The 72,089-nt window shown below is 40.8% G+C and overlaps 1 protein-coding gene across 1 annotated transcript; it reads left to right on the top strand.

Annotated features, from left to right (window-relative positions):
* The first annotated feature begins 51,516 nt into the window (after nt 1-51,516).
* On the top strand, nt 51,517-57,827 carry Ecrg4 (ECRG4 augurin precursor). Its single transcript, XM_047523407.1, has 4 exons — nt 51,517-51,725; nt 54,555-54,602; nt 56,759-56,916; nt 57,445-57,827. The coding sequence occupies exons 1-4, from the start codon at nt 51,647-51,649 to the stop codon at nt 57,604-57,606; spliced, it is 447 nt and encodes a 148-aa protein (XP_047379363.1). The 5' UTR covers nt 51,517-51,646; the 3' UTR covers nt 57,607-57,827.
* Nucleotides 57,828-72,089: the final 14,262 nt, after the last annotated feature.

The raw sequence follows: 72,089 nt of genomic DNA, 5'->3' as shown, positions 1-72,089 counted from the left end.
GGGGGGTGGGAAGGGTTAGTGTTGGGGTTGGAGTTGGGTTTAGGGAGGGGGCAGGAATGGAGGAAGGAAGGCCTGTATAGAGGGAGGGGAGGGTCGGGAGGGGTGGGGGGAAGGGAAAAAATGGCAGAATGAATCAAACAACATTACCCTATGTAAATTTATGATTACACAAATGGTATGCCTTTACACTATGTACAGACAGAGAAACAACATGTATCCCATTTGTTTACAATAAAAAAAAAAAAACTCAACTCAAAATGGACCATGGACCTCGCAATCAGACCAGAGACCCTTCATCTTACAGAAGAGTAAGTAGGTTCAAATCTTCAACATGTCAGCTTAGGATCAGACTTCCTTAACAGGACTCCCATAGCACAAGAAATAAGAGCAAGAATCAATAACTGGGACAGATTCAAACTAAAAAGCTTTCTCTCAGCAAAGGAAACTATCAGCAATGTGAAAAGAGAACCTACAGAGTGGGAGAAAATCTTTGCCACTATTACTTCAGACAGAGCACTAATCTCAAGAATATATAAAGAACTCAAACAACTCTACACCAAGAATACAAATAATCCAGGGCTGGGGATATAGCTCAGTGGTAGAGTGCTTGCCTTGCAAGCACGAGGCCCTGGGTTCAATCCCCAGCACCAAAAAAAAAAAAAAGAATACAAATAATCCAATCAACAAATGGGCTAAGGAAATGAACAGACACTTCCCAGATGATCTACAAGCAATCAACTGATATATGAAAAAATGTTCAACATCTCTAGTAATAAGAGAAATCAAATCAAAACTATACTAAGATTCCATCTCACCCCAATTAGAATGGCGATTATCAAGAATACAAGCAACAACAGGTGGAGTTGCAAATTAGTGCAGCCACTCTGGAAAGCAGTGTGGAGATTCCTCAGAAAGTTTGGAATGGAAACACCATTTGACCCAGCCATCCCACTCCTCACCCTATACCCAAAGGACTTAAAATCAGCATATTACAGAGATACAGTCACATCAATGTTCATAGCTGCTCAATTCACAATAGCCAGATTGTGGTCCAACCTAGATGTCCTTCAATTGATGAATGGACACTGTGGTATATATATACAATGGAATATTACTCAGCCATAAAGAATAATAAAATTATGGCATTTGCAGGCAAATGGACGAAATTGGAGAATATCATGCTAAGTGAGATAAGCTAATCTCAAAAAACCAAAGGACAAATGATCTCACTGATAAGCAGATGATGACACATAATGGGGGATGGGAAGGGGGCAAGAATTGAGGAAGGAGGGACTGTATAGAGGGAAAAGAGGGGTGGGAGGGGTGGGGGGAAGGAGAAAATAACAGAATGAATCAAACACCATTACCCTTTGTAAATGTATGATTACACAAATGGTATGCTGTTACTCCATGTACAAGCATAAACAACATGTATCCCATTTGTTTATAATAAAAATAAATTTAAAACAAAAGAAAAGAAAACAATATATAAATTTCTGTTATTTTAGCTCTACACACTGGGACTTGGATTTGGCACTCTGGCAATATTTATAGGTATGTTTTTCTTAATAAACAGACATCCTTAACTTAAGATAATTGAATGCATCCTTCTCTTCTTTGCCTTTCTGTATCTTGTTTATAATATCGTTCCGACCTCTGAGTTCAGGAAGAGATCACTGTATGTTAGAGGAGATAGGAGGAGTTCACAGGTGCAGGTTGGAAAGACAAGAAGAAGAAGGGCATTCCAGGGAATGAGTGGAGAGAGAGGGAGAGCAGGTGTAGGAGCTGCCTATTCCTGAGTGATAAGCTACCTCTCACTTTGGGGTTTAAAGCAACACAGATTCATTATGTGAGAGCTCTGGAGCTCAGGCTTCTGAGATGGGTCCCACTTTGTCCAGGTGTCCACGAGGTCATGTTCTTTCCACAGGAAAATCCGTCTTCTTTCCCTTTCCTGCTTCTGGAGGCCACCTGCATGCCCCGGCCGGTGGCTCTTTCCTCCATCTGCAGAGTCAGGGAGCTCAGGCTGCATCCTGTTCTTGCTACCTTCTCTTAGGGTCTCTCTTTTCTCCCTTCCTCTTCTACTTCCAAAGACCCTTGTGATGATGTGGGGCCTACCTCACACCCAGGATAATCTCTCCTGCCCAAAGTCAGCTGATCAGCTCTCTCGAATTCCTCCACAACATTTACACCCCTTTGATACGTAATCTAATATATGCACAGGTTCTGGGGATTTGGACGTGGGCATCTCTGGGAGCCATTATTCTGCCTACCATGGTTTCCTACCATTACATCAGCTAAGTGCTATTGAATGAGGATAAAATAATAAATAGTGGGCTGGAGAGATAGCTCAGTTGGTAGAGTGCTTGCCTTGCAAGCACAAGGCCCTGGGTTCAATCCTCAGCACCGCAAAAATAATAATAATAATAATAATAATAATAATAATGATAATAATAATAAATAGTAAAATGACCAGGCAGCCAGGATAATGGGGCCCATTCAACCACACAAGGAGGCTGACCAGTAGACTTATTGATGAGCACCAAGGCCTATTTCAAATGTAAAAGGTTTTGAGGTTCACCTGTGGGAACACCTCCAGCCAACTCCTGTGTTCAGAGGTAGAAGAAGGAAGGTGGGGGTGAACCCAGATGGAAGCCCCAGGAAGGAGGATGGAAGTGAACCCAGATGGTAGCCAGGACGCTTTTCAATGCAAAGCTGGGTGGTAGCAGGGAGCACAGCTCCCAATCAGCCCCAAGATCACCAGAAGTACCCCGCACTCTACAGGCTGCTATGACGCTGAATTAGCATGCTCGGTGGTGTGGGTGTATTTGATGAATATTTTACTTTTATTTTCAACTAGTTTATTGGGATGTAACCACAAGACTAGTGGAGGAGTGTCTAGAGCAAGGGGTCACACTTAGGTCACCCTCGAAACACCCCTAGTGGAACCCACAACCACATTGTCAGCTCTCAAACTCACAAGGTGTGCGAAGTCTCAGGTCTAGGAAGGTGGGACCCCAATGCATGACAGATGTGCACCCTGGGACTGTGTGTGGAAATCAAGGAAGAAGCAAAGTTTGTGGTGAGGTTGATGAAGAACAGAAATTTGGGACCTGGTAGCACGTGAACTGAAGGAGCAAACCTGACTCTGCCCCACCACTCCCATGTCTCTTGCAAAAATCCTGGTGAGGGTGTGGACCCCTACAGATTGGAGAGTTAGGGGTTCAGCATATTCTTACTTCGATGTCATGGGGAAGGTGGGTCTCAGATGTAATGTGATCAATCTCTTCCAATAAGAAAATGTCTTAAAACGTCCCTTCAAAAATAAAGAAAACTATCTATTTAGGAATATTTATTCCAAACCATAGATTAGTAGGAGAATGTTCTGTTGTCTCTGAATCAGAGTCTAGCCCTAACTGGCTGTGTTCCTGTAGGGGAACCTAACCTCTCCGGGCTTCCTTTAAATGAAGGGCTCCTGGGGATTTCTATAGAATATTTTGCACTCAGGGATTCATAGTTCAGTCTATTCACTTTAAGAAACTCTGTCCTATGCTTTATTGAGATACAATGTATTTGAAATACAAGGCCTATAGCTTGGTGACTTTATGCCTACACACACATGCACACACACTCTTGTAACCAATTTTTCCAATCAATACCTACCACCCAAACACACCCACACAAAACTTTGCTATGCTGATTTGTATCACCACAGTTAGCTTTGTCTGTTCTGGAACTTCATGTAAAACAGAATTGTACAATGTACTGTTTTATGTTTGGCTTCTTTTTTAAAAAAAAATTTTATTTGTTCTAATTAATTGTACATTACAGTAGAACACATTTATGCATTTTGATAAATCATACATAAATGGAGTGTAATTTCCCATTTTTCTGATTGTACATATTGAGGGATCACACTGGTCATGCAGTCACATACGTACATGACAATAATGTCTGTTTCATTCTGTCCTTCCTACCCCATGCCCCTTCCCCTCCCTTCACGACCCTCTGCCTAATCTAAAGTAACTCTCTTCTTCCCTAGTGACCCCGCTCTTATTGTGAATTAGCATCCACATATCAGAGAAAACATTAAGCCTTTGGTTTTTTTGGGTTTGGTTTATTTCACTTAGCATGATATTCTCCAGCTCCATCCATGTACCAGCAAATGTCATAATTTTATTCTTCTTTAAATCTGAGTAATATTCCATCATATATATATATATGTAAAGATAGATAGATAGATAGATATAGATATAGATATAGATATAGATACCTCCTATACAATAGTATCCACAACAATAGTATCTGTTGTTTCAGTTTTAATGATTTTGGTTACCATTGACTGACTGAAGTCCAAAAATATAAAAAGAAAAATTAAAAATAAGCAACTCATAAGTTCTAAGTTGCTCTGAGTGGTGGGATGAAATCTCAAGCTGGTCTGTTCTATCCCACCAGGGATGATGTGAATCACCTCCATCCAGTGTATCCATGCTGTGTACACTACCTGCCGTTAGTCACTTGGTAGCCATCTTGGATATCAGATTGACTGTTGTGGTATCACGGGGCCTAGATACAAGCAACCTCTTTTACATACCAATGGTCCCAAAGCATGACAATAGTGATGCTGGCAATATTGTTAAAGTATATTTTTACAATTGTTCTATTGTACTATACGTTATTGCTGTTAATTTCTTCCTGTGCTGAATTGAGAAATTAACTTTATCATAGGGATTTATAAGGTTTAGTCTATCCAGTTTCAGGCATCATCCACTGGCGGTTTGGGAATGTTTTCTCCATGGATTTGGGAAGACTGCTCTAACATGGTATTTTGAGATTCATCTATGCCATTTTAGGTAAATCTTAAAAACTGAAATTTATAACTTTGGAATGAAAATTATTGTTGACTTTTTTAAAAACAGACACACGAAGTAATTGAGAATGTGGAGATCTCTAGGTCCTCTAAGATCTGTGATCTTGATTCAAACTGCAGAATGTGATTCTGTTGCTGATCGACAGATAGTATTAACAATAAGTTAGGAAGGGAGACAGGGAGGGAGGGTTGGGAGGTGAGAGCGTGGGAAGGAGAGGGGCAGGGGCGAGGGGAGAGGCCTGGGCCGCTGGCTAGGTGCGGGAATTGGTGGTTTCTCTGAATTTTCTGGTAGATAGTGTTCTTTCCAGATGAAGTACAGTTGTGTAAACAGAGCAGTGCTTGGAATGTAAGGAAGGAGGGAGGGGAGCCAAGGAAGCCAGAGACTGCTGGAAAACAGGAAGAACTTGCCTGAAATAGAATAGCAACGCCTTCGGAGGGGCTTTCTTGAGAACTCATCAGGCAGAGCTGGGACTCTGAAGCGGTGCGAACAGAAGCAGGGCCTGGCACGGAGCCGTCACCCGTGGCAGCGTCACTAGGCCTATCCTGCCCCGCCTGCAGAACACTTGTGTTTAGCTGAGCTGAGAGCTGACCTAAGTCACCTTGGGAAAGAGTGGCATCTATACAACTCAAGGCAAATAAGCTACAAGCTAGGTCCCCAAGAAGTTAGGGGCTGATCATCAACCACTAGGGGACCTGGAATTGGCATAGGCCATAACTTCCTGTCCCGGGTCATCATTCCCAGCTGCTCCCAGCTTCAAATCATTTCTAGCGTGCACCAGACTGCAGGGGATGTTGTAATTGTGAGTGAGTTCATGAGGGAAAAAGGATGAACTTCTTAACTTTTGAAATCTTTGTTTATAAACAAATGGTGCCGTACTTGGTAAAGCCCATGGCACCTCCTAACATAGACCCATCAGCCAGACTTTTTTTTTTGCCTCTTGTGACTGTATTTTTCCTTTCTTTTCTATTTTTCTTTTTCTTGGTGTTTCTTTTTCCCTTCCTTCCTTCCTTCCTTCTTTCCTTCCTTCCTTCCTTCCTCCCTCCCTCCCTCCCTCCCTTCCTTCCTTCCTTCCTCCCTCCCTCCCTCCCTCCCTCCCTTCCTTCTTTCCTTCCTCCCTTCCTCCCTCCCTCCCTCCCTCCCTTCCTTCCTTCTTTCCTTCCTTCCTTCCTGGGCATCACATGCTGCCCAGGCTGACCTTGAACTCTGGGGCTCAAGCAGTCCTCCTTCCTAGCCCCCTGAGTTCTGGGACCACAGTCACACACACCACTGTGCTCAGCTTCCCTGCACATTTTTTCTTATCTCCTTAACGAAGTATTTAAAAACCATTTTTTTTCGTGCTTTGACAAAGCTGACTATGTGTTCTGCTCCATTCTCTAGTCCCTGTATTTTCCCTCCCTCCCCTATATTCAGATGCCCCTTAAAGTTCCTAAGCAAGCTGATGCTTCTGTTTTCATACTAAAATTTTCTGCAGGTTCTGGTACATTGAGGAATTGAGTGAACTGCTTTCTATTAAGCCTTTTGGCTGTGCCAAGATCATATCTTTAAAAAATAATGTAAAATCCAGGGCCAATAAAAAAATTGTTCCATGCTCCAAATTGACCATACTTTAATACGGATTTTAAGACTGAAAATGAATAACAGTGGAATACAAGTGCATACCTATTAGAATGGCTAAAATCCAAAAATCTGAAAATAGCAATTGGTGGCAAAGATGTAAAGCAACGATAACTCTCAGTCATTGCTGGTGGGAATGCAAAATCACTTTGGAAGAGTCTCAACGTTTCTACAAAGCTTAATGTACTATCATCATACAATCCAGGAATTGCATGCTGAGGTATTTACCCAACTGATTTGAGAACTGATGCCCACATAAAAATTTGTATTCAAATATTTATAGCAGCTGTATTCATTATTTCTAAAACATGGGAGCAAGCAAGATGTCCTTTAATACATGAATGGATAAACAATCTGTGGTACAACTGTGCAATACAACACTATTCAACAATCAAAAAGAAAAGTATCATCAGTCCAAGCAAGAACATGGATGAGTGTTAAGAGCATATTGCTAAAGAAAAGAAATCAGTATGAAAGAGCTGCATACTATATGATTACATTTGATATCACATTTTTGTAAATGAAAAATTACAGGGTTGGGAAATAGGTTAGTCTTCATTGAGGGCATGGAAAGGAAGGAAATTGAGTAGGGGAAGAACATGGGATTTTCTTTCAGGGCTGTGAATCTATTTTGTACTATATTATTGTGGTGGAAAAATGACCGATGTGGTTATCAAAATTCATGGCATCTCACAACACAGAGAGTGAACCTCAATGTACTTAATAAAGGTAATTAAAGCAGACTTCATTTTGATTGATTAAATTTCTGGGTGTTGCTTTGAAAAAAAAAGATTTTAAAAAATCAGTTAAGAATTCTGGGGAATCTCAGGATAGAATTTAACCTGTGAAAAAGGATGTAACTATGTTAAAAATCTATGATATAATCTCACTGAAAGAGGTGGGGGAAGGTGCTGACCTGAGGAACTTTGGAAATTATGGGCGTCTGTAAAACTAAAGGTAAAAGAAATTGTCCATAAATACTGTACTGTAGTTGATAAAGTTGTTTCTTACACAGTACAAGTTAGCAACTCTGATGCTTCTGTAGGTGTACATTTGGGTAAAAAAAATAATACAAGATGGTAGACGTATCATAGGAACCAGGTTTCTCACTGTTGGAATGGTGTTACATGGACACAAGGAGAAAGCCTGGAAGGACCCAGATATGTGACTTCAGGGGCATTAGTAAGAAGCATCAGTATGGACTTGTGCTTAGAACAAATACTTTTAAAAATAATTCCAGATATGTATACACCAAAGTAAATACATACTCATCTATTTCCAAGCTCTTCCGGTCTAGATGGCCTAGAATTAACGGTACACCAGCAGCGGTGTGTACACCAACACCCTTGTCTTGGTTTCTAATGCCATTCTCCAATCAGAGCAACCAGGAACCAGGGCTTCTTGGAGAAATGGCTGAGTCTAAGGCTGAGGCAGGGAATATACCTGGAGATGAACCTGGAACATCTTATAATGCCAAAATATAAGAAGGAGCTCACAAAATAAAATGCAAAATGAAGGAGTTATAGCAAAATAACCTCAAGTATAAAATAGTGATTGTAACCAAATTTATACAAATGATTGAATAAATAAAGAATAAACAAATTCAGAATTTAAAAAAAAAATCATGTAGGTACTTACCTCTCAAGGAGGTATGGAAAAAGGTGGGGTGGGAAGGTGGAGAAACCTGGTAAACACTGCCTCAGCTTGGTGGTCAAGGTCAACACCGATGGTGGCAGTCAAGTTGATGGCAGGCACCCATGATGTAATGTGATAAAAAAGGCCCTTGACCACTGTGGCCTTCCTCCCCAGAGCCCCGAGCCCCAGTCTGATCATAAGAAACACACCAGACAAAACTAAATTGTGGGACCTTCTGCAAAACACAGCACTCCTCAAAACTACAGAGTTCACATAGAACAAGAAAACTGACAGAATTTGTCACAGCCAAGAAGATCCTAAGGAGACATGGTGACCAAATATGATATGGTCTCCTGGATGCGATCCTGGGACAGAAAAGGACATCAGTTAAAGTGAAGGAAATCTGAATCAAGTGCGGGTTTACTTGATAGAGAGTGTGTCTCCTTTAACTGACATGCTTCGGTCCAGAAGTGTTTTAGATTTTGGATTTTTCCAAATTTTGGAATATTTGCATTTACCTAAAGAGCTTTCTTGGGCATGGGTCCCAAGTCTAATCTTGAAATTCATTTATGTTTAATACACACTATGCACAGAGACTGAGTGTAATTTTATGCAACCTTTATAACATTTTAATAATAATTCCACAAAGTTTTCACAGGATGGAATTTTCCACTTGTGTCATCTGGTTAGGGCTCATAAAGTTTCACATTTTGGAGCATTTTGGATTTAAAATTTTTGGAGTAGGGATGCTCAACCAGCAATTGCAATGCCTTGATGTTGGTTTATTAATTATAAGAAATGTCCCACAGTAATGTAAAATCTTAACAAGAATGCAAACTGGGTGTGGGACTAGGAGAACTCTGTAGTAGCTTTGCAACTTCTAGTACATCTAAAATATCAAGCTTATTAAAAGTGGAATGGATAAGCATAGCTCGAACTTAAACCTGTGTGAAGAAAATTTTTGTTCACTTGTATTCCTCTGAGTTGCATCAGAAATCCCAAGATATATTTGAAGGATTGGCTTTGATACATGCTTTTGAGATGCAAGGTGACCCTTCATGCTTCAACCTACTGGAGGTGAATCCACATACTTGGGTAAGAGATCAGGAGAGGGATAATTTGGTATAAGAACACATTCTACTCGTGAGAGGGATCCAAACAAGAGGCTGGGGAGAGAAGGCTGGTGAAGTCAAAGACCTGGGGCAGGAAAATTGTGATGAGATTTGAGAAACCTTTCCTCATCAGTCAAGTCTCCTTGATCATAAGACTCTTGGCAAGGGTGATTTCAAAAATTATTAATTATTATTTTAATTATACAAATTTATGGGGTAAAGTGTGGTAATTTGGTATATATATTTAGTGTGCAGTGATCAAATCAGGAAAGTGAACATATCCATCTCCTTGAACATTTAAAATAATTTAAGATGTAATAATTGCATAGATTTACATGGTACAGTATTGTATTTTAATACATGGATACAATGTGTACTGATCACACCAGGGTAATTAATGTTTCCTTCTGTTTTTGGTTATTTTCTGTTTGGAGGCTTTGAGCACCTCTCTTCTAATTATTCATAAAATACACAATAGGTTATCGTTAACTGTATCCCCCCCACACTGTGTTGTAGATGCTAGAACTTACTATTTCTGTCCCACTGTGTTTGGGTATTATCCAATCTCTACTCTTCCTCTCTCTCACCCTTCCCAGGCTTTAGTAATGACAATGATACATTCTGATCTACTTCCTCAACATCCACATATGAGAGAGAACATGTGATATTTATCTTTCTGTGTCTGATCTACTTTATTTGACATAATATCCTCCCATTCCAGTCATTTTACTCAGGTGATAGGCTATTATTCTTTTCATGGCTGAATGATATTACAATGTGCATGCATATAAACACAAAAAATGGAGAATCAATCTAGATGCCTATTAACACATGAATGGAGAAAGAATTTTTAAATGTTTTAATAGAAACCCATGAAGAAGCTGAGTTCTATGTGGGCAGGGGAAGAAAGAGAAACCAAAGATGTCAAAGCTTTGGATCCAAGTTCCCTGGAAATCAACAGAAAGCTTCATGAGGACACTGAATTACCCAGACCTAGAAATGAGTGTTTGAAGGCCCTGGGACTACATGTGAAGGGGCAGAGAGGACTCCAGATGATATTGGGGTAGATGTTGTTTCAAGTTGGGGCTCAAACTAAAAATTATCCCAATGATCAGAAGTCAAGTGCCATTTTCTGAGCATTGGAGGGTATTCACTAGGTTAAAAGCATCACTCTGACTCACTGCTCTTGCCTCTCTCTCTCTCTCTCTCTCTCTCTCTCTCTCTCTCTCTCTCTCTCATATATAAATATATATATACACACACAGAGCAAAAAGAGCAAGAGGCAATCAGAAATCACATATGGGGTTTCCCAGCTTGTTTTCCTGTGACTGATTTCCTCTTCCTAGTCCTGTTAAGCAAGGAAGTCATCAGTAATGTTCCCATTTCACAGGTGAGGAAGTGCTGTTGGCCTCTGTCCATGACTACTAGACGGGCAGTCCATGACTCAAGCCAAAGTCCAGGATTCTGTCACTGTTTTCTCCAGCTCTTCCCCTCTGTGAGCTCAGCATGCCCCCCCAAGCCCATTTCCTCTGTTGAGAATAATGACTTCCTTTCTACTTGACCCCTGCAAGGAATTACTTCCAGTGCTGCTGCTTCTCCTGAGCAGTGGTTCCTCACTCCCTCGGTTGACTGGAATTAAATCGTTGCTGCTCAGAACTTGCCAAGACATGTGCTTGCAACCACTGTCCCCAGGAGCCAGGCTTTCTGACACTTCAAACTTCTCTCTCCCCAAGCAGGGCCATAAATGCTTTCAGAGTCAAGGTAGAAGCAGGATTCTGGACAAAAACTTCCTTTCAGAGGAAGCAGCCGTTGAAGCCCACGGAGCCCAGCGGTTTTAAACATGTTGCCGTGGGCCAGGCCTCGCTTGTCCTGATTTCCCTTGGAGGGAGCACTTGTCATAGATCAGACATGATCTTTTCTGCAGGTCAGGCAAAGGACAGGAGCCAGCCAGAAAACTGTTCTGCAATGTAAAGTGATGACCTCCAGGCTTCCTGTGAAGACATATGTGCCTTCTACACTGGCAGGACTTTTCATTTCCACAGGCTGCAAAGCAGAACAATAATCTATTGGCCACAACAAACTGGTGGAGGCATTAGTTGAATCACCTGAGCTCACCCACCTGATGGAGGGGTGGCTTTCACCTGGTTGTGGGAAGTTCACCTGTGAAAAGCTTGCAGGATCTGTGAGCTTGGCGAGCTGATTTAAGAGCAAGAAAGGCAAAACCAGCCAGGGGTGGCGGTGCATGCCTGTAATCCCAGAAGCTTTGAATTTCCCTTGGAGGATCTCAAGTTCAAAGCTCCCTCAGAAATTTAGTGAGGCCCTAAGTAGCTTAGTGAGACCCTGTCTCAAAATTTAAAATTTTTTTCAAAAGGGACTGGGGATGTGGCTCTGTAGTTTAGTGCCCCTGGGTTCAATCTCTGGGAACCAAAAACAAAAAAAGAAAGAAAGAAAGGCAAAACCCCAGGTTATAGGAGTGGGGGTTAAGACTTCTCATTATGGTGGGGAGACTCCTGCTCCTCAACAGCTTTTGTGCTGCCTCTGGGGCCCTCTGAGGAACAGTAAGGAGGAGTACCATGCAGCACTTTCTATTAAAAAGGAAGTAGCTAAGTTCCTGCAGTTAAAGTTTGTATTTGGGCAGTGTTTGGGTTTAAGTGACTTGCAATGTGTTGTGGGGAGCTGAATGCTGGCATCGAACCCAGGGCCTCGCACTGGCGAGCCTCTTCTCCACCACTGACAGGTAGCACTTTACAAGCTCCGTGCCAATCAGTGCCCTTTGAAATGGACTTTGCATCATGGAGACAAATGATGGGTGCTTCTCCGCGTGGGGAACAAAGGCTGCGTCTGATATTCTGGCGTGTTCCAGGGGCTGCAGGTGCACAGATGTGCTTGTACCCTAGCCTCACTTTGACCATCGAGAGCTCCGTTCATCCTTGCAGGCCGCAGACAGTGCGTGTAATAGACCTCACTACCGCACTGTGTGCGACCCCCCGGCAATCCTGGGAGCAAGGCTAATTCTCTGCATGCTGTAGGCGAGGGGAAAGGAGTGCGGTGTCTAAGAAACTCGTCTAAGGTCATTCAACTGGGAAATGGCAGGGCTGGGACTTGATCCCACAGAATCCAGGTTCCCACTTTCCTTTCCCTCTCACACCCCGTCAGTCTTTGCTGTGCCCACCAAGAGGTGAAGAATTAAATTGAGACTCTGCCCACAGCCCCACCTACCCCCCTAACTTACCCCTCACCCTGTTTCCTTTTCACCAGAAGCCACAGACATCAGACAAGAGTGAGAACTGAGACACGGGATGTTCACTAGGCAAAAGGCTTACGGTTGCAGAAACTGCAGTGGGTTTGGCTCCAAAGACATCCTCTTAACATTTATGCTGTTAGGGATGTAAATAGAGTCTAACATTTAGGGTTATTTTTCCCTCTTAATGGGGAAACTCTATTCCAAGGGCTTCACTTAACGATTGGCATCTGAAAGGTCCTCAGTAAACATTAACCAGTAGGATTGCTACTACTGAATAGTAGGTAGCAAAAAATGACCACACTGAACACTATTGGATTTTTTCTACTTTCTGTCTGGGCTATAGCATATCACTTGTTACAGATATTTCTGTGTTCCTACCTTTTCATCTTTCATTTTGCTTTATACACAATTCAAAGACCTAATAGAGAAGATGCACTTGGGGGCCAGGTTTGCTCCTGGCCAGCCAGCACAATCTGGCCACAGCTGTTAGGAAAAGGGGCTGACCCCAGTCCCGGGCATAAATCGGGCTAAGCCAATCCGATTCTCTCTCTCTGCTGGGGGTGGGGGGAGTGTCAGCAATCTGAGAACGGAGAGAAGATGACTGCTTGTCCTAACTCTCTCTTAGCATTGGAGCTGGAGTCTTCTTATGGACTAATCAAAGCCACCTTACCCCAGAGCTGTGGCAGAGCAGAGAAACATCACCGCTAGGAAGGCAAATGCATGAAGAGGCACAGGAGAATGGAAGAGACCTGGGCAGAAAGAGGCCACCTGAGTTCGTTCAGGGTGAGGGAGCCGTTTCAGTCTTTAAAGTTCAATTCCAGCCTTGGGGTGGTCTGATGATTTCCTGTTTCTGAATTTCTGAGTGCACCTGGAGTACACTTCAGCTTGCTTCTTTTTAGCTTGAGCTGGTTTGAGCGAGGTTCTCTTCCAATTTCACCTGAGATTAGCTCTGTCTCTCCTGCAGAGCAAACTCCTTAGGCACCATGATGGCTCTTTCATGGTATTTTAGTGCTTAAAGTTGAGAAAGTTATCCAGCACAGTGGTCCTCAAAGAGGGATCTGTAGTTCCCTGCAGGGGACCACAGACACCTGGGGATCTGAAAGCCAGACTCTCCTCATATGACACTAAGTATGCTGTCACCAAATCATGAATGAAAAGATGTATTGAGATGTGAAATAGATCAATGGATTTTGATGTTACATGTGAAAATTTATTGATACAATTTAAGATTTCTCATTGCAACTAACCTTTAAAAAGCGACCACTCTTGAACTTGGTGTAATGTCAAAGAAGGATAACCAATAATCTGTAAAGGAATACATTCCAGCTACATATCTAGTGAGGTTACATTATTTTCATGCACTTTAACCCATTATAACAGATGGAATGCAGGAGAATCCAGTTGTCTTCCACTAACCTAGACAATCAAGGCAGGTTGTTGTTCAAATAAATTAACACACACACACACACACACACACACACACACACACACAAATAAAATTAATTAATTAATTAACAAATACTTTAATAATATCTGCTTTTATTTTGAGCGTAGTAAGAATTGATGGATGTAACCTATGTAAACACAGCCTCTTCAGGCTCCTCAATATTTGTAATAGCATACGGAGGGCCCAAGATCACATGGTTTGAGAAGGACCAATCTAGTCCAACCACCTCAGGACTCGAGGAAGCCCTTTGTGGCGTTCCTGAGAAGGGCCATCTTTCTCAGCTAATCTCTTCCTGGTGTATAAAGCTTGCTAACAGTCCAGTGATCTTATTCTATACATTGAAGTGAAATCCGTGCCTGGCCTCCTTCCCCATTGGTCCCACTCGTAGCCTCAGCAATCATGTACGATCACGCCCTTCTGAGCACAGTCACCTACCCTGCTCCTTCAACCACTGTCCCCTGACAACAGTGGTAGGGGACAACGGTAACTCCCTCAGTAGGCATCTGTCTATATTTGGACCCATACGTTTTCTACTGTTCTATAACCCTTTCTTCTGCTTTCTTCCAAGGTTAATGGTATTTCTAAAACAATTGATGTTTTCACAAACCTGACCCTAGAATAACTCATTGTTTCTAAGTTTCTATTGTTGACCAGTTGCTTCTTAGTTTATTTACCTCCACCAGTATTTGTAGGCCCCTCCCCCGCTTTTCTATCAAGACACAGTTGCCACCTCCTTGACCTCCTCCTCTCCCCTGCCTGACCTCTGGACCCACAGAACCTTCTCTCCTGGGAAGGGACTAGAATTACCCAGACTGAGCGAGGCAGGCCTGTGTTTTCCAGGTCTGCCCATGATAGGGCGGCAAGTTCAACTTGGATTCCATATTAGCAGATCCACTGGTCACCATGTCTGTCCCTTTTTTCCAGCCTAACTTCATCTGTAGACAGGACAATATTTGGTTCTCAGTATATTTATCTCCTATGTGACTCTTTTATTTGATTCTATACCCTTTAATATGGTTCCCTCAAATTTCACAACGTTAAAAAATATTTTTATTTTGATTGACACACAATAATTGCGTATATTTATGGGGCACAGAATAATTTGATATATACATATCAAATGATCTTATCAGGGTAGTTAGCATTTTCCTCCCTTTTAACACATTTCTTGTGTTGGAAAGCCTTGGTCTCTGCTCTCCTAGTTCTTTGTTAAGTATATAATGAATTGCTGTGAACTACAGCCTACATACTCCAACACTTATTTTAAAACCAGTCATAGGGTTAAAAAAAGTCAACTTTGATCTTGGACTTAAAAAACCTGAAGAGGTCATAAACATGGGAAAACCTTCTCTGGTATAGTCTTGACCACTGATAAATTCCTTTTGACAGACATTAGGAAGTTGGCTCCATGCAAATTAGAGCTTTCTAAGAAGAAAGTTTGGTAAGAGAGGAGACAGGGACAGGGAGGGGTGGGGGCAGAGACTTCCCTGTCTGTTGAGAAGACATGTGACACATGCCCACAGGAGACAGTCACCTGGCGGCAACTGTGTCCCCCGGTCCCCACAGGTGCCACTCAGTCCTTCTTCTCTCCGAAAGGCTACCTTTGCCCTTCACAAGCACTGGACTGAAATCTTGCATCCCTGAAGCACCGTAAGGTGCCTCAACCTTACACGTTCTCTTTTCTTTTGTAACTTTTGTGATTCCTGGGATATTGCAGCCACAGAATCCCCACTACAGATGCCAAGTCCAAATCAAGGTACCAACTTTAAAATAGCCTGTCTCCTGGATGCTGAGCTAGAGGGAAGATTCATGAATTCGAGGCACTTAAAAAGCATGAATATGTAAAACCAGCATGTAGTCAGGCAGGTTACAAAGCAAGAGTGAGAACCGAGAGCATTCAGGACAAACCCTGTTGTATAAAGATCAAATGAGGTGGAAATGAGATGCTGAAAGGTGCTTATGCAATAATAATCAGAAAGAGATGGTGAGGGAAATTGTAAATGAAATCCAACTCTAGCAGCACAGTTCACAGTAGCAAACTATGGAACCGGCTTAGTTGTCCATCAGTGGATGAATGGATAAAGAAAATGTGATATACGTACACAATGGAATTTTATTCGACCATAAAGAAAAATGAAATTATGTCATTCACAGGAAAATGGATGAAACTAGAGATCATCATGTTAAGGAAAATAAGTCAAACTCAGAAGGTCAAGGGTCAAATGTTTTCTCTTCTGTACAGAAGCTAGAGAGGGAAGAGGAAAGGAAAGGAGGGGCACATCTCATGAAAGTCACAGGAGAGGGGAAGTGCTGGGGAGTGATATCGCCCAAATTGTATCATATTGTGTGCATGTGCCAATGTATAACAACAAACCCCACCATTATGTACAACTATAATGCACTAATAAAAAATGTGGGGGTGGGGACAAAAAAGTGTCCTACAGGGGCTAAAAAAAAAAAAATCAACTCTATATTGTGAAATCTCTCATCACTTGTTGGGGGACATCCAGGGACCCTCATTTAGTTGCTCTCTGCAATTTGTGGTCTTTCTTGATTTTCACCAATTTCCTAAAAACCCTTGATAACCTTACATACCATTGCTGTCAAAAGAGTCATCAAAAACAAACACAGCTCCCGTCGGGCTTCTGTGCTAACGACTGGAGACAATTTTGTGACTTGGAGAGGTGCACATGGGTTCCCCAGCTGTCTCAGGTGTTCTCCCTGCAAAAATTGCTCAGAGGATTTAGCACAGAGATGGGCAGTCTGACATTTTCCTCTCACTGGTTTGGTGGGAGCAAGTACCATCTGACCTTTCAAAGGCTGCGGCTGCCTGAGGGAGGGCAGCCTCCTGGGAGTTCACCGAGACCGGGAGAGGACTGGTTACTGCTGGGGACAGGAAGGCAGGTTCATAATTATTCATCTCTCCTCACCTACCCACCTGCCCTTGTGTAATTTACTTCAAGTCTTCAGGAAGGTATTAAAAATGTTCTGTGTAATTCAGACTAGGCTCCAAAGCATTTTAAAATTCAAATTGAGCTATTTTCAAGCACTCTTCTTTAAGCAACAGTGGGAAAGTGGGGGTTTGGTGTTGGGAGACCTGACAGTAATTTTTATGCATCCATGTATTTTGTGTGGGTTGTGGGGGGGTCTTTGAGCGTCAGGTCCTTGCTTAGTGGACAGAGATAATTGTGTCCACCTGATACAGCTACCATAGAAAGTCAACCCTTTCACTTTGCTTGAACCATTTTCGAGCATGAATAGTGTGGACACATAGAAGATTCTCAGTTCTTTGGTTTTCTCTCTCTCCTGCCTTACTCTCCCTCCTTGATTGTTCTTTTTCTAACTTGCTCATCTGCTCTTCTTGCTGATGATCAAATGAATTATGCAGGCAGACTAAGTTGACCTTCAATTTAGTTGAACAAATCACTGGCATAGCTGCTTGACACAAAGTGTCACACAAACAATAATATGCGTATCATGCTATATACTTCAGGATCTGTCTTCAAATGCATGACCTATCATTAGATAATAGGTATATTAGGTATTTTGCCTAAACTCAACAGGCTCAATCTTACATTGTTGCACATCAAACCCCATTTTCGGAACTTAGTTATGTATAATACAGTGAGTGAATCATGCATCTTGCCAGTTCATCTTGCCAACCTGACTTACCATAAACATCAAACATGTTAACAATTGAGGAGTGTGGCTTATCACAGAGTTAATTCATTTAACATCTTGTCTTCTTAACACTGTGTTGAATTATCCTTACTGACTCCAGACAGAACAATGCCATGGTTGGAATTTGTCTCCCATGCACCCCCTAATTCTGATCTCATAGATCTTTCCATTTTAATAATAAGGCATATTCACACCTTTTCCTTTCAGAAAAAGAAAAGTTGATAGACACTTTTATAACCCAAAGTCAGTAACAACGATTTGTTCTTCCCAGGAATATTTAAATGTCTAAAAAGCACCAAATGGTCTCCAGCTTCATGACCTTTCTAGGCTTCTCTTTTGAGGCCTCTGCCTGTAAATGTTTGGTGTTCTCCAGATTTAAATGTTTGGTGTACTCTAGATTTAAATGTTTGGTGTTCCTCTAGATTATATTCTAGGCACTTGACTTGCCACTGGCTGCCATCACCCTGAGCAAACAGCTCCGATTCTGGAGAGTCAGAGATCTACCTACACAGACTGAGCCCCAAACTTTCTGCAGCACCCCCTCTCTCCTGAGCTCTGTGCCCAGGGGGCAGCTCTGCTGGGTGTATCACTGGCAGGCAGATTCAGTGGCAGGCAGACTTTGCTTTTTATTTAGGATAGTTATCTATTTTGAGGTCACTTGGGTGTCCATGTTTTTTCCCTATGAATAACCGATTGTTGTGAAAACAAAACCCTCTTCTTTCCCCCATTCGATTATCTTGGTATACTTGTTGAAAATCAACATTATGTGGGGACTTATTTCTGGAAACTCCTTCTGGTTCATTGAACTACACCTCTGTCCTTACACTTGCTCACTGTATGTTTGTAATACATCCCGGGTTCAGTAAGATAAGTCATCCAATTTTCATCTTCTTTCTCAAAATTGTTTCAGTTAATCTGGGTTGGTTGCATTACTTTATAATTTTTATAATCAGCTCATTAATTCCTACCTAAAAGCCTTCCGAGGTTTTGTTGCTGAAGATTCTCACCCTTCAGAAACAGGGTGAGAAGTTTTCAATAATAAATTTCCATTTCCTCCCTCCCCACTGACTGGATTATGATTGTCAAACATGTCACTTCTTTATATAAGTCCCAGAATATTGTTATTTCATGTTGAACTAAAATTTGAATTGAAAGTCTTTTTTTAAGAGAAAATTATATCTAACATTTACTCATCTATCTGCCCTTGCTGGTATTTTCTATTCCTCTTTAATGATCTGAGTTTCCCTCTGGAATAATTTTTTGTAAGTTTGAAGAACTTTTTTCAGTATTTCTTATAGTGGAAGTTTTCTAGCAATGAATTATCTCAGCTTTGGTTTGTGGTGTTGAATATCTGGATTTTGTTATCTTCCTTTAAAGAGTACTGAGTTCTGCTTCAGCAAGAAGTTGTTGCTTGCGAGATGCAAGATGGCGGAAGAGAGGAGGTCGCGTTCCTGGTTGCTCCATGGCGTGAAACCAAGAAAGCAGACTGGCAGAGGCTCTGCAGCATGGGTGTACAAAAAAAAGGGGGGAGGGTACTTTACTGGAACCTAAAACTGGACAATCAAAACAGATCAGGGACACAGGAGGTTGGATATAATAAAATAAGGAAAGAATCCCCAGCAGCACAGTCGCCATAGTGGACTGGAAGCTCCAGCCAGAGGGGTCCCTCTGTGAGCATACTAGAGGGGTAAGGGAATCAAGGGAACCTGCATTTTTGGGAGGCCCAAGGCATGTCTGTGTACAAAGTGTTTAGAGACCAAGGACATTGCCCAACAAACCTGAAGGACATGCTGCACCATACCTGTGTGTGGGGAAAGAAGTCACAATCTCTCCAGGCAGCTTGTGGAGGACAAAGGAAGGAACCATTTTGCAGCTGCAGCTCAGGGGTAACTGAGGAAGCTGATTCCTGGCAAACCTAAGTTTGACCCAAAATATAGGCCCAGTAAATGCATACTGCACGACATGGAGTGAGCTTAAGTGAACAGAAGAAAATCAAAAGCAGAGGGAGGTTTACACAGGGGACAACCGGTCATGGAAACCCACCCGGTTCTACCCCTCCCTCTCCAATCTGACTGCTTGGGAGAGACGCATCGCAGAAGAAATTGTTTGGAGACTAAACATAGGACCAGGAAATATGGGATTTGCAGGTGACGTACAGGACTAAGAATTGGTTCCCCCACCACATGGGAGCCCTGGGGTAAAGTCCTCCACCATGGACCAGCAAGTACTGGGCACTGGAGGTGTCCAGATGTAAAGTCTCCAGACCAATCAGCATTCAGCTAAGAGCCTGGAACCTGCCTAAGCCTAAACCCCGCCTTCAGGAACCCCACCCACAGGGTTACCTCTCGTCCTCCAGCAATCCAGAGGGTGGGGCCTCACACTCCAGAAGACCCCACCTAAAACTGTTGAAAGAGAAGCTGAGAATATTCTGAACTCCAATGGAAAGAATTTTTAAATCTTTCATCCAGATTTTTTTTACTTTTTTTCCTCTTTTTTAAAAAATTCATTTTCACTGTTTGTGACCTTAGTGATACAAGGACATTTATACAGTTTTCCTTTTTTTTTTTTTTTTTTTCTTATTCTTTTAATCTTTAGGATTTTTTGTTGCCAGTTATTTTATGGATTAGTGTTTGGTGAACTAGGATGTTTGATTAGTATATTTTAGTTTTGTTTTGTATTCTTTTATTTTAATTTTAATTTTTTATTTTAATTTTTGCTTTTTATATTTTTTCTTCTGCTTGTTTCCCCTGATTCTCTCTTCTGCTCACAATCTCTATTGTTGTTTCTTTCACTCTTCCTTTAATCTTTTACTTCTGTCCTCTCTCCTCCTCCCTCATAATCATTACATCCTATATCACTTCTGTTCTGTTCCTGTCCACCATTTGAAAATTTATACCCTTTTGCAAACTTGTTTTTATTATAAGCAATAACTGATCATATCATATCATTGCTGTTTATTGTAATAATTAACATTGTAGATATCATAGCAGGAACTATTGTTTTAATGTTTGCATTTGTTCTTGTTATTATTTATCTCCCCCTGAACAGTGAGGTACTGGAAATCTTCAGGGACACTATAAGTTCACAGGGTAGAAATCCTACTGCCTCAGATCAATACTGTTAGATGGGTAGACACACAAAACAACGAAAAAGCAAGGGAACAAATCACCCCAAACAAACCAAGTTACTCTAATAACAGAACCCATTGACACCACAGTGGAAGAAATGCAAGAGAAGCAGTGTAGAATGTACATAGTTAAACTGATATGCAAAGTAAAGGGTGATGAAAGAGAGCAAATATAGGTAGCAAAAGATCACTTCAATAAAGAAACAGAGCTTAAAAAAAAAAAAGAAATCCTTGAAATGAAGGAAAAAATAAACCAAGTTAAAAATTCAATAGAAAGCATCACCAACAGACTAGACCACTTGGAGACAAATTCGGGCAATGAAGACAAAATATATACTCTTGAAAATAGAGTTGATCCCAGGGAGAAGATGTTAACAAACCACAAACAGAACTTCCAAAAATTGTGGGATAACATGAAAAGACCAAATTTAAGATTTATTGGGGGAAGATCCAAGATGGCGGACTAGAGGGAGGCTGCGTCCCTTGTCGCTCTGTAACTCTGGTTTCAAGCAGAGGATATCTGTTTCTTGATTGCTCACTGTCAGGTGCCTATCATCCGCCATTTGCCTGCCTCTTGCCTGTCCATCGCCTGCCTTTCACCTATTCATCACTCACCACCAGAGGTTCACCTCCCAATCGTCCGACAGCTGCCAGCAAACTGATCACCGACCGCCAGTGAAGCCCAGCTGCCTCCTGTTGCCTGGAAGTTCACTGTGACAGTACCTGCAGGTTTGATTACACATGGCTGCCACCATTTTGAGACAACAGCCAGGCCCCATAGGACCCCTGGCCGGACTGACTGAGCCCCGTCTCCAGGATCCCTCAGACCAACCGATCACTCCCTGCCTCTGGGGCCCTCACATAGACTGCTCCCTGCCGCCAGGACTCCCAGACCAACTGACCGCGTCCTATCACCGGGACCCCAGACTGACTGATTGCACCCGGCCTCCAGGATCCCACAACCACACCAAACACACCTGACAACCAGGACCCTGCCTGACCAACAGCACCCCACCTCCAGGACCTCCAGCTGACCAGGTCCACACCCCGAGCTGCAGCTCCCCATTTGCCAACACATTTGGAAGCCAGAGTGGCCATCTTGGATAATCCTGGAAGCTGTACCTCGGATCTTTTTTTTTTTTTTTTTTTTTTTAGGTTTTACATTAAATTTTATTTCAGATTATCTATTACAATTTTGAATAATGCATATATGCTGTAGTTGCCTCAATGAATCATTCAATACGCTACTCAAAATAAATTGGAAAATAGGCCTAATCATAATTTCAGTGGTTTATAGTTCACATTCCCAGAGATTGTGGACCATAGATATCATTCAATCGCCCTGAAATTTCTTAATTATTTACCATGTTTGGCTTATATTTCACAATTATACACAACTATTTAATGTTTTGCTTATTTTACATAATGTTCACTTACATTAATGATCCTCATGAAAAAAGAGATTATTGCCTATCAGTTTTAGGCCTTCAAATGAGGATTACACCAAAGAATTTTCTATTGACATTGATCCTGATAGTGAGATAGACCATAATCTGTGTTAACTCTATTTTATATTAACAAGTGTTTTCCTTCTCCCAATTCCCAATAACATGTTCCTCTTCCACTAGCCCCTCACTGACAGCCTGTGAAATGCATGAAATTCTACAAAAAATCTACCCAAGGTCATTTATATTTTTAATTTGTTCTTAAAACCAAGTTTTTCTAGGCACTTCTCACTGTCCACTTCCAAACTTACTCCCATATTTTAATATTTATGTGATCACATCCTAATTCTGGTACCCAAAACAGGAATTGTTGTCTAACACTGTTTGAGGAATTCCCCAGACACTTGGTGGTCTAAAACAATTACTTTGTATTGGGAATTGAACCCAGGAGAGGTCTATTACTGGTCTAGCAACATTCCCAGCCCCCACCTCCCACCTTTTTTTATTTTTTAATTTTGAAGCAGTGTGTCTCCCAGGTGCTGACACTTGGCATGAACTCACTAATCCTCCTTTTCAGCATCCTGAAGCCATGGGATTGCAGGTGTCCACCACCACTCCTGACAACAACAGATATTTATTATCTCAAGGATGCAAGATCTGTAGCCCCCAGCTAACAGACATGTAAGTGAACTTTGGTGGACGTAGCTCCAATCTTTAGGTGGGACAAATCCCATACTGAGATGTCTGCTGGAGACTTGAAGCTCATTATCAGAAAAGGTTTTGGAAACCTATAGGGCCACTATAAGCCTATAGGGAGGAATCTGCAATACCCCAGATCTGCACTGCTAGAGGGGAAGATACATGAACAACATGAAAAAAACAAGGGAAGAAAATGATCCAAACAAATCTAGATTCTATATTAGTAGATTCCAATGACACTGTGGTAGAAGAAATGTCAGAAAAAGACTTCAGATTATACATGATTAAGATGATTCACAAAGCAAAGGATGAGATAAGAGAGCAAATGCAGGCAATCATTGATCACACAAATAAGCAGTTGAAAGAGCAACTGCAGGAAGCAAAAGATCATTTCAACAAAGAGATAGACATTCTCAAAAAAAATCAAATGGAATCCTTGAAATGAAGGAAACATAAACCAAATAAAAAACTCAAGGTAAAAGCATCACCAACAGACTAGACCACTTGGAAGACAGAACCTCAGACAATGAAGACAAAATATTTAATCTTGAAAATAAAGTTGCCCAAAGAGAGAAGATGGTAAGAAATCATGAACAGACTCTCCAAGAACTATGGGACATCATGAAAAGACCAAATTTAAGAATTATTGGGATTGAGGAAGGCACAGAGATACAAACCAAAGGAATGACAACCTATTCAATGAAATAATATCAGAAAATTCCCAAACCTGAAAATGAAATGGAAATCAAATACAAGAGGCTTATAGAACACCAAATGCACAAAATCACAACAGAGTCACACTAAGGTACATTATAATGAAAATGCCTAACATTCAAAATACAGATAGGATTTTGAAGGCTGCGAAAGAAAAGCATCAGATTACATACAGGGGGAAACCAATAAGGATAGCAGCAGACTTCTCAACCCAGACTCTAAAAGCTAGAAGGGCCTGGAACAACATATTTCAAGCTCTGAAAGAACATGGTTGCCAACCAAGAATCCTATACCCAGCAATACTAACCTTCAGATTTGAAGATGAAATCAAATCCTTCCATGATAAATAAAAGTTAAAAGAATTTACAAATAGAAAGCCTACGCTACAGAATGTTCTCAACAAAATATTTAATGAGGAGGAAATGGAAAACAACAATATAGGTCAACAAAGGGAGGAACTACCTTAGAGAAAAACCACTCAAAGGAGAAACCAAGCCAAGTTAAAAACAAAAAATAAGCCAAATGACTGGGAATACAAATCATATCTCAATAATAACCCTGAATGTTAATGGCCTAAACTCATCAATCAAAAGACATAGACTGGCAGAATGGATTAAAAGAAAGACCCAACAATATGCTGCCTGCAAGAGACTCATCTCATAGAAAAAGACATCCATAGACTAAAGGTGAAAGGATGGGAAAATACCTACCACGCACATGCACTCAGTAAAAAAACAGGGGTTTCCATCCTTATATCAGATAAAGTGGACTTCAAGCCCAAGTTAGTCAGAAGGGATAAAGAAGGACATTTCATACTGCTTAAGGGAACCATAAATCAGGAAGACATAACAATAGTAAATGTTTATGCCCCAAATAATGGTGTATCCCTGTACATCAAACAAATCCTTTTCAATTTCAGGAATCACGTAGACCACAACACAATAATTCTGGGTGACTTTAACGCACCACTGTCACCACTAGATAGAACTTCCAAACAAAAAGCAAACAAAGAAACCATAGAACTCAATAACACAATCAATAACCTAGACTTAATAGACATATATAGAATATTCCATCCATCAACAAGTGGATGCACTTTTTTCTCAGCAGCACATGGAACCTTTTTGAAAATAGACCATATGTTATGCCACAAAGCAGCCCTAAGGAAATGAAAAAAAATAGAGATACTGCCTTGTGTTCTATCAAATCATAATGGAATGAGAGTAGAAATCAATGACAAAATAAAAACCAGAAATTATTCCAACACCTGGAGACTAATATGCTATTGAATGAAACATGGATAACAAAAACACCAGGGAGGAAAAAAATTTCTTACAGGTCAATGAGAATGACGATACAACATATCAAAATCTCTGGGGCACTAAGAGGAAAATTCATTGCATGGAGCGCATTCCAGAAAAGAATGAAAAGTCAATAACTAAATGACCTAACATTACAGCTCAAAGACCTAGAAAAAGAAGAACAGAATAACAGCAAAAATAGTAGATGACAGGAAATAATTAAAATCAGAGCTGAAATCAATGAAATTGAAACTAAAGAAACTATTCAAAAAATTGACAAAACAAAAAGTTGGTTGAGAACGTAAACAAAATAGACAAACCCTTAGCCACACTAACAAATAGAAGGAAAGAGAAAACTCAAATTACTAAAACTTGTGACGAAAAAGGAATATCACAACAGACACCACTGAGATACATAACATACTGAGAAGCAATTTCGAAAATCTGTATTCCAACAAAATAGAACTACGAAGACATTGACAGATTTCTAGAGACATATCCTCCTCCCAAACTGAACCAGGAGGATATACATAATTTAAACAGATCAATATCAAGCAATGATATAGAAGCCATTAAAAACCAACCATCCAAGAAAAGCCCAGGACCAGACGGATTCTCAGTCGAGTTCTACAAGACCTTCAAAGAAGAACTCATTCCAATACTTCTCAAAGTATTCCAGGAAATAGAAAAGGAGGGTACCCTACCAAACTCATTCTATGAAGCTAATATCACCCTTATATCCAAACCAGGAAAAGACACATCAAAGAAAGAAAATTTTAGGCCAATATCCTTGATGAATACAGATGCAAAGATCCTTAACTAAATACTGCCAAACCGTATCCAAAAATATATTAAGAAAATAGTGCACCATGATCAAGTGGGGTTCATCCCTGGAATGCAAGAATGGTTTAACATCCATAAATCAATAAACATAATCTATCCTGTCAATAGATTTAAGGATAAGAATCATATGGTTATTTCAATTGATGCAGAAAAAGCGTTCAACAAAATACAACACCCCTTCATGCTCAAAACACTAGAAAAAATAGGGATAGTATGAACATACCTGAACATTGTGAAGGGTATTTATGCTAAGCCCATGGCCAACATCATTCTTAATGGAGAAAAACTGAAAGCATTCCTTTAAAAAAGGGAACAAGACAGGGATGTCCTCTTTCACCACTTCTGTTCAACATAATTCTTGAAATACTAGCCAGAGCAATTAGATAGACTAAAGAAATTAAAGGGATACGAATAGGAAAAGAGAAACTTAAGCTGTCACTATTTGCTGATGACATGATTCTATATTTGGAGGATCCAAAAAACTCCTCCAGAAAACTTCTGGACCTCATCAATGAATTCAGCAAAATAGCAGGCTATAAAATCAACATGCATAAATCCAAACCATTTTTATACCCAAGAGATGAAACATCTGAAAGGGAAATGAGGAAAACAACTCCATTTGCAATAGCCTCAAAGAAAATAAAATACTTGGGAATCAATCTAACCAAAGAGGTAAAAGAACTCTACAATGAAAATTACAAAACATTGAAGAAAGAAATTGAGGAAGACCTTAGAAAATGGAAAGATCTCCCATGTTCTTGGATAGACAGAATTAATATTGTCAAAATGGCCATACTACCAAAGTGCTATACAGATCAATGCAATTCCAATTAAAACCCCAATGATGAACCTTAAAGAAATAGAGCAAGCAATCATGAAATTCATCTGGAAGAATAAGAAACCCAGAAGAGCTAAAGCAATCCTTAGCAGGAAGAGTGAAGCAGGGGGTTATCGCAATACCAGAACTTCAACTATACTACAAAGCAATAGTAACAAACACGGCATGGTATTGGTACCAAAATAGACAGGTAGGTCAATGGTACAGAATAGAGGACATGGACACAAACCCAAATAAATACAATTTTCTCATACTAGACAAAGGTGCCAAAAATATGCAATGGAGAAAAGATAGCTCTCTCAACAAATGGTGCTGGGAAAACTGGAAAACCATATGCAGCAGAATGAAACTAAGCCCCTATCTCTCACACTGCACAAAACTCAACTCAAATGGACCATGGACCTCACAATCAGACCAGAGACCCTCCATCTTACAGAAGAATAAGTAGGTCCAAATCTTCAACATGTCAGCTTAGGACCAGACTTCCTCAACAGGACTCCCATAGCACAAGAAATAAGAGCAAGAATCAATAACTGGGATAGATTCAAACTAAAAGCTTTCTCTCAGCAAAGGAAACTTTCAGCAATGTGAAAAGAGAACCTACAGAGTGGGAGAAGATCTTTGCCACTCATACTTCAGACAGAGCACTAATCTCCAGAATATATAAAGAACTCAAAAAACTCTACACCAAGAATACAAATAATCCGGGGCTGGGGATATAGCTCAGTGGTAGAGTGCTTGCCTTGCAAGCACGAGGCCCTGGGTTCAATCCCCAGCACCAAAAAAAAAAAAAGAATACAAATAACCCAATCAACAAATGGGCTAAGGAAATGAACAGACACTTCACAGAGAAGATCTACAAGCAATCAACAGATATATGAAAAAAATGTTCAACATCTCTAGTAATAAGAGAAATCAAATCAAAACTACACTAAGATTCTATCTCACCTCATTTAGAATGGCGATTATCAAGAACACAAGCAACAATAGGTGTTGGCGAGGATGTGGGGAAAAAGGTACACTCATACATTGCTGGTGGAGTTGCAAATTAGTATGGCCACTCTGGAAAGCAGTGTGGAGATGCCTCAGAAAGTTTGGAATGGAAACACCATTTGACCCAGCTATCCCACTCCTCAACCTATATCCAAAGGACTTAAAATCAGCATACTACAGAGATACAGCCACATCAATGTTCATAGCTGCTCAATTCACAATAGCCAGATTGTGGAACCAACTAGATGTCCTTCATTGATGAATGGATAAAGAAACTGTGGTGTATATATATACAATGGAATATTACTCAGCCATAAGAATAATAAAATTATGCATTTGCAGGCAAATGGATGAAATTGGAGAATATCATGCTAAGTGAGATAAGCCAATCTCAGAAAACCAAGGACAAATGATCTCGCTGATAAGTGGATGATGACACATAATGGGGAGTAGGAGGGGGGCAAGATTGGAGGAAGGAGGGACTGTATAGAGAGAAAAGAGGGGTGAGAGGGGTGGGGGGAAGGAAAAAATAGCAGAATGAATCAAACACCATTACCCTTTGTAAATGTATGATTACACAAATGGTATGCCTTTACTCCATGTGCAAACATAAACAACATGTATTCCATTTGTTTACAATAAAAATAAATTTAAAAAAAAGATTTATTGGGATAGATGAAGGCGTGGAGTTACAAGTCAAAGGAATGGACAATCTCCTCAATGAAATAATATTAGAAAATGTCCTGAAATAAAGAATGAAATGAAAAGTACAAGTGACTTGACTCCAAATGTGCAGTTACAACAGACCCACATTAAGGCACATTATAATGAAAATGTTTAGCATAGCGATAACAATAAAATTTTAAAGTTTGTAAGGAAAAAATATCAGATTACACATTTGGGGAAACCAATTTGGATCTCAGCTGATTTTTCAACCTAGACCCTCAAAACTTGGAGGTCCTGAAATAACATATACCAAGCTCTGAAAGAAAAAGGATGCCAACCAAGAATCCTATATCCAGAAAAATTAAGCTTCAGATTTGAAGATGAAATAAAAACCTTACATGATAAACAAAAATTAAAAGAATTTGGAACCAGAAAGCCTGCACTTCAGAATATTCTATGAAGGTGAAATGAAAAAAAAAGTGAAAACCAGCAAAGAGAGGAACTACACTGAAGGAATAGTCAATTAGAAGAGAAACAAAATCAAATTAAAAACCAGAAATAAACCAAAATGACCATGAACACAATTCATATCTCAATAATAAATTTGAATATTCATGGCCTAAACTCATGAATCAAAAGATATAAACTGAAGATTGGATTAAAAAACAAGACCCAATAATATGCTGTCTCCAAGAGACTCATCTCATAGGCAAAGACAATAACAGACTTAAAGTGAAAGGATGGGAAGAAACATATCACTCACATGGACCATGTAAACAATCAGGGGTCTTCTCTATACTCATATCATATAAAGTGGACTTCAAGCCAAAGTTAAACAGAAGGGATATAGAAGGACATTTCACATTGCTTAAGGAAATTATACATCAACATGACTTAGCAATCATAAATAGTTATGCCCCAACAATGTAGCATCTTTGTACATCAAACAAACCCTTTTCAATGCTAAGAATCAAATAGACCACAACACAGGAATACTGGGTGACTTTAACACAGCTCTCTCACTACTGGATAGATCTAACAAAAACTAAACAAAGAAACTATAGAACTAAATAATACAGTCAATAATTTAGACTTAACAGACATACATAGAATATTCCATTCATCAATGAGCAAATATACTTTCTTCTCAGCAGCACACAAATCTTTCTCTAAAATAGACCATATCTTATGCCATAAAGCAAGTATTAGCAAACAAAAAATTGAGATAATACCCTGCATCCTACCAGATCATATTTGAATGAAATTAGAAATCAATGATAGAATTTAAAATAGAAGTTACTCTAACACTTGGAGACTAAATAATATGCTATTGAATGATGAATGGACAACAGAAGAAATCAGGGGTGAAATAAAAATACTTAGAGGTAAATGAGAACAAAGATACAAAATATTAAAATCTATGGGATGTTATGAAGGTAGTACTAAGAGGAAAGTTCATTGCATTGAGCTCATTCACTAAAAGAATAAAGTCAAGAAATAAAAGACTAAACATTACACCTCAAAGCTCTAGAAAAAGAATAACAAAAAATACCAAAAGCAGTTGAAGACAGGAAAGAATTAAACTCATAACAGAAATGAATGAAATTGAAACAAAATAAACAATTCAAAAAATTGACAAAAGAAAAAGTTGGTTCTTTGAAAACATAAATAAAATTGATAAATCCTTAGCCATGCTAATGAAGAGAAAGAGTGAGAAAAAACTCAAATTACTAAAATTCGTTATGAAAAAAGGAAACATCACGAGATGGACACTATGGAAATACAGACAATAATTAGAAACTTTTAGAAAATTATACTCCAATAAAATAGAAAATCTCAAAGACATCAACAAATGTTTAGAGACATATGATCCACCCAAACTGAATCAGGAGGACATACACAATTTGAACAGATCAATCTCAAGCAATGAAATAGAAGACACCATCAAAAGCCTACCAACCAAGAAAGCCCAGGACCTGACAAATTCTCAGCCAAGTTCTACAAGAACTTCAAAGAAGAAGTAACCATACTTCTCAAATTATTCCATGAAATAAAAAGGAGGGAACCCTTCTGAACTCATTCTATGAAGCTAGTATCACCTTGATGCCAAAATCAAAAAAGACACATCAAGGAAAGAAACTTCAGACCAATATCCCTTGTGAACATAGATGCAAAAATTCTCAATAAAATTCTGGCAAATCACATACAAAAATATATGAAAAGATAGCTCACCACGATCAAATGGGGTTCATCCCGTAATGCAAGGTTGGTTCACCATATGGAGATCAATTAACATAATTCATTGTGGGAAGCCATCCTTATCCTGTAGTAGAATCAGACATGGTTGAGCCATGGGGCACAGGGGCTTGGTTCCCAGGACCTGAAGTCATGATGGACTGTTCCAGATCACCGGGGAGTTAGTGGCCCCTGGGTGGGAGTGGTTCACCCTCTGGTTATATACTAGTTTCCCTGAGCAAATGTCTCCCCTAACTCCACCCCATCCTGTCCATCACAGAAGAAGCCCCTCCAGGTCTTGGCCCCCTTTACCTGTATGACTATAAAATAAAGGAGTGGTGGGCTACTCCATCTTGTTAGAGGCCAGATCTGGTATGGCCTGATCCATCATGCCCCCTTCATCTGAAAAGAGAATTGACTCTTGTGTTTATTGTTTAGATAAGTTTATGGGTAATTGGTTAATTAATAGCCAGCATTGTCCTCTAGCAGTTAACCCTTTTCTCATCCACACTGGACGTGGCTGAAACCCCCACAATTCATCCCATCAATAGACTTAAAGACAAGAATCATGACGATAGATGCAGTGAAAGTATTTGACAAAATACAGCACCCCTTCATCTTCAAAACATTAGAAAAACTAGGGATAGTAGGAATATACCTCAACATTGTAAAAGCTGTCTATGCTAAAACCAAGGCCAACATCATTCTAAATAGAGGAAAAGTGAAAGCATTCCCTCTAAGAACTGGAAAAGGACAAGGATGCCCACTTTCACCACTTTTATTCAACATCATCCTTGAAACTGTAGCCAGAGCAATTAAACAGAAGAAAGAAATTAAAGGGATAAAAACAGGAAAAGAAGCAACTCAAACTATCACTATTTGTCAATGACATGACTCTATATCTGCAAGATCCAAAAAATTCTACCAGAAACATTCTAGAACTAATAAATGAATTCAGCAAAGTAGCAGGATATAAAATTAATACCCATAAACCAGTTGCATTCCTATACCTCAGTGATGAATCAACTGAAAAAGAAATTGGGGAAAACTACCCCATTCACAATAGCCTCAAAATAAAATTGGGGAATCAATCTAACAAAAGAAGTGAAATACCTTTACAACAAAAACTACAGAACACTAAAGAAAGAAACTGAAGAAGACCTTAGAAGATGGAAAGATCTCCCATGTTCTTGGATAGGCAGAATTAACATTGTGAAAAAGGCCACTACCAAAAGTGTTACACAGATTTAATGCAATTCCTATTAAAACCCCAACAATATTCTCCATAGAAGTAGAAAAAGCAATCGTACCATTTATTTGGAAAAAATAAGAGGCCCAGAATAGCCACAGTAATCCTTAGCAAGATAAACAAAGCAGGAGGCATCACAATACCAGACCTTAAATTATACTGCAGAGCCATAGTAACAAAACTGGCATGGTATTGGCACCAAAACCAATACATAGACCAAAGGTACAAAACACAAAACACAGACACAAACCACATAAATACAGTTATCTCATACTAGACAAACATACTTTGGAGAAAAGATAGTCTCTTCAACAAATGATGCTGGGAAAACTGGAATCCATATGTAGTAAAATGAAATTAAGCCCCTATCTCTCACCCTGCACAAAACTTAACTCAGTGTGGATCAAGGACTTAGACACTAGAACACAGACTCTGTGCCTAATAGAAAAAAAAGTAGGCCCAAATCTCCACCCCGTTGGCTTAGGAACTGACTTCCCTAACAAGACTCCTAAAGTGCAAGAAGTAAAATCAAGAATCAATAAATGGGATGGAATCAAACTAAAAAACTTCTTCACAGCAAAGGAAACGATCAATAATGTGAAGAGAGAGCCTGCAGAATGGGAGAAAATCTTTACCACATGCACCTCAGATGGGACACTAATCTCCAGGATATATAAAGAACTCAAAAAACCTAACACCAAAAAATTAAATAACCCAATCAATAAATGGGCAAAGGAACTGAAGAGATAACTTCACAGAAGAAGAAATACAATCAATCAACAAATATACAAAAAAATGTTTAACATCTCTAGCAATTAGAGAAATGCAAATCAAAACTACACTGAAATTAATCTCACTCTAGTCAGAATGGCAATCATCAAGAATACAAACAACAATAAATATTGGTGAGGATGTGGGGAGAAAGGTACATTCATATATTGCTGGTAGGAATGCAGATTGGTGCAACCACTATGGAAACAGTATGGAGATTCCTCAGAGAACTTGAAAACTGTAAACACCATTTGACCCAGCTATCCCACTCCTTGGCCTATACCTAAACGTCTTAAAATCAGCATACTATAGTGAGGTAGCCACATCAATGTTTATAGTAGCTCAATTCACAGTAGCCAAACTATGGAACCAACTTACATGAGGGCAAACAGATAAATGGATAAAGAAAATATGATATATATACACAATAGAATATTACTCAGCCTTAAGAAAGAAATAATGACATTTGCAGGTAAGTGGATGGAACTGGAGAATATTATGCTAAGTGAAATAAGCCAATCCCAAAGAACCAAAGGCTAAATGTTTTCTCTGATGTGTGAATGCTAATTCACAATAAGGTGGGGTGGGGAGAATAATGATATTTTGGACAAAACAGAGGAGAGTGAAGGGAGAGGAGGGGGCATAGGGGTAGGAATGATAGTAGAATGAATTGGACATTATTACCCTATGTGCATATAGGATTAAATGATCTGTGTAACTCTACATCATGTACAACCAGACAAAAAAGAAGTCATACTGCACTTACGTATGATGTGCATTCTACTGTCATGTGTAGCCAATTAGAACAAATTAAAAAATAAATTTAAAAAAAAAGTTGTTACTTGTGGATCAGTTGGATTTTTAAAAACCTTCAAAAGAGCAGCTTGTTTTTAGGCATCGTTACTGTGGCCTTTATGCTAGAGCTTAATTTAGGCTTATTTTCTGGTATGATCAATCTGTGGTCACTCTTGAATGTCCTGAGGGTTTAGTGATCTCTCTCCATTTTTATCAGTCAGACTGCAAATGTCTCTAATCTATGTGCAAAATTTGGTTTCCAGCTTGTAAGTCCCTGGTAGCTCTCTGCACAACCCAAGGGAAGTTCACTTTCTTTGGAGATATTTAGAATTCAACAATAGACTCAAAGGACCCTTTATACAGTTTTCGGTATCTAATTTTTTGGCTCCCTCCTCTCCCGAACTCTGCTCTGAACATTTTGACCAGTTCATCCTCACCAAACTCCAGACTCTGTCTCCTTATGTCAGTGAGATTACTGTTTTCTGTTTAGGTCCCCTATCCTGTTCTACAATTTGGAAAAAAAAAAAAAAAATGTCTCCTAGAAGAAAATCAGGAAAATTATAGGGCTTCCTTATTTATTCCCCTTCTATTGGGGATCACAGTGGAGTGCTGGTTGTTGTCCAATGTCTGGAAATAATCCTCTTCTTCATTGTGTTCAGTTTCCTAGTTACTTATGGCAGAAGAGTTTTTCCAGGATCAGTTACTTATCATGCTTGGAAACAGGACCTGACACATTTTCTGATGTAAGGCTCAGAACTCCACCAGGCTCTGTAGCCTCCACAGTCCCATTCCCAAAGACAGACATGTATTTGAGTTTCTACCCCATCCAAAGCACAATGCCAAGTGCCACAGGGCATTAAATATTTAGATCAGTAGTGATGTGTGAATACAAAAATGAATAAAACAATTTCTTTGGACTTAATAATTGCTATAAAGACATTTATGGGATGAGCATCTCCATTTGATAGTTTAAACCCACTTGTCAACACTGTTCTATAGTTTTAATTTGCATAAAGTTTTCCCATTAAGGTTTTTGATTATTATTTTGGTGTGCGTGTGTGTGTGTGTGTGTGTGTGTGTGTGTGTTTATAACGAAGGTCTGATTGCATTCCAGTGCACTATACAACAAACCTGTACAATAGCAAGTGTTTTCCGAAGCTCACCCCTGCACCCTTACATCCTCCGCAGCGTGGAGGGTCACGTGTTTGCTGTCCAGGTTTGGTTCGCTCAGTAGCGGAGATTCTGATGACATGCACCTTACCACCTAGGGCTTATTTACGGACTTGTATTCCTGTGCCACATTTTGATTTCCTTGAGAGTCTGATTGGATCTTTGGTGTTTGCTTATCTGGTCAGCTTTCTTTTGTTGTTGTTGTTTTTGTTTGTTTTGTCTCTTGCTTTCCAATATTGCCTTGTTTATTGTTACTTTCTCTGGTTTAAAAAATTGGGGATTGGCTGTGTTTATTTATTCACTGATCTTTTCCTTGCATCTTTAGGTCCCTGCTGCATTTCAATAGAGCTGCTTACGGATAAAAGAAGAGTCAGGGGCACCTTCTCATCTACCTAGTAGGACTTCTCTCCTCCTATGATCTTTGGTCTGTTGATCCTTCTAATACTAGAGACGGCTCCCTTTTCTATTCTGGGATATTGACCTCTTGATACAACTTCTGATTGAACCTAAGCAATGACCTTTATTTCTGTCTTTTTCTCTCTTCTCCAGTAAAGTTGAAGTTTTCTTTTTTCCACATTTTCCAAACTGCAGTTTCACCCCCAGAAATGCAAACCAGTCCTACCAGGTAATGGCTGATGGCGGGTTGCCCTGGGGCCCCTGGCATACCTAGCTCCTCACGAGAGGGAGGGCCCATGAGCTGGAAGCCTAAGGAGGTGACTCCCAGGTAGAGTGCAGACACAGGAGTCATTTTAGGGACAGTTCTGTCCTGGAGCTTCTCTGTTCCTTCTTCATCTCTACTAGAGGCTAACTGAACCTACAGAATTTCAGTTTAAATCTAAAAGATAAGAGACCTGTGTGAATAAGTGTAGTAACTCTATCAGCACATTTGGAAGCTCAAAATAGCAGTCCTGAAAGTGGCTTCTTAACCTTCCTGGAGGTTTTTTCCTTTCTCGTTCAAAATGGAGCTGGTTACATCAGTGAACAAGCTTTAGACTCTCCCATTTCTGTAGGCAGGGAGCTGAGGCAAGGAGTCTACTGTGCAGCAGAGCCCGGATGAGTGTGATAACTGGTGTTAAATGATCTCCCGACCACCTGAATGTCTAATGTCTCTGTGGGGAACAGAAAGGCCTTTTCTTTTTGGCAGTAATAATAAGATGTACAGTATCAGAGTATGAATGACTAAAGTCTTCTATTGTGTGCTCTTTGCATTTTTCCCAACATCAGGAATTTTCATGGAAAAAAAAAAGCTGACCCAGAAAAGAAAATATTTGCAACAAAGCTTTGAATAGATGATTACTTTCACTCAAGCACATAGCCAGTGGTATGGAATCAGAGGTTTTTTCATCAACTATTTGGCAATTAATCTTGAGCCAATTGAACACTAGATTGATTTAGATTTTAGACTTTCATGGAACTGAAGCCAATTCTCTTAAACAGTGCAAATGTTAGCCAATGTATTTTCCTGTGAAATTCCTTCAAAAGATATTTATTTTAAAGCTCCTGCAAAACCAAGAAGCTGGGGTGACTAAAGGAACTGCTTTAGGTCATAAAGAAGCATTTATTTTGTGGAATGTTTTATCCTCACGGAGCATCTGCATGCTTACCACTCTTTAGTGCTGTGCAAAGTATAACTTGCTCCACATAAAAAGCAACTAATGTAAGAAACCATAATGCTACTTATGTTCAACATGAACTTCATAGATGTGGAATCTTAAAGGAGACAGAATTGTTAAATGTATCCAGGTCTTGCATTGCCATGACCTTGAAATGAAAGTCTGGGTGTTTAAAGGTGGGAGGACAAGTGGTGGAAGAGAACCATCTTGGTGTGTACAAGGAGCATTGGTGTTAAAATCATATGAAGACCCCAGCCGTTCAATGGGAAACCTTATTGTCTCTTATTAATGGAAATGAATTCTCTTATTTCTTCTGGTCAGATTCCAGCATTGCTGTCCATATGCTATTCCAAGTATCTGAACCTCCCAGATGCCAGACCCTGTGGGTGTAAGACAGGAAATGCAAAGTGGTTTTGGCCCCAGCACAAAAATGTGAACTACATCAGGAATGCTCTTTGGGATGACCTTCAATTTTTAAATAATGTTTTGAGCTAGGTATTAACTCATGAATAGCCCATCTCTTTGAAAACATTAGTTTATCAGTGATTTGTATAAGATTTTGAGTCTTGAGTGACCAGGTACTATTTAACTGATTGAAGCAAGGGCATGAAACAATGGGAAAGATGGTGGACAGCTCATGAGGAATCAGGAAAGGCATGGACACCAGAGTCTCAGGGCCCAGCCAGGTCTGTAGCTTGCCTGCCCCTTATTCCTGCTTCTCCTCTATGACTTTGTTATAACTAATATTTCCTGTACTTCCACTCACTCACCTTCAGCCACATTGAGTAACACTGTTGCTGACACAAGTCTACGTAACTCAGGGAAGGGACTTGATCTGTTGTCCATTCCTGTGTCAACCAACAGGCCTGGAGAGCAGGTCGCCAAAGAGAGGGAAGCATGTGTGCAGAACAGGACAGAGGTAGAAAAGGGAATACCCGTGAGCACGTGCAGGTCAGACAGAACAACTCTTCACTATACTTGGAACATGAATGTTTATTTTACTCTCCACCATTAGTCCAGTTCTGGTTGGTCACAGCTTTCTGTGCTCTCTGACCCAATATCATTTTCATATGGTCATCAATTAATGGCTGTGTTAGTCAACTTTGTGTCAAAATACCATCACTGTGACAAAATAACTGAGACAAAACAACTTATAAGGAGGAAAGGTTTATTTTGGCTGATGTTTTTAGAGGATTAAGCCCATGGTTACTTGGCCCTGTTGCTATTTGTTCTGTGGTGAAGCACAACATCATGGTGGATATAAGGGAAGAGGAAACCGCTCAACTCATGATGCCTGGGAACCAAAGAGAAAGAGAAAAGTTGTTGGGGTCCCATTATCTTCTTCAAGGGCACACCCCCAGTGACCTAACTTCCTTCCACTGGGCCTCACCTCTTAAAGGTTCCACCACTTCCCAATAGCACTACAGAATAGAAACTGATCCATTAGCATATTGGACTTTTGGGGCACACTAATCCAAACAACAGCAATGGTTGGGAACCAAAACAGAGCAACGTTCTAACCATCTAAAGTTAAACCCACCATGGAAAGAGAAACAGAATTCTGTGGTTATGGTTATATAATCTCCCACCACGGCCAAGGTCAGAGATGTTGTAAAATACAAAATTAAATTAGACCGTGCATTTATTGATTCAGGGTGGGAAGGATGTCCCATTCATCTGGAATTCTCAAACAGTGGCCTGCACACACAGACACTCTACAAATGTTTACTAAATTAAATGTTCAGAACAAAGTGCTATACCAATACTGAGATCAAGAAATCCAAGGCAACTGCTAGGGACCCACCACCTATGCAAGAAATGGGAGCAAGTGGCTAAACTCTGATGTAAAATGGACTTAACAATGTATTATTACTCCTTTTTTAAATGGCATGGAATTCACTATGCTGAAGGACTGGAATGCTTCAGACAGCCAGGGTTTGAGGGGATCTATTTAGGGGGCTAATCACTTATGTAAGACTTTCCAACCGAGTCTGGAGCTGTGAGCCACAGACTGGACATCTAGAGGAGACTGGGGTGTATTTATGATTTGACTTTCTGTGAGATGCCCAGGATTTTATTAAGTTCTTTTGTTTTGAAGGTTTCATAACTTGACATTAAACTACCCATTATCACACACACACAAAAAAAAGAATTAAAGGGAAGAATAGAGTTACTCTATATTAGGTAGAGGGGAGTGAAGGGAGAGGAAGGGGTATGGGGTTAGGAATGATGGTAGAGTGAAACAGACATTATAGTCTCATGTACTTGTATGACTGCATGACCCGCATGATCCTGCAAATGTATGATCAGAAAAATGAGAGATTACACTCTATTTCTGTATGACCTATCAAAATGTATAAATGCATTCTACTGTCATTTTAGAGCAAATAAAATTTAAAAAAAAATTTTTAAATACACTAAGATTGCTACAAAGGTAAGAAGGTAACTTTACATCAAAATTTGCCATAACCAGGACTGGAGATATAGTTCAGTCGTAGAGTTTTTGCCTAACACACACAGGGCCCTGAGTTTGATCTTCACAATGCAAAATAATAATAATAATAATAATAATAATAATAATAATAACAACAACAGGAAATAAAAAACAAAGCAAATACTGTATCCAGTAAGTTAAAAGTTGCTGTTACCGTGTTCTGCAAGCTTTCTCACATATAAAAATATCATCATTAAGCATGGACACTTGGATTTCTGTCTTTTCTGCAAGTCCCCATGGAGGCTTCTCCTGGTGTGTACACTCTGCTCTTGGTCCATTCCCTTCTGTGTACCTCACATAGGCCCAGATTCTCCATTCATTCAGCTAATATTGTCCCCTCCTGCTGTGGTTTGGATAATATTTGTCCCTCAAGGGTCCATGTATTGGAGGATTGGTTGCCAGGGCGGGCATATTGGGAAACTTGAAGAGGTGGGGCCTAGTGGGAGGTCCTTAGTTCAATGGGGACCACGCCCTCAGAAGGGACTGGCATACCACAGCCTCTCGGACTTCCTGTTTAGCAACGTGATGGACCTCTCCCACACATGCTCCCATCGGTGCCATCTGTCACGAAGTGATACAGCCAAGGGTGGCTCTCACCAGACCCAGTGCCAAGCTTTGGAATTTCAACTTCCAAAACTATGGACTAAAAAAACCTCTTTTCTTTATAAAGTTAACATGCCTCTGATGTTTAATCGAAACAAGACTAACACACCTCCTGTTGCTTTTCTTTCCTCTTGTGCTCAGTATCCTTCTTTCCCTCCATGGATCTTTGCAGCCTTGCTTCTCACTCTCTTCCCTGTTCATCTCTGTGTGTCTTCCTCTCAGGCCTGGGCCTCATAGATGTTCCTGAGGGGTCCCGAGACTGTGGTACTAATTCTGGGGATGACACTCAGATCCAGAAAGGGTGCAGTTGGGGCTACATACATATGGTCACAATCTCCATGTGTTGTGAAGCTGAGCTGGATGATTCTACTTCAGGACTCTGCTGGATTCAACCAGCAGCTGCATTCAGCTGATAGTTTGACTTGGGCAGAAATACCAGAGGTCTCCTTTCATGTGGCTCACTCTATGGAAGTGAGGTTGAACTTCTCAAATGATGGCTGATTTCCAACAGGGGTGGTGGGATGGGGGGAAGGGAGTTACTGGTGCTATTAAAGCCTGGGCTGGGAGATCTCAGAACATCACTTTGACTGTGTTCTCTTTGCAGGACTGGCAACCTTTTTCTGTAATGGACATAGTAAATATTTCAGCTTCACATAGTCTGTCACAGGTATAGCCCCAAACAAGCCACAGATGAGAATACTTCAATGCAGGAACCTGACTGTGTTCCAATAAAACTAGATTTACAGAGACAGGCAGCAGCCAGATTTCGCTTGTGGAACATGGCTTGCAGAACCTGCTTTTGGACAAAGCATTCCCAAGGGCAGCCTAGAGAGAAAGGGTAAAATGCTGTGTGCACACAAGAAGGAGAGGACCTAATGGGGATATTTGTGGAGATCAGCTAGTTCAGTGCTAGCTCAGGGTCTCTTGAGATACTTGGTAAAGGAACCCGCCATGCTGATGGAGGCTGGTGGGTTCTTATAAACTCATGGAGATGGGACCAGGAAGGCGGGAGAGCAAGGTCTGGGGCATCCTCTGTAGCTTAGCTCTGTTCAGTGCAAAGGAAAGGACTCCCTGCCACACAGTCACATCTGCAGAAGCATTTTCTGCCACAGATGCAAATTCTGCAGCCTTCCACAGTTTATCATACTCAGAGAAACTTCTGAAAATGGACTTCACCCCGATGTCAGGACCATGCATGTAGAGGGATGGGAAGGCTCCTGCCCTGGGGAGGTTGAAAGACGTGGTTGAGAAGAGCCCACTAAGCTCAGCCTCTTTCCTTCCAGGATGTGGTCCTCTTTACTGCGATACGGCTGCCATTATGAACCGTCAGCCCCGGGAAGGCAGAGAGACCTGTTGGCCTTGTGTTCCTTGGGCCTCCACTCAAGCTTGGCACAAGGTATCTGCTCAGTACACATCTGTGAATGGACAGATGGTCTCACACATCACTCATCTTCATTACAGAGGTTAAACATGTAGATAAACAAAACCCATGGGGAGCCAACCATCCTCCACCTAAAGATTTACTGAATGATCCTGAAAATGTGTGCAGGAGAAGACATGGATACAAATGTTCCCAGCAGTTTTATTTGTGAAAACCAAGAGCTGAGGCAACCCATATGTACATTAACTCACCTGTAGATAACTGAATACATTTCACTGTATCCATGCAACAGAATCACCACTAAAAGTCACCCAGAAAAGGAAAATATGAACGATACATATAAAAACAGGGGTGAATTTGAAACCATTGTTATAAAGAAGCCAGACACACAATAGCCAGATTGTGGAACCAACCTAGATGTCCTTCAATTGTTGAATGGATAAAGAAACTGTGGTATATATATACAATGGAATATTATTCAGACATAAAGAATGATAAAATTATGGCATTTGCAGGCAAATGGATGAAATTGGAGAATATCAAGCTAAGTGAGATAAGCCAATCTCAAAAAACCAAAGGACGAATGATATCGCTAATAAGTGGATGATGACACATAATGGGGGGTGGGAGGGGTTAGTGTTAGGGTTAGAGTTAGGGTTAGGGAGGGGGGCAAGAATGGAGGAAGGAAGGACTGTATAGAGGGAAAAGAGGGGTGGGAGGGGTGGGGGGGTAGGGAAAAAATAACAGAATGAATCAAGCAACATTACCCTATGTAAATTTATGATTACACAAATGGTATGCCTTTACGCCATGTACAAACAGAGAAACAACATGTATCCCATTTGTTTACAATAAAAAATAAATAAATAAAAAATAATAAAAAAAAAATAAAGAAGCCAGACACAAAAACGGCCACCCTGTATGATTCCATTTACATAAGATTCTGGGAAAGGCAACCCCAGACTGGTAGCATGTAGGTCAGTGGTTGCTGCAGGCAGAGGGTAGGGAGAGGGGAAGGACTTCAGAGGGAAAGGGAGGAGCATTTTGGGGTGATGGGAACATTCCACATCCTGTTTTGCATACAACTGGACCTTGTTAAAACTTGGTAAATGGCAGAATTTTTGTTCAGTTTGTTGTACTTCAACTACACCTTGATAAAGTCATTGGAAACTATAGATGTATTCAGAGTCAGTTTTGACATATGGAATAGTTGAGAAAAACTGCATTTAAGTAACTCTTGCATGATGGGGAGTAGGACTCCATAAACTTTTTCTACATGGTTTAGATTTCCCAGACTATGTTTGACTGATTGACGTGCAGGGTTGAACCTGATGGAGGGAAGAAAGGTAACAGTGCTCCCCCACATGGTTGCAGGGGGCCATTGTGCAGTTGTGCCTTGTGATACTTGTCATTCATGCAATGGGGCACAAGCTCCCCCATTCCTGGGACCCTCAAAGTAGAGACAAGACGAATGGAAGGGACCTCGAGGAGCCACCTCTGTGACACACCTGTCCATCCCTGCACTGGGAGTCTCTCCAGCAACCACAGCTACCTCAGTCCTTTCTGCACCACCAGGCAAGACTGCAGGGACGAGACGAGGCTATAAACAGTGACTCAGGAGGGCACATCCACAGCCCACAGCTTCCAAAAAATGCAACATGAAAAACAACTACCTCTGCCATACACACGTGGGAGGGCGGGAAAGAAACAGAACAAAAACCGATTCTCACCCGGGACATTCCTACAGTGTTTGTAACTATAATTGAATGTGATGTGAATGGCATTATAATCACCAACAGGGAAAGAAACATCCTGTGTACACATCCCAGATGAGACAAGATGCTTGAGCAGAATCTTAAGATGGAGAAGCATGTTTTTTCCTCACCTTGGAACCATGAGTTAGGGATAATAAACTTTATATAAGGCACGTGATAAACTATGCATCAGTTATACAAGTTTTTGTCATTACTATTTAGAAAAAATTACCAGTCTTGAGTGTTTCCATCCTTAAAATGCCTGTTCTGAGAGAGCTTTCAAGCAGCTTCCAAATACAATCCAGTTTGAACTTGAATGTGGGTGTGCTGATTCCCAAGAAGACTGACAGCCTGCTGAGGGCAGGATCCAATCAGGCCTCCCAGACTCTGAATCTGGTCCTCTGCACAGCCCAGGGATGTGGATTGGATCCCTGGTGTGGAGGGTAAGAACACAGGACTGATGACTGACAACACATCAGACCCCAGGCTCCTCATCTATGAAATGAAGGCTCCATTCTTTCCACTCTGAAGGACCTAGGGGGATCGCATGGGAAATCATGAAGTACCTTATAAACCATAGGGTTTAGATTACCAGGAGCAGCCTTTTCCCTAGAGAACACCTATATGATTGTTGAGTGGACACAATGCTTGTTTTGGAGGATGACGCCTTTGCTGCCTCCTCCTCCCTCAATGAATGGTGGCTATTGTATTACCACTTTACCAAGCATACAGTAGTATTCCTTTATCCGTCCTTTCATTTTCCTTGGTTTCAATTACTATTGACTAAGGTCCGAAAATATTAAATGGAAAATTTCAGAAATAAACAACTCATGTTTTAAATTGTGCTCCTCTATTCTGCGTAGCATGATGAAATTTCAAGCCATCCTGATCCACCCTCCTTACAACATCAATCATTCCTTCGTCCAGTGTATCCATGGTATATTTGCTACCCACCTGTTAGTCACTTAGTAGTTCTTTGCATGATTGACTACCATGGCATCTCAGGGCTTGTGTTCAAGGAACCATTATTTCACTTAGTAATCACCCCAAACATAAGAGCAGTGATTTTTTTTTTTTTTTTTTTTTTGGACGGGGAATTGAACCCAGGGGCACTTAACTACTGAGCCACATCCCTGGCCCTTTTTTATATTTTATTTAAAGATGGGATCTTGCTAAGTTGCTTTAGGGCCTTACTAAGTTGCTGAGGCTGACTTTGAACTTGTGATCCTCCTGCCTTAGCTGCTGGAATTACAGGGATGCACCATTGTGCCCTGCAAGAGCAGTGATTCCTACAATTCATCTATGCCAAAGAGAAGCCATAATATGCATCCTTTAAGTGAAATGCTGACAATTTACTGTAGATATATATGCATAAGAAAGACAGTAAATTTAGGGTTCTGTACTATTAGTGGTTGCAGGCATTGGCGGGGGGTGGGTCTTAGTATATCTCTTTCATTATACATTTATGTAAACCAAGTGTCTTAGTGATACAATGCCTTCACAGAAGGACAGATCTCTGACACTAACTACAGGATGATTCATTTACATGGCAACCTTAAAATCTTGTGCACAATTTTATATATCTCAAAACAAAACAGAACTGAAAAGAAAAAGAAAGGAAGGGAAGAAAAAAAAGAAAAAATTTTAAGAAGAATAAAAAATATAATCAAATGGTGGGAGAAGGAGGTAAGGGAAGAATGGAAGAAGGATGGATTTTGTAGAGGGAAATGAAGGGTGGGGAGGGGGTGGGGGGAAGGAAAGATTATAGAATGAGACAAACATTATTACCCTAGGTACATGTAAGATCACACAAATGGTATGACTCTATTTCCTGCACAACCAGAGAAATGATAGTTGTACCCCATTTGTGTATAATGAATCAAAAATTTTAAAAAGTGAGAAAAGTATATCAAACAAAAATGGGGGGAGCTTTGTAGATGATTGAGGGTGTTGTCTGCACTTCACTCTAATTTTTTGGCCCTACAAAGAGCTGAGACACAGCCTACCAAGGATGCTCCAAGATGCCCAGGACCAGTTACTACAAAAAGCCTTTCCCACCTTTTGGGATTCAACAGCTGTCAAAAGCTGAAGGAACTCTTAGGTCACTCATAAGGTAAGAAATCCCTGTGCTGTGGAGCCAGTCAGATCCTCTGGCCCCCTCTGCCTGCCCCATCTCTGTCTTTCTCAGTTCCTGAAGTAAGGGAGAAGCCTAGAATATGGAAGGACCCATCTCTGAGAGGATGCAGCTGGCACCCTCAGGCTGGATCTGCCACCCATGGAGATCCAAGCCCCTGCCACGAACCATCATCCATTCAGCTGGTCGAGCTGCTTTCTGTGGTCCTCCACCTCACAGGGTGAAGGCATTCAGGAAATGCAATGTGGGGGTTCCTCCTGTGGGGTACTGTGCTTCTCTTCAATCATGGTAGCCTAGATTGTGTCTTCATAGTCTACTCAGGTTTCAGTATTTTTTGGTTAAAATTCTAAAAATTGAAGTTTGGAAGAGATTGGAAACTGACCTTATTTGATGTGTTAATCTGTTTTAATAACAACATCTCATCTCACCAAATGCCTTGCAGATAAGAAGGCTATTTCTCTCAGAGCCTCTTTGGCTACATTCAGATCCCACTGGAAATTTACACTCATACTCTCCAAGGGGCCATATCTGCCCATGGTGTCTTGGGCACAGACACTGAGGGGCCACATCTGCCCTGGAGTCCTGGGCACCTCTTGTGAGTCCTATTCACAGAGCCCTTCTGTGAACTAGAGCCTTGCACAATAAGGACTTTGTGCTTCTCAATATTTTTTTAGACTAAAAGCAAACTTTCCCACTTTCCCACCTTTGGCTTCAGTTAGTTATTTCAAATGGCAAAAGTTATTAAAATTCCAACATGGAAACTTGCTCAATAAACAGGAAAGGAGTTTTTAGGACCCACCACTGAGCATGAAATTAACCCCATGGTGACTGGTCCTTTTGGCTAGTCAGCCCCCAGTACTGGCCTTTGGCAGGGTTCTCTCCATGTCATGGTCTTTGCTTGTTTCTGGTCCTGGCTGCTGTGATGAGCTGCCATCCTATGTACCATATCCTCTTATGATATCAAACTTAGAAAGACACAAAGGGGGGGTCTTATTAAATGATCTCATTTATACCAGATCTGCATAATCAGAGATTAATTCACTTCTAGATGGCAACATGTATTCACTGATCAACTATTATAGTGTTTGGGTCTACGAGATATTTAAAAAAAAGAACAAACAAATGAAGGAGCTAAAAGTCCTAAAATTCTAAGAGAAAAAAGAGAAATAAGGCACACAAATAAATCTAAGATAGCATGATGAAATGAAAGATTGCAGGAACTCAAAGGAAGGGGTGTTCCAGGTCCACAGAGGGAAACAGCATCTAAGCATGGCCCTGAAAGGCAGATGGGTGTGACAGGTTAAAGAATGCCACAAATTATCTGATGTCTTGCCATTACAAAGTGGGGTCTCTGCCCTCCCAGTGAAGGCTGTTGTATTTTATGGCTGCTTTGACCAATAGAATAATGTGGCATCCACTTGTGAGACTTTCCTGTCCAAGACCTAAAGGTCATGGAAGCTCACTCTTTTTGTCTTTTGGAAAAACCGATCTTGGAATTTCTTTGTCTTTTGGAACACCCGATCTTGGAATTTCTTTGTCTTTTGGAACACCTGATCTTGGAATTTCTTTGTCTTTTGGAACACCTGATCTTGGAATTTCTTTGTCTTTTGGAACACCTGATCTTGGAATTTCTTTCCTAAGTTGCCACACAGGAAAGGCCACATGCAGGCACTTCAGTTGAGTCCAGCCTTCCAGCCATCTCCGCCACAGCACCAGGCAGATGTGCAGAGCTGTCTGGGATTCTCCAGTCTGGCCCATCTGACAGCTGAGTACTTCAGGAGATCTTCCTCAGCACCTCTTGGAGCAGAAGAACCACTCGGCTGAGCCCTGCTCAAACTTGTGAACCACGAAACTATGGACTATAAAGAAATAGTTGTTTTGAAATAGTGATAGGTAACTGGAAAAATAACTCATATACCAGGTACCAATGACAATGCAGAGAGTGGGAATTGGGTAGGTAAAGTCAAGAAGCTATGAAGGTACAGAAAATAGAATCAAGAAATGAATTTGGGGGAAACTGCAGGAAGTATAAGGGAAAAGAATTACTATTGCACATGTTTAAAGGGTAAAGCAAGAGGCTGAAACTCATGTGTAGGTTATATATTTTCTAGTTTATGGGGTGCCACTAAGACTCTATATTTTAACCTTATTATAGAAATTTATACATACATGTAAGCAGAGAATAGAATAATGCGCTCTGATCATCTTGCTTTGTCTGAGATGTTATAGCAAAATACCGTAAACTGTGTGCCTTCTAAACAACAGACCGATTTCCTACAGTTCTGGGAAGTCCAAGATCAAGGCACCAGCAGATTCAGTGTCTGATGAGGGCTCAATTCTTAGTTCAAAGGTGCCACCTTCTCATTGTGTCCTTCCAGGGTGGGAGTGCTGTGGACATTCTCTGGAGTCTCCTTTGTAAGGGCACTAATCCGGGCTGGGGAGTAGCTCAGTTGGTAGAGTGCTTGCCTCACAAGCACAAGGCCCTGGGTTCAATCCCCAGCACTGCAAAAAAAAAAAAAAAAAAAAAAAAAAAAAAAAAGCACTAATCGCATTTATGAGGACCCCACCACCATGACCTCATCACCTCCCAAGACCCCATCTCCTTGGGCATTAGGATTTCAACATGTGAATTTGGAAAGAGTGCACACGCATTCAGACCATAGTAACTGTACACTTCACAATTGGGGGTTAAGGACTGCATGAATGGTCTCCTAGCAAAAAGATTTATTAGTGTCACTCATTTCCTAAAATATTTTAAAGCAAGTCCCCTATGTTGTATCATTTTTACATATAAATACTCCAGAATGTAGTTCTAACAGATAAGGGTTTTAAAAAGAAACCATAATATCATTTTCAAACCTACAAAAAATTAATGATCTAAAATGAAGATCGCTGTTGACTTTGTGATCCGGTCAAATTGGATGTGGCACTGGATAGGGCTATCTGTCTCTGAGGCCTCTTGTGATAGGTGGCAATTCCACACCAGACCCTTCCTCCGTCCTGTGCTGTTTGTCCTGCAGAAGTTCCCCAGATGTGTCCAGTAGATGGCACCCCAATAGAACGATGGCACTTCACACGTTTCTGTCCAGGCAGTGTTTCAGAAGCCTGATGTGACAGCGTGTGACAATGCTCTGTGGGGTGGATTGGGATCTGTCCAGAAGGAGTTGTAAGGCAGGGAGGAGAAGGCAGTGCACAGGGAGAAGATACTGGGTTCCTAATACAGAGGCCAGAGTGGAGCTGGGTAATGATAACAATTCCTAACATTTTCTAAATGCCAATGTATACGAGGCTCTATCCATGTGGCCTCTTTCCCCTAAAAACTAGACCATACTTCCCCATTTTACAGACCCAGGCCTAGAGAGGACAGGTGATTTATGATCACAGTTAGTAAGTGATACAGAAAGAACAGGAATCAAAGGACTGTGTCTCTGCTAAATCACAGAAATGAGGTCCCTGGGTTTGGTGTGGCACACGAAGGGAGAAAAGATGTGTATCACTGAAGGCAGGTGAAGACTGAGGGAAAGAGGTCAGTTTTGGTGGGAGCAAATGAGCTGAGCTTCTCACATTAAACGCCAAGTGCACTCACATGCACACCTTGGGAACCTCTTTTCCCTTCTCCTTCCTCCTCCTCCTCCTCCTCCTTCTCCCTTTCCTCTTCTTTTTCCTTTCTGGTTGAATTACAGACTTCTGGGCTCTACCCAAGACCTAGCAGATTAGATTTTCAGCAGTATAACCCAGGAAACTAGGCAAACAAGCCCCTTGGGATTTTCATACCAAATTTTTAAAACATTTGGTACAAAGAGAGAGGACTTTGTATGTAGGAGAACGACAAAACATTTTTTTCCATGGCCCCACATATGTTAGAAAAGAGCTCTACCACTGAGTTACTTGGCCACTGAGCTGAATCTGCCAGCATCTTGATCTAGGCCTTCCTGTCTCCAGAAATGTGGGAAGTTCATTTCTGGTATTTATAAGTCACTCAGCAGGGGTATTTTGTTATAGCAGCCTGAACAGACTAAGACACTTAGCAAATACTGTTGAGCAAATATGTAAATGGAAGACAATTCATTTAGCAGCTCCGAGGGTCTCCAGGCAGAGCACCTGAGAACTCTGAAGGTGGATTGAGTTGCTTCCTGCTACAGGACACTCCTGGCTTATCAGCAGAGCTGTTTCCTCATGCAGAACTTAGGGGACGTTATCACACTCAGAACCTCTGACTTGAAGCACCCTTAAGGCTTGGCACCTAAGCTCTCCTCAAACATTGTGAGAGACATAAAAGAAATCTCCCAAAAGCAGGACCAGAATAAACCCAGCTTAAATGAAAATGCATGAAAGATGTGAGTGAGACAGGTGCCCGGTTTTCTTAGTGGTGGTAAAATGGGGTTCAACATGTGTACGACAAGAAGCCTGGAGCCCCGGCATTTTCCTCTGGAATGGTTTCCAGGCAAAGGATGTTCACTGAGCATCGTGAGAAGCAGATATTGACATGGAATTGAATAGAATTGGGTTAAATCGATACAGACATGAATCCTACCTCTTTAACACGCCTTCTTATTGATGAATGTTTTCCAGTTGGTAACTATGATTCTTTAAGAGTATTTTTTTCTTTTCAAAAAAATGGAAATAAATTACTGATGAAAAGTTTTGAAAGAGGATTGCTTCAAACTACACTGCCGTGTTGCACATGGAAATAGTGGCCCCGGGTGCCTCAGTCACGGTGCGTCTGACTGCTGTGCTTTTCTGTGTGACGGTATCTCCAACGAAAGCACTCCTGTAGAGGGCACTCCGACCCTTGGTAGTGACGGAGACTTCAGTAATGATTTTGGATGTGTCGTGTCCCACTGAACTGGAATCTATAAATCCCACAGAAACCATTCCTATTTTGCTACTGAACGTTGGAGCCCCAGGGGAGTACCAAGTACATCCTTTATATCAAATGGCGATCGTTTTCACACTTAGTTAGGAAGTATGAACTTAGCTTCGACAAGATTTACTTGCAGTACACTCTTTTTAAAAATATTTTTCTAGTTGCCAATGGTCCTTTATTTTATTTATATGTGAAGCTGAGAATCAAACCCAGTGCCTCACACAGGCTAGGCAAGCACTCTACCCCTGAGCCACAGCCCCAGCTCTGCAGTACATTCTGGCAATGTCTTCTCATCACTGTTGTTCCATGGAGGATATGGCTGCTCCCTGGGTCCCCACACCCACCCATGTCAGCTTCAGCAGGTTGTAAGTGGCAGGTGAATGAGCCTCCATTTCTTCCCTGGGAAAAGGGGACAAGGGCTAATTCTTAAGAAATAGTCTCATCACTTCATTTGTAGTTATTTAAAAGTCATTTTCTGTGGGCCTTGATGGTCTCATCAATTCAATATATGACTTAAAATAAGAATCAAGGGTTTTTTTTTTTTTAAATAGAACCATCAAAACTCAGTGTTTGCTTGTTCTTTAAATCTTACAACTGTCTGAGTTAATCAATGCTGATCTTTTAGTCCCTTGGAATCTTTGAAAACCACAAAAATAACAACAAAACCACCAGTTGCGCTTTTAACCGTCAATGGGAAGAAATGGGTTGAGATGATAAGAAATGTTAAATCTGATGCTAAAAGATGGAAAAAGAAAACCTGGGAAGGTGGCTCCCGTACTTCCTGAAGGCATGAACTTGGTTCCCATCAGATCCTAGTTAAGAGAGAATTTAAATGTTGTCTTAGAAGAAAATACTGGGGGAGATGTGGGGCAAGGGGGAGGATCTCCACAAGACAAATGAGAGATGATAATTAAACACATAATGTTCATCCTACAACAATCCAAACAGAACTTTGATTTTCTTCCTAGTGGATAAATTTCTTGTCCTCAGGCAAAATTAAATCCATGCCCCATAGTTTTTTATAAATCCAGCCTCTCCAAGGGACTATCCGCATTCTCTAAGATAACTTGATGTGTAATTGATGTGTAATTTTTTTTTTTTTTTTTTCTGCTTCTCTCTGGTACCTTGGGCAGCCTGTACCTCTGGAGTCACTGTCCTATACCTCGGGGGCTCACTAAGCACTTTTCTTTAGTTGTCCCCATCTGGTATTTGTGAGCTCAATATTAACAGACTTTTTTTCTCCTGCCTGCTGGAGAAAGTCGACTGCATTACATGGAGAACTCATTACAGGGAAGGCACCAAGCCCTTAGCCACGGGCAGGTTTAAAAGTGGGGAAGTAAATGAAGACAACAGGTTATTAGCTGTCTTTCGGGCAGATCTCAAATGGGAAAGACCTGCACCAGCATTTGCTAGAAGAGGCCCAGAGAGAGCAGCGGTGAGCCAGTCAGGGCAGTGGGGAGAAGTTGGTCTCAGGTTTGTTTTTGTTTGTTTGTTGCTGTGTGGCAGGTGGAACCCAGGGTCTTGACATGCTAGCCAAAGCTCTACCTCTGGCCTACACTCCTGTCCTGTTAACTTTTCCGTGTCCTCCATAGTGTGCAGGCCTGGAACCTGACAGGCAGTTCCCGTGTCACCGCTTCCCTTTCACACGCTGTGGGCATGCCAGGAAAACAGCGCAGAAGGGAAGCCCTGGCTTTGCTAAGGACTGCTACCTCGGGTTATGGTTTCTTAAAGGAGTGGCTAGATGTTTGCCTGGGCTGCAGCTCTGAACCGCGGAGTCTTTCAAAAGATCACAAGACACAGCACTGTCAAGGCCATCTTTAAAGGCAGCTCAGGAATTAAGGAAATTCCAGAGGTTACCTTATAAGCCAAGGCAGGAAGGAGCCAGGTCCGGGGCCCAGACGCAGCGCGATGGGGAAGCTTAGAGCTGGGGTTGGTGCCGGTGGGAACCACAGAGCAGCCTGCTGGCTGGGCGGGCGGAGAGAGAGGGCGAGCGAGGGGGTGTCCTGACGCCGGGAGCGTGGCTGGCAGGGTGGCATCCCCTGGATGCCTCCCGCCTTCCCTGGCCCGGGGGACCTCACTGGTCCTCACCGTTTTGCGTCGGGCTGCGCGGGCCACGAGGCCCCTGTTCGCAGCCAGTCTCCTGGAGTGGGGCGGGAGGACCGGCCTCGGTGGCGCTTGGCCCGCAGCCTGTTGGCTTGTCGCCCACCAGGCGGGTCCCGCCCCCGGCAAGGACCCGCCGAGCTCTGGCAGCGGCGCCGGCCAGCCCGCTCCTCTCCGCTGCGCGCCCAGTCGTCCAGCGCAGCAGCTCCGCGTGCGCCCCTCGCCCTCCAGCCTCTGCCCAGCCACTGCCGCCATGGTCGCGTCCTCCACGCGGCCCGCCGTCCTGGCCCTGACCGGGCTGGCGCTGCTCCTGCTGCTGTGCCTTGGTCCAGGTGAGTGGTGCGACAGAGGCTGAGAACAGCGCGCGGTCCCAGGGTGGAGTTGGCACCGGCTGGCGCTGCCAGCGTGCCGGCAGAGAGATGGCCGATGGGTTGGAGGCTCAGGGACCCCCGTCTCAGCCTGAACAGGACCCAGGGGTTGTAGCAGAACAAGGTGTAAAATTTTGCAGCTGCCGAAGTGGTGTGAAGTGGTGTGAAGTGGTGTGAAGTGATGCGCTCCAGCGGGCCGAGAGAGGCAGGATCAAGCAAGGGGAGGGTCTCAGATCGGAGAGGCACCCTTGGGAGAAGAGGTCCGAAGGGTGGTCAGGAGGAATTTCGGGGATTAAGGAGAGGGACGGAGGGGTTTTAAATGGGGGTGGTGCTCTTGGAGGGAACCCAAGGGCGGCTGATGGCACCCTCGGGAGGATTCCCTTCCAGGCAGGCGCTGGGAAATGGTTAATACGGTTCCAATCTGCAACGCTGAGCTGAGCGCAGGCCTCACCCCAGATAGGGAACTGCTCTTAAAGCAGTAATGCTTCACCTCCTCTGTTTCTTGGATCACTCAGAGAACAGGCTGAAAACGTGGAAAAGTCCCTGTTCGTTTTCCATTAAAAGTGCCACACAGGCACATTCAGAATGAAGGAAGTTGGGAGGTTCAACCTGCCTGAACCCTGGGTGCTCACAGATTCCACCTTAAGAGCCTCAATCCCAAACTCTACCTTTCGTCCTGAGATACCACCCTCTCCTTCTGGTTCACAATTGACCTTCTGTGCACATGAGTATCTTTGAGGCTACAACTCAGGTATTGGGACCTCCTATTTACTGCTAAGCCCCGTGGGGAGAAAGCACAAAGTGACTTGCCAAGCACCTGAGACTGGTGCTTGTCCTGCTACAAAGTAGCTGGACACTCTCTAATGGAAATAGAAGACCCACTAGATTGCTAGATTATCCAAACAAACTCCAGGTTGAGGAGACACAGGAGAGAGGTGGGAGCTCTGGGGTCTTTAGAATTGGGGGGGGGGTTAAGGTTGGAGAGGTTATCCTTCTAAATTACAACCACAGGTGAGGTTCATCAATAATCTCCCATCGACTGCATGATTTATGTACCTCCTCCTCTTTCTCACATTTTAAGACGCACATCTGAAGAAGTCATGTGAATGCTGGCTATAAGCCACTCATTTCCAAGGCTCATATTTCCTTTAGTTCGTGCCAAGAACTTTATGGTAGGAGTCATTGAAAATATTATCCTCATCAAGTTGAACTCATGTGGAAGTTCTTATGACAAAATGAAAAGCTCTAAGGAGTCCCAAAGGTGACTCCTTATGAGATCCAAAATCATTTAATGCAGAAAATGATCATGATCCCTTCCTGATGAATTTCTTAATAGCTAGCACCTTCAAAGGGGCATGTTGTGTCATTCTGAACCTGCTGAATTTGCTAGGAAATCTCATTCCAGGTAATTAGATTTGATAAATATAAAAATGCTTATTATCACAGCCTGGAAATAATAACTGGTGATATTGTGATTAAAAAATGTCTACAGAAAATACATCACATCCATTATTTATCCTTTATTCCTTTCAGTGGCATTAGCTGAGACTTGGTGGGACTTCCATTTCTGGAGCAGTAGTGACACATATATGCTAGAAGAAATTGCTGCCTCATGATAAATACCCAAGTCCAGAATCTATTTCAGTATGAGACCGTATTTCCCTCCTTAATCGTTAAGCACCTTCACAGAAGGCAAACAGATGGAGGGGTGATCACTCTGTGTGCACTACCTGTGAGTTGTTAGAGATGGACAAGTGTTACACCATTCATGAGTGCTAATTTTAGGGCCAAGAGGTGTATAGTCTGCCTTGGCAAATATTTTCATAGATTTCTTCATTGCTTCTTAAGGTTAGAAGGGAGATTCAGACTTTAAGAGTAGCCCCACCTCATCCAATCAGATAAATCTCTCTATGGTAATCTGGTCAAGTACTCAGCTCTGTTGATTTATGTTCATTTGCTTGCAGTCTCCTGAGGGGAACTTCTTGGGCCACTTGTTTCATCTTTTGGTGGCTGCCCAGGCATTGGAAACATTACTTCATTCCCTAATCTAGTCCTCCTTCCAGAAGTTTCTAGGCGAACACCAAAATGCCTTCAATTTTTTCTCCTCTAACACATCCTCAGGCCCTAGTCTGCCCTGGACACCCTCCTTGGACCACTACTCCTTGTTTTGATGACCTTCTTCAAGTGAGATTTTGTGAACTGAATCAAATAGAGGAATGGTCTGATCAGAGCCGTCCCTGAGGTTGCCGCAGACACCCAGCCTTCCTATGCAAGACAAGAGAACAAGAATCACTTCTGTCCCCTTCCCTTTAGTGTAGTCTCTAGAGATTCTTCCCCAGCCATTTCCATGTCATCCAACCCCTGCAAATAGTATGGTCATGTAAGATATCACCCATAATGGAATGCTTTGGGTCGCAAAAGGAGGTACTGTCATTAATTGACAGGGACAATAGGTATAAATTAAGACTGTCCTTGGAGAGCTGGGAAGTGTGGTCAGTGTACCCATGAGTTATGACAGAAGTGCTTGGGAGGCAAATAGCTTAGTAAGTTCTAGAAGCTTGTTATCCCATCCCAGAGGCCAGGCCAGTAGGCCCCCTGGATGGTGAAGCTACTCGAAAGGCAACAGGTGGCACTCAGATCCAAAAGCCTCCATGGGTGAGTAGGTGAGGGGCCTCTTATAAAGCATGGGCAGAGTCTGCGATTTTTTTTTTTTTTTAACCAACTGATGTTTACAGTTGAAAATTCAAGGATTCAGTGCAACTCTGAAATTGATTTCTGCTTTTATTCCTTTAGGTGGCATAAGTGCAAATAAACTCAAGCAGATGCTTCAGAAACAAGAAGGTAAATGTGCCCCAAATGGATAAGGGCTGCATTCTTAACTGAATGGAAATGAAACGACACTGTTCAATGTGCCCACTGGAGTCTTATATTTAGAAAGTCAAGAGTATTTACTTCTTAAGAATTTTGCAATATGAAGGGTTTATTCTGTGCGTATGTGGTATAGTATTTTATTAGATAAATATTATTGCTGGTAAATGTGTGTAGGTTCTTTTCTGGAAAGCTGTCAATGTGGACTTAGACAAAATAGTGCCAATTGAATGCTGTTTCAGATCCATGAAGAACCTTGGAGCTTGTATCTAAACTTGGGCACGTGCAACTTTACTTGACAATGTGGGCTTGGAACTGCGTAGTTCTGGTATTCTGTGTTATTAGCAATTGTGGGAGGGCATTTCCATAGGGTTACCTTTCAATTGCCAATTTCTCATGGAAAGAGTGCTCCTAAGATAAATGTGGTAGACAGCAGCGAGATGTGGTTGAAATAGAGTGACAAAATACAGGTTCTGGGCCTGCTGCCCTTAGTTAAGTCAATTGGATCCATTGTGTGGTCTCGTGAATGTCATTTCTCCTCTCCCAGCCTGTGTCTTCTTCTAGAAAATCATCCTAGAATTAGTAAGTGCAACTACATTTCTGACATGAAGTCTGACCACGTATTCTTTCTCCCTCCTGGTTCACAGAGAACCTCCTGGTTCATAGGCTAAAGTCGGCTCCCAGTGTGAGGCCCTCAGTCCCTGATTCCCATATTTCTCAGTTGCTTTTCAGGGACCCCCTACAGGTGCCTGGAGTTCAGCTGACCCCTCCCAGGGAAGGAAATTCCTGGGAGGGGCTCTCAGCATCCTTCCCAGCATTTCTGGCCACCTGTGAGGCTCTGGATTATCTCTGATTTGGGCAGAAACCTCCCCTCCCTGGGCTGGGTGGTCATAAGAACGTCACCTCACAGATGCCCGGGTGAGCGACTCTCTCGCACAGCCAGCCTATCAGATGTGAGCAAACTGATGAGATAATCATGACTCCTGGGTGTGCATCCTCAGATCCCTACTCACACGAATCCAAGAAACACATATCAAGCACCTGTTGTATACAAAACAACAACCCCTGATAGTCATCCATGTTCTTAGTTTCATTATCCCATAAATTCTTCCTAACAACACTGAGTCTCCTAGGCATGTCCTACTGAAGTGCACCTTTTAAGAAATTGAGACTATGATGGGAAGACATTAAATGGGAAGACATTAAAGGGAGTGGTTAATGCAAAAGTTAGTACCCTTGGAGACTCAGCAGAATGGGTAGTGATCAGACTGAGGCTCAGAGACAGCTCATTGGCCATCGTGTTCTCCAGCAGCCTGATGTGCACACCTGGGGCCCTGCGAGCTGGGTCTGATCCCTGCTCATCACTCCAGTTCTTTCTTCCTACTTCAGCACGAGATTCCCCTGCCTGTACATGCAATGAACATACTCTGTGTGCATGTGTGACACTAGATGTGCATTTCTGTTTCCTGAATGAAGAGGCCAAGGGTTAAGCCACCAGCCTCTGCTAAGCCCTGAGCTGGGGGCACGTGAGCGATTTCCAGGGGAGGAGCTGAATCTCATTGCTACCCTGAAAAGCTACAAGTTGAAAGTGAGTCCCGGTTCCTTTATGTGGCTGCCCACAAATAGGAAATCGTGATAGCAAAGAGCATGGAGCTGACCACCTGAAATGGTATCTTGTCAGATGCGTGTAAGAATAATCCAGAGCCAAACCATCCTGGGTATAAGAGTGGCTTCACTCCATAGCAAAAGTCATTGTTGGGGAAAGGGAATCAGGGATGACAGGTAGGTAGGAGGAATAAGTTCTAATGTTCCACAGCATGACTCTCATGTTCTGAGCGGTAGAGTTCATATCAATTTGTTACATATTTTATAAAGAACTCCAAGAGAGGAGTTCAGAGCTTCCCAACATGAAGGAATAATAAATGGTTAAGGAGAAGGTAATGTGAATTGCTGATGGACTCACTATACATTGCGCGTGTACTGAGTGATCACACTGTATCTCATACCTATGTACAACTACTATGTATGAATTTTAAAACGTAGTTCAACTACAGTAAAATTCTAGTAACAGAAAGAATATTTTTTTTAATCATTCTTTGTCATTTTGGGGTGGAAATTGTTCATTTCAGCACCTGCTCTGACTAAGACCAAAGTGGCCATGGATGAGAGTAAAGCCAAAGAATTCCTGAGCAGCCTGAAGCGCCAGAAGCGGCAGCTGTGGGACCGGACTCGACCAGAGGTGCAGCAGTGGTACCAGCAGTTCCTCTACATGGGCTTTGATGAAGCGGTGGGTGCACTTGCCTGCAGGCAGGCTGGTGGGGGTAGAGGCTGCCTGGGGAAACAGGACCCAAGAAATTAGGTCTTGCTCTTTGGTTTAGTCTATTTTCTATTGCTGTATCAAAATACACGAAGCAGGGCATTTTATAAGGGAGAGAGGTTTATTTAGCTCATGGTTCTGCAGATCCAAGAGCGTGATGCCGAGCTCTTTCTGCTCTGGTGAAGACCTGCTGGTAGATGGTGTTGCAACTGCAGGAGAATGTGCAGGAAAGGTCTGGGTATATTTAGAACTAGTACAGCAAATGTTGTAAGGTGTAGACATAGATTCTTTTGAGGGAAAATACCTCTTTTTGGTATCCTTAAGCTGGTCATGCTGACCTCTGTGCATAAGAACATTATAAAAAGTTAGTTATTCATAGTAAGGGTTGTTAATCATTGAAGAAGATCCACCATAGAGAAAAGCTATTGGTAAGGTGTGATTTTAGGGGACCATGTGTCTTTAAATTCATTCTCCATCATTCTCTCTCTTTTCCTCCAGAAATTTGAAGATGACATCACCTATTGGCTAAACCGGGATCGAAATGGACACGACTACTATGGTGATTACTACCAACGTCACTACGATGAAGACTCTGCCATTGGTCCCCGGAGCCCCCATAGCTTTAGGCATGGAGCCAGTGTCAATTATGATGACTACTGACCATCACTGCCACACACGTATAAGAAACCCGTGGTGCTTCCCTTAGGTATCTCACAGTCCCTTACACTATGTGGTTTCTGTTGTGGATCTTTTCAACCCAAGTTTTGTGACTTTTGATATTTCATGCAAGTACCTAATAATATCTCATTTAAAACTGGAAATAAAAAGCATTTTGTCAAAAACAGAAGGCTCAGAATTTATTTGGGTGAAAATCGAGCTGGTGACTTTTCTTGTTCCTTTGATGCTTTGAAGTTGAAGCATCCTTTGAGAGCCATTATCGTCACAGTAATTTTTACTACCTCCCAGACAGACACTATAATGGAGGAAGAGTTCTTCAATTGATTAAAATGCAATCTATACTAAGTACAAAATATAAAACCAGAAGAGAATCTAGTTGAAAATGACTCCCAGTTACAAGACATGATTTGGAGGATTCTAATTATTACACAGGCTTTTGAAGGCTTTTTTGATTCCAGTCCCTGAGCCAGAACTGGACCACCCAGGAAGTGAAGCTAGATCATCCAGGAAATTAAGAGCAATAGAAAATCATCTGAAGATGATTTAAGTGACATGCTCATCTACAAATTTAAAAAAATTAAACTTTGCTCAAAGAATTTAAGAAAGATTGAAGAATATACTTTTATTATATTAAAATAATTCCAGGTGAATGCAAGGAAGAGAAAGGGAAAGAGGGAGAGGAGGAAGAAGATGGGAAGGAGATGTTGAGGGAGCTGGGCCCTTACTCGTCACAGGAAGCTTGGTCCAGTCCATGCCATTCCTGCAGAGCTGCAGAGGGCCTGCAGGGGAGGAGACGGACAGCCTGGCAGAAGCAACTCCGAAGCCCTCTTGTACTTCCGGGGAATGTGACAATTGAATGAAGGGCTTTTTATGCTTTTCCACTGAAAAAAATGTATTTGCCGATTTTGCATATTACCTCTGGAACACATTCTCATTCATAAACCCTAGGTGAAAAAACAACCCTGGATTTAGCAGGAAACCCTGGATTCAGGACAAGTGTTTATGGGTAATTACATACAAAAATTCATCTGTCTTTTTCTTGGAATATTTATGACTTTTGTAAAAACTTGTGATGACATATGACACAAAATTTACCATTTTAACCATTTTTAGGTCTATATTCGTATCACCACCATCCATTCAGGACTTTTCCACCAACCAAATCTCAAACTCTGAACCCATTAAGCAACAGCTCCCCATATGGCCCTTTCCCTGGTTTCTGGTGACCACCATCTGCTTTCTCTGTCTGTGAAATTGACGAATGTAGGTTCCTGGCACAAGTAGAAATGTGCGCTTCTCGTCTCTGTGTCTGGCTTATTCACTGGGCGCGCCTTGACGTTCATCATGCTGTGGTGTGTCAGAAGTTCTTTCCTTTTGAAGGCACAATAAGATTCCATCATCTGTGCCACATTTTGTTTTCCACTTATCTGTCAGTGCACACCTGGGTCACCTCCAGCTTTGGGCTATAGTGCTACAGTGACTCATGCTGCCATGAGCTTGGGTGTACCAGTGGGTTTTGAGTCTTTGATTCAATTCTCTTTGGAATTGCAGGATGCTACAATAATTTGGTTTAAGAACAGTCATATGGTTTTCCTCAGCAGCTCCACCACTTGATATGCTCATCCTTATCACTTTTGTGCTGTTTCTTGGGAGGGCTGGCCGAACCAGACGGCAATGCTAAAGAGGAGAAAGGGAGGGCGCTTGGAGACATCTTCGTTTCATTTCTACTCCTTAAGGAAATGATTTCTATGCTTCCCCATTAACTAAGTTTGCTGGTTGCTTTTTGAAGATGTCTGTATTATTCAGTATTCCCCAGAGAACCAACCAGTGGGAAACACACACAGGGGTGTGCACTTGTGAGTAGATCCGGTCTCATGATCACAGAGGAGGACACATTTACAGAGGTGTCTGCAACCTGGAGAGCCAGGGAGGCTAACAGGGCTCAGTCCAAGAATCCAGAACACTAACCCTTGCCATGGCCCCTTTCAAGGTGAGAAAATTTACTTCTAAAAATGTGCTAAGAAAAGATGTTTATGTGATATATGGTCAATGAAGGATTTTCCTTGTTGACTGAGAAAATGTCACTTTTCCTTTGAAATCTGTTAATATGGTGAATTTTATTAATGAAAATCTAATGTTAATCAATTAAGTAATTAAATTTCTGAAATTTAACCAAACTCTGTGTTTATCAGCAGGAGTGGTACTGGGGATTTGACCCAGGGATGTTCTATCACTGAGCTAGATTCCCAGTCCTTTTTTATTTGAGAGTCTAAGTTGCTGAGGCTGGTCTTTAACTTGCCATCCTCCTGCCTCAGCCTCCCAAGTCACTGGGTATACAGGTATGTGCCACCATGCCCAGGAAATAAACCAAATTTGATCATGATGTATCATGGTTGTTCATTTGCTGCTGGATCGGGGTTGGATATATTTGTTTGGAATTTCTGCATCCACATATATGAATAAGATTGGCCTGTAGCTTTCCTTCTAGTTCTTCACTGGTCAGTTTGGGTATGAAGGATATGCTGGCTGTATATAATGATTTGATGGTGTTTTCTCTAATATTTTTGTGTTAGAATGGTAAGAATGAAATTATCTGTTTCCTGAATATTTGGTAGTATTCAGATAAAGACATTTGAATACAGTGTTGTCTCTTTGGGAAAAATTTTGACTATTGATTGCATTTCATTTACAGTTAAAGAATTATTCTGATCTGTGTTTCTGAGGCTATTTTGCTTACTTCCGTTTTTCTAGAATGTTATCCATGATATCTAAGTTCTGAAGTGTGAGAAGGGTTGCTCTTCTGTCCTCTTCTCTGTTGTTCTTTGTATGTGTGATTGTGTTCTTTTTGCCATTCAGTTTTATTTCTGCCCCCTTAAAAGATGATCCAGGTCCTGATGAGCTTTTGCCTTGTTGACATCTTTTCTATGTCTCTATTTTGTGAATTCCTATTCTTTTATTTTCCTTCCATTTGTTTGGTCTTTCATTTAAGTAGTTCTTAGCTCCATTTTGAGAGACTTTCCACTGCCAAAGACAAGAACTTAATGCTCCAAGTATTGTATCACAGGAGTTTGTGAAAAATTAGATGGTGAGATCTTCTAATTTCAATTATGATTTATCTTCTGATCTATGAGTTGATTTACTAAATTTCCAAGTGAGCAAATTTTTCTGATCTCTTACTTACTCTGCTGACTAACTTAATTGCATTATGGTAAGCAACATGGTCTGGCAGCTGCTGGTCCTCTGAAGTGTCCTGTGGCCAGCACTGTTACACGTGTGCTTTAGGGAATGTCTTTCCCAGATGTCACATGCAGGCAAGTCCCTCAATTCAAACTGCAGGGTCCACATTTTCTTTCTTCCTGAGGTGTTTTTTCTTTTCTTTATTTTTTTGTCTGTCATTTCTAGCAATCACTAAGAAATGTGCTAAAATCTCTTGCTCCGATGATGGCCTCGATGGTGTTTTGCTTTAATTTTGCTGGTCTGGCTTTGTATATTATGGGATGATACAAATTTAAAATTGATACATTTTCCTGGCAAATGGAATTATTATGTAACAAATTTTCCTATTTTGAGTAATGCTTTTTTTTTTTTTTTTTTTGCCTGAATTCTCCTCTTAGTGTTGTTAATACTTTACTGATCTATCTTTTCTATATTTGTTTTTTAATGCTTCTGGGTACTCTAGATATGTCTGTTATAATGATTATATAGCTTAATTTTGTTTCTAAAAGAAGAATTAAGGATTTAACTATAGAACACAGTCCACTCATATTTATTTAATATGTGATGAACATTTATCCATTTTCCTGCATAATGAACTCAGGACCCCAGACATGCTATGGACATGCTCTTCTACTGGGCTATACTATACTCACAGCCCCTATTTCTAACAGGACAGTTTGGACTTCTGATTTGCCCTATTTCCCTTATTTCTTTTCCACTCTCTTCCTTGATTTGGACCCTTTTATTTTTCATTGCTCAATGATTCTTTCTGCTCTACTTCTTCTCAAGGTCTAGACTAGTTCTGTTCTACCAGTGCCTGTTTGCCTTATTTAATACAGTACTCAGCAACAGTTACAGGTAACCAACAGCCAGTCTTAGTCTTCTCCTGGACTGTCAGTGTGCCTTGAATTCCCTCTCCAAATTTAATGCTATTGTAAGTTGGCATTTTATATCTAGTCTGTCTTATTTTCCACACAAATTGTCTTTGCATCACATATAGTCATTGGTCTGTTTAGATTGTCACATTTTACTTTGACTTACTCTTTCTTCTTTCCAGTCAGACCAAGTGGTCATTTGTTTTTTCAAATTGAATTTACATCCTTCAGAATTGGTTAAGTGAGGGTCTTTCACAGTAAACTCGAGTTTGACACTTTACTTTGTATGATTTGACAGAATTGTTTTACTTAATCGGTACTTTCAAGATATTACTTTAGACAAGATTCAAGATGGTGGAGTAGAAAAAGCCTGTATTCCTAGGGGCTCAGTGGCTTGGGCTTCGAGCAGCAGGAATACTGCTCCTCAGTGAGGTGGGGGAAAGAGGGATTTCACTAAAATTCAATATTGGACAGTCGGAGTGCCTTCGAGACTCAGAAACTTGAGTATATTAAACAAAGAAGAGATCACTGAAACTGAGTCCTTGCGGCAGTGACAGCAGGTAGCACAACTGGTTCACTGCGGGGGGACATAGAAATACAGACATGGTGCAGAAAATCCTGAGGTAAAACAGGCAGCCTGGTCTTGAGACCAGGGCAAAGGACAGATAGCATGTGTAATAGATGATTGGGTCAGGAAATGGGAACTAATTTAAGAGGAAATAAAATGCTAATACTTCCAGAACACTTCCCCCTCCTCAAAACCTGTTGCCAAGGTTACCTGCCTCTAGTCACTTGTTCCTCCCAGCAAGGGGTTGTTAATGACTACCCCCTGGGCATCCCCCTCTGGTCTTTCTGGGCAGATAGGGAGAGGTGGCCCCTGGGCAGCTCTTTTCTCACCTTTTGGTCACCTTTTGGCAGGATGGAAGGAGGGGAAATGAGAAGAAAAGAAACCTAAAATTCATAAAAGGTACAGATACCCCACTCCCTTGGACACGAGCCCTGGCACCCCTCCTCTCTGGAGGAGTCCCTCTCTTTCTTTCTCTCTCTCTCTCTCTCTCTGTGTTCTATCCTTTAAATAAAACTCATTTTCTTGCCTCAGCATTTCTCAGGTGTTTACTCTTCAACACCAGGGAACAAGGACCCAATCCTGATTTTTAAGACCAGTTTCGATCTTAGCTGATCATAGGCCACACTGTGCACTGGTGCTTGAAAGGTACTCTCTGTTTCCCAACAGGCCTTGGAGAGCTAAGATGGGAGCCATCTTGAAGTGACCACAGGGCAGCTGCTGCTGAGGAGCTAGGAGAGCATAGCAAACACTGCCACAGGATCCAGGCAGGTGCCTACCCACCAGGTGGCCTAGGATGTACCTAGCAGAAGGCAAAGAGAAGATTGCATCCAGGGGGATTTGAATTGGAAAAGGGAAGGGGAAGCCAGCTCACTTCTCCTTTGAGTCTGCCAGTTCACATAACCTGCTGAAGTGCATCTAGAATCTGAACAGGTGGGTGTGAATAAAATCAGGGACTAGCCTGGAATGCCTGTGGTCCCCAGCAGCAGAATGTGTGGAGGATTGGTTCTCCTGTTCCCAATGAACTCCTGAGAGAGGCTCCTGAGATCCTGACCCCCACCAGAGATTGGTAAATGCCAGGCCCTAGAGGTGTGTTGATTTCATCTCTCCAGAGGAAACACCACCCAGCAAAACCCCTGAGGCCTGATTAGAACTAAGCCCCACTTGCCAGAACTTTACTCATAGAACTTTGCAGCAGGCCCACCCTGGGAATGCATTGATCTGGTCTCTTGAGGACAAAACTCCAACTGATAGTATTTCCCATCCCACCCAACCTTATACTGAGAAAAAGGGAAATTGAGACTTATTTCAACCAGATTCACTCTTAGGTCACTCCAGCTGACAGATCAGAGAGCAACCCCCAAAGAGAAAGGGGTTAACAATACCCAGACTTTGCTCTGGTTCTCAACAGATAGTTCAAAAAGAAACAGAGTTGAGGGCTGGGATATAGCTCTATTGGTAGAGTGCTTGTCTTGCCTGCATAAGGTGCTGAGTTCAATTTCTAGCACTACCACCAAAAGGATAAAAATGAACTAATATGGGCTGTAGCCTTGCCTCTCTCATGTGAGGCACATAAAAATAAATAAAGAGATTGTGTCCATCTACAACTAAAAAAATATTTTAAAAAGTTGGGCATAGGCAGTGACCATCCATTCTCATTGACTATTTTGATCACCTCTGTGGACATGATTCTGTCATTTTTCATTAAGAATTATTTTCTTTTTCTTTTCTAGCTTGCTTGCTTTCTATGTGTATTCTTGTTGTGCTAATTGGGTCAGGGGCTTATATATATATTTATATATTTGTTTCTTTTTTTCATTTTTACCATTTTTTAAATGTATCTATTATTTCTTGCCTTGTCTTTTGAGGGTTGGGGGTTTTGGTTTGTATATTTGAGTGTTTGGTTTATTTTTGTTTTCATTTTTTTTGTCTCTTTCTCTCTTTATTTCCCCCGCTAACAGCCAAATTCTATTGTTCTTTCTTTCTCTCTTTACTTTGTTTCTATTTGTCTCCTTCCTCCTTGTAAACATCACCTGCTATATCTCCTCTGCATTTTCTGTTCATTTTTTGAAATTGCAAACTATTTTCTTCCTTCTTAGCACATTTTCTTTTCTCTCAGTTAACAGTATTTTTATCATCTTTTACAACTAATTGATTTACATAACTCCTTCCCCCACCTCTAATGCTAATGCAGTTATTAGTGCTCTGGATTACATAGTTAACACCTGATGCTTGCTTTAAAGTTAGATCAACTTCATGTTGTTGTTTTTACTGTTGACAATTGCTGACCCCACCATTCCTTGTGTGTGTGTGTGTGTGTGTGTGTGTGTGGTAATTAGTGTTGTAAGGTCTCATATTAGGGACTGGTTAAGTATTTTAATGCTATGTATTGTTCCCATTGGTTGGTGCTATTGCTTGCTTTTGCCCTATTCTGTGACGTGCTGGGAACCTACAGGATAATATGAGTTCACAGGGTAGAGACTCTGCTGCTGAACTCAACTCAACCAAAACACAATGCACCTTGCTCCCCACACAAATTAGCGACACACAATCTTCAGCTATACTTTAATACAAAGGATAGAAGAGACAAAAACCCAAATTAACAACCAGGCCCCAAGCAGAAACAGCTATGAGTGAGCCCCCAGGTCCCACCCATGGACATCCATTGCTGCAGCAAAAACAGAAATAAGCAAAGGCAGTGGATACCACACCTACAAGGAGGTCTCAATCCAGATCACTCTAGGAAACTTGACAAGTAAAGAATATACCCTAAAAAGACCCACACATAAGGGTAGAAGAGAAATACCACCCAACAGATGAATAAAACCCAACACAGGAACACAAAAATATGAAAAACCAAGGTAACATGACATAAAGTTCATAATTCACTAGCAATTGACCCAAAAGATATTGAAGGGGATAAAATATCAGAGAAGGTATTTTAAAGAATCATGATAAAAACAATCAATGAATGCCAAGAGAACACAGAGAAACAACTGAATGCACTGAGAAAGTCAGTACAGGATATGAATAAGAAATTCAATAAGGAGTTAGGAATATTAAAGAACTAAACTGAAATATTGGAAATAAGAGGCACTATGAATCAAGTAAAATGTTCAGTGGAAAATCAAATAGACCTTGCTAAAGGCAGATTCTCCAATCTGAAAGACAAATTGGCCAGCTTTGAACATTCAGACAGTGTTAAAGAAAAGAAAATAAGTAACCATAATCAGAATATACAACAACTCAGAGACAACATGAAGAGACCAAATTTAACAATCACTGGAATTAAGGAGGATTATGAGATGCAGGCTAAAGGAATTGATAACCTCTTCAGGGAAATAATAGAAAATTTTCCAAACCCTGAGAATAAGATGCATATCAAGATAGAAGAGGCAGACAGAACCCCAAATAGACCATATCTGAAAAGAACCTCTCCATAAAACATTATAATTAAAATGTTTAGCATAGAGAAAAAGGATAGCATTTCAAAAGCCTCAAGAGAAAAACATCAGGTCACATTTAGAGGAAAGTCTAGCAAAATCACTTCCAACTTCTCAGCACAAACTCCAAAAGCCAGAAAGCTTTGAATGATGTGTTCCAAATCCTGAAAGAAAAGAACTGTCAACCAAAACTTCTATATCCAGTAAAGCTATCCTTCAAAATCATGTTAAATCAACATGGCAGAAATTAATAAACATCTCCCTATAATAATCCTCAATGTAAATGGTCTCAACTTTCCAATTAAGTCATAGGATGGAAGAATGGATGAAAAAATAAGACCCAACTATATGAAGTTTGCAAGAGATGCACCTTAGAGGCAAAGACAACCACAGGTTGAAAGTGAAAACATGTAAACTGATATACAACGCAAATGGAATCCCAAAACAAGCAGGAGCAAGTACTCTGATATCTGACAAAGCAGACTTCAAACAAAAGTTAATCATAAGAGACAAAGAATGTCACTTTATACTGTAAGGGAAAAATCCAACAAGAAGATATAACAATAATAAACATTTATGTCCCCAATGTGGGTGCAACTAATTGCATAAAAGAGACACTACTCAAACTGAAGCCTCAGATAGGCACTAGTACAATAATACTGTGTGATTTCAAAGCACCTCTCTCACCATTAAATAGGTAATCCAGACATAAACTCAGTAAAGACTCTTTGGACCTGAAAAATATTAGATCAAGTGAACTTAACAGACATCTATAGAATATTTCATCCAACACGATCTGAATGTTTTCTTTTCAGTGACTCATGAAATCCCCTCCAAAATAGACCATATTTTAGGCCTCAAAATGACTCTTAGCAAATCCTGGAAAACTGTTATAATTCCTTATATCCTATCAGATCATAATGGAATAAAATTAGAAATCAACAACAAAACCCTACATAAAATATCTAAACACATGGAGCCTAAACAATACTCTTTTGAATGATGTTTGGGTAATAGAATAAATCAAAGGTGAAATTAAAGATTCTTAGACTCAAATGAGAATAGTGATAACAACATATCAGAACTTCTGGGACATTAGGAAGGCAGTTCTAATAGGAAAGTTTATAGCTCTGAGTACCTACATAAGAAAATCAGAAAGATCCCTAAAGATGCATCTCAAGGCCCTTGAAAAAGAAGAGCAAATCAATTCCAAAACCAGTAGAAAGAAGGCAATAATTAAGTCAGAGCTGAAATCAATGAAATTGAGAATAAAAATACAAATAATCAATAAAACAACTAGTTGGTTCTTTAAAAAGATGAACAAGAGTCATAAGCTCTGAGGCAAACTAAAAGTTAGAAAACACAAATTAATAAAATTAGAGATTAAAAAAAGGAGAAATCACCACAGACATTACAGAAATCTATCAGATTATTAAGGACTATTTTGAAAATTTATACTCCAATAAGTTGGAAAACCTAGAAGAAATGTATCTATTTCCAGACACATCCAACCTGTCAAAACTGAATTAAGAGGACACAGAAAACCTAAACAGACCAATAGCTACCAATGAGATAGAAGCAGTAATAAAAAGATTTCCAACAAAGAAATGCCCGGGACCAGATTGATTCTCAACTGAATTGTACCAAACTTTTAAAAAAGAAATAATGCCCATACTCCTTAAATTATTCTATGAAATAGAAAGGGATGAAATACTTCCAAATTCATTCTATGAAGCCAGTATCACACTCATATCAAAACCTGATAAGGATACATCAAGCAAAGAAAACTACAACCAATATCACTGATGAACTTAGATGCAAAAATATTTAATAAAATATTAGTAAATCATATCTAACAACATACTAAGAATATTGTACAGCACAAACAAGTTGGTTTTTATTCTAGAGATGCAAGGATCAATAAATATCTTGATATACACAGATCAATAAATGTAATGCATCACAAATAGAATTAAGAACAAAAATCACTTAGTTATCTCAACAGATGCAGAGAAGGCCTTTGAGAAAATTCATAATAAGAACAATGAAAACACTATGGACAAAAGGAACCTATTTCAACATCATGAAGGCTATTTATGAAAAAACCCAAAGCCAACCTCATAGTCAATGGTGAAAAAATTTTCAACATCCCTAGTAATAAGGGAAATGCAAATCAAAACTACCCTAAGATTTCATCTCACCCCAATTAGAATGGCGATTATCAAGAATACAAGCAACAATAGGTGTTGGCGAGGATGTGGTGAAAAAGGAACACTCATACATTGCTGGTGGGGTTGCAAATTAGTGCAGCCACTCTGGAAAGCAGTGTGGAGATTCCTCAGAAAGCTTGGAATGGAAACACCATTTGACCCAGCTGTCCCACTCCTTGGCCTATACCCAAAGGACTTAAAATCAGCATACTACAGAGATACAGCCACATCAATGTTCATTGCTGCTCAATTCACCATAGCCAGATTGTGGAACCAACCTAGATGCCCTTCAGTTGATGAATGGATAAAGAAACTGTGGCATATTTATACAATGGAATATTACTCCGCAATGAAGAATGATAAAATTATGGCATTTGTAGGCAAATGGTCGAAATTGGAGAATATCATGCTAAGTGAGATAAGCCAATCTCAAAAAACTAAAGGACGAATGATCTCGCTGATAAGCGGATGAGGACATATAATGGGGGGTGGGAGGGGCTAGCATTAGGTTTAGGGTTAGGTTTAGAGTTAGGCTAAGGAGGGCGGTAAGAATGAAGGAAAGAAGGACTGTGTAGAGGGAAAAGAGGGGTGGGAGGGGTGGGGGGGAGGGGAAAAATAAAATAAACATCATTACCCTATGTAAACGTAAAAAAAAAAAAAAAATGGAAAACCACATAATATACCAAGTATGTTAGAATGTAAAGGAATAAATTTCTCTTATGTTCTGGAAAATTAAAAAAAAAAATGGTGAAAAAAAAAATAAAAGCATTTCCTTTAAAATCTGGGGCAAGGATGTCAACTCTCACCACTCCTGTTTAATATAGTGCTAGAAATTCTAGTCAGAAATAAAAGGAATAAAAATAGCAAAGGAAGAAAACACACACAAAAAAACTTCACCACAAGACTGCTATAGCTGGGCTGCAAATTAGTGCAGCCACTCTGGAAAGCAGTGTGAAGATTCCTCAGAAAACTTGCAATGGACCCACCATTTGACCCAGCTATCCCACTCCTCGGACTATACCCAGAGGACTTAAAATCAGCATACTACAGAGATACAGCCACATCAATGTTCATAGCTGCTCAATTTACAATAGCCAGACTGTGGAACCAACCTAGATGTCCTTCAATTGATGAATGGATAAAGAAACTGTGGTGTATATATATACAATGGAATATTACTCAGCTATAAAGAATAATAAAATTATGGCATTTGCAGGCAAATGGATGAAATTGGAGAATATCATGTTAAGTGAGATAAGCCAATTTCAAAAATCCAAAAGACGAATGATCTCACTAATAAGCGGATGATGACACGTAATGGGGGGTTGGAGGGGGGCAAGAATGGAGGAAGGAAGGACTGTATAGAGGGAAAAGAGAGATGGGAGGGGTGGGGGGGAAGGAAAAAATAACAGAATGAATCAAACATCATTACTCTATGTAAATGTATGAATATGCAAATGGTATGCTGTTACTCCATGTACAAACAGAAACATGTATCCCATTTGTTTACAATAAAAATAAATTAAAAATAATAATAATAATATGAAATAATAGAAACACAAATAGTGTCTTTTTGATTATATGTTTCCAGACATCATTCCCTGCAACTTGTCACATGACCTTTTATGAAGATATTGGATGACACTTATATTTTTATTGTGTTTTTTTTTTTTTTAAAGTTCACAGTTTTATTATAAACCAAGAAATTTGGACTTGCAAGAACATTTACAGGGCATTAAATTCACCCCATTAGCATTGAAAAAAAAAAAGACTGCTATAGCTAATCAACAAATTTGGCAGGTTATGAAATCAACATATAACCATCAATAGCTTTCCTATATACCAACAATGAATCTGCTGAGAAAGAAATCAAGAGAACAATTCCATTCACAATAGCCTCAGAAAATACCTAGGAATAAATCTAACGAGGTGAAAGACCTCTACAATCAAAACTATAGAGAACTGAAGAAAGAAATTGAAGAAGACATCAGATAATGAAAAGACCACCCATATTCATGTACAGGCAGAATTAATATTGTTAAAATGGCCATACTACCAAAAGCAATATACAGATTCAATGCACTCGTCATCAAAATACCAATGACATTCTTCACAAAACTAGATAAAATAGTCATAAAATTATTTGGAAGAATAAAAGACCCAGAATAGCCAAAGCAATTCTAATCTAAAAAAAAGCAATGCTGGAAATATCATAATACCGGACTTCAAATTATACTACAGAGCTTTAGTAATAAAAACTACGTGGTACTAGCATAAAAAACAGACATATAGACCAAAGGTACAGAATAGAAGACACAGAGACCAACCTGCACATCTACAGTCATTTGACAAACGAGCCATGAACATACTTTGGAGAAAAGACAGACTTTTTAGCAAATGGTGCTGGTAAAACTGGTTACCCATGTGTAGAAGAATGAAACTAGACCCTCATCTCTTACCCCGCACAAAAATCAGCTTGAAATGGATCAGACACCTAGGAATTAGGCCAGAAAATAGGAAATTCCCAGGAGAAAACTTAGGCTCAACACTCCACTGTATTGGCACAGGCAAATGATTATCTCAATCAGACCATTAAAACTCAGACTATAATGCCAAGAGTTAATAAATGGGATGGAATCAAATGTCAGGAATGTGAAGACAGAACATGCAAAATGGAAGAAAATCTTTGCTAGCTACAATCTAACACAGGATTAATATCTGGACTACATAAAGAATTTTTAAAAACTGCATCAGGAAAAAAAACCAAATAATTCATTAATAAAAGGGCAGGCAAATTAAACACACTCCTCAAAAGAAGAAATACAAATGGCCAACAAATATATGAACAAATGTTCAACATTATTAGCAGTTAAGGAAATGCAAATCAGAACCGCCCCGAGATCACATCTCACAGGTCAGAATGGCAGTCATCAAGAATTCAAATAAAGGCTGAAGAGGATGTGGAGAAAAAGGAACATTTCAGATTTTGGAAAAAAGAACACTTTTACACTATTGGTAGAATTGTAAATTAGTACAACCACAATAGAAATGAGCATGGAGGTTTCTTAAAAGACTAGGCATTGAACTACCATATGACCCAGCTACACCACTCCTTGTATTTATCCTGAAGAATTAAAGTCATCATTCTACAGTGATACGTGCATACCCATGTTTACAGCAACACAGCTCAAAATAAACAAATAGAAACACCCTAGGTGTCCATCAAAAAATGAATGGACAAAGAAAATGTGATATACATACACAATGGAGTTTGATTCAGTTATAAAAGTGAAATTACTGCATTTGCAGGAAAATGGAATTGGACACCATTATATTAAGCAAAATAAAACAAACTCAGAAGGTTAAGGGTTCTTTGTTTTCCCTCAGGTGCAGAAACTAGGGAGAAAAAAAGGAAAAGAAAGATGGGGACAGATCTCATGAAAATCAAAGAGAGTTCAGTAGAGGAAAGGGACCACAGGGTGGAACTGGTGAGGTAAGGAGGAAGTGCTAGGGGGTGATACTGGCCAAGTTATACTGTGTACTGTGTGCATGTATGAATATTTAACAGCAAATTCCATCAGCATGTACAAGTATAAGGCAACAGTAAAAAATGTGGGGAAAAAGATACTATTTTATTGTCTGTGTTTTCCACTGTTGATGTTAAGAACATTATTTATCTAATTGCCATTCCTCTGCAGGTGATCTTGTCTTCTACAGTTGTTTTCTGCGTGCTGTTATTTTTCCTTTATATATTAATATGGTTTGGGTTTCGCTGGGCTTCTTAATCTGAGAACCAGTGTCTTTTAACAATTTGGAAAATTCCCACCATTATTTCTGCAAATGTTCCTTTTTTCTGGAATATCTTATTTAGGTATGTAAATCTCAATCCTATTTTTCCTTTCTTAAATGTGCTTGGTGATGTCTCTTTCTCCCTGTTCATATTTTCAAGTTTCGCTTTGAATTCTTTCAAGTGACAAAACTTTCGACATTTGTGTCATTTCCAATATCTGATCTTTGTGGGTCTCCTTCTGCTGTCTTCCATGGTTTCTCACTCATGAGGACTCTTCTCCTTCATCTGCATGATTTCTAACAATGACCCACTCGTTTTCTCTGGATTTTGATGATAAGATATATTTGAAGTTGGAATTAGGTTGTC

The sequence above is a fragment of the Sciurus carolinensis genome, chromosome 13, assembly GCF_902686445.1.
Source record: "Sciurus carolinensis chromosome 13, mSciCar1.2, whole genome shotgun sequence".
Lineage (NCBI taxonomy): Eukaryota > Metazoa > Chordata > Mammalia > Rodentia > Sciuridae > Sciurus > Sciurus carolinensis.
The sequence above is the reverse complement of the archived record's forward strand: the minus strand, read 5'-3'. Positions and strand labels throughout refer to the sequence as shown.

Excerpts from the sequence above, each read along its gene's own strand:
- Ecrg4 (XM_047523407.1), top strand. The coding sequence starts at position 51,647 with ATGGTCGCGTCCTCCACGCGGCCCGCCGTCCTGGCCCTGACCGGGCTG. Across the intron at positions 51,726-54,554 it reads GCTGCTGTGCCTTGGTCCAG|GTGGCATAAGTGCAAATAAA; the intron begins GTGAGTGGTGCG and ends TTATTCCTTTAG. Across the intron at positions 54,603-56,758 it reads GATGCTTCAGAAACAAGAAG|CACCTGCTCTGACTAAGACC; the intron begins GTAAATGTGCCC and ends TGTTCATTTCAG.